The sequence below is a fragment of the Panulirus ornatus genome, chromosome 62 (assembly GCF_036320965.1).
Source record: "Panulirus ornatus isolate Po-2019 chromosome 62, ASM3632096v1, whole genome shotgun sequence".
NCBI classification, from domain to species: domain Eukaryota; kingdom Metazoa; phylum Arthropoda; class Malacostraca; order Decapoda; family Palinuridae; genus Panulirus; species Panulirus ornatus.
In genome coordinates this window covers 5,926,273-5,998,361 of record NC_092285.1, presented here as the reverse complement: position 1 = coordinate 5,998,361, position 72,089 = coordinate 5,926,273, and the positions used below count along the sequence as shown (strand labels likewise).

At 40.9% G+C, this 72,089-nt stretch overlaps 2 protein-coding genes across 2 annotated transcripts; both read right to left on the bottom strand.

Annotated features, from left to right (window-relative positions):
- Positions 1-41,671: 41,671 nt before the first annotated feature.
- On the bottom strand, positions 41,672-58,055 carry LOC139745811 (uncharacterized). Its single transcript, XM_071656389.1, is given in 3 exon segments — positions 41,672-46,853; positions 46,855-49,521; positions 57,897-58,055. Coding segments are annotated over 2 exon segments (954 nt in total). The 5' UTR covers positions 47,662-49,521; positions 57,897-58,055; the 3' UTR covers positions 41,672-46,706.
- Positions 58,056-65,880: 7,825 nt separating this feature from the next.
- On the bottom strand, positions 65,881-71,779 carry LOC139745772 (uncharacterized). Its single transcript, XM_071656315.1, has 2 exons — positions 71,663-71,779; positions 65,881-70,402 (listed from the first exon to the last, which is right to left on the bottom strand). Exon 2 carries the CDS (start codon positions 69,376-69,378, stop codon positions 67,747-67,749), a length of 1,632 nt encoding a protein of 543 aa, XP_071512416.1. The 5' UTR covers positions 69,379-70,402; positions 71,663-71,779; the 3' UTR covers positions 65,881-67,746.
- Positions 71,780-72,089: the final 310 nt, after the last annotated feature.

Here is a 72,089-nt window from a genome sequence, read left to right as displayed (position 1 = left end):
TAGGTTATGATTGTCAAAGTTATGTTCTTTATCCTTTGTAGTGATGTGAACTAGAGGGGCGTTATCTGTTTTAAACGAAAAAAATGCGATTAAGCTAGGCTGGTTGGGTTAGGTTAGGTTAGATTAGGTTTGTTTAGAAGTGGATGTGTTAGGTTAGGTTAGATTAGGTTTGTTTAGAAGTGGATGTGTTAGGTTAGGTTAGGCTAGGTTTGTTTAGAAGTGGATGTGTTAGGTTAGGTTAGGTTAGGTTTGTTTAGAAGTGGATGTGTTAGGTTAGGTTAGGTTTGTTTAGATGTGGATGTGTTAGGCTAGGGTGGGTAAGGCTCTTTTGCTTTTGTTATGATGTCAACTGGAAAAAAAGCACCACCAGAGTGCACATAAAAGCACACTTTCAGGGAACATGTAAGATTCTATAGACGGGAAAATTAGAAGAAAAGACCTATCGTGTGGGTAGGTTTGGTTAGGTTAGGTTAGGTTAGGTTAAGATATGTTAGGTAACGTTTTTTTAAGGTTATTTTCTTTGGCTCTTGTAATGATTCAGCGTAGAGTGGCATTATCGTTTTGAAAAGGAATAGGTTAGGATAGGATAGGATTTTAGGCTAGGTTAGGTTTGTTTAGAATAGGTTAAGTTAGGTTAGGTAATGACGTCAACGTAAAAGGAATTGGCTGTTGCAATTATGTTCGGAAGGCTTATGTTTAGATTACATTAGGCTTTTAGGTTAGGTTGGGCTACGTATTTGGCTGATGTTATGATGTCAACGGTTGAAACGCATGAACAGAGCGTACTTTCAAGAAACATATGATATTCTTCCTTTTCCAAAATTCGAAGGTTAGACATTTCGTGTGATTAAGTTATATTAGGTTGGGTTACGTTGGGTAGGGTTATGTTATGTTAGGTTAGGTTAAGTTAGGTAGCGTAGGTTAGGCTAGGTTAGGTTAGTTAGCGTAGTTTAGGTAGGTTAGGTTAGGTAGCGTAGGTTAGGTTAGGTTAGGTTAGGTTAGGTTGGGTAGGGAAGGTTAGGCTATGTTGGGGAAAGTTATTTTCTTTGGCTTTTTTAGTAATGTCAACGTAGAGGGGCTTTATCTATTTCAAAAGGAATAGGTTATAATGAGGTTAGGTTACGTTACGTTACGTTCTTTGTCTTGTGTAATAATGTCAACATGGGCATTATTTGCTTTAACCAAAAAAAGTTAGTCAGGTCATGTTAGGTTAGGTTAGGTTACGTTAGGTTAGGTTAGGTTAGGCAAAGTTACGTTCTGTATCTTTTTTATAATGATTGTCAACGTAGAGGTGCATTATCTTTTTCAAACGAAAGCGGTTAGGCTAGGTTGGGTTAGGAAAAGGTTAGGTTAGGTAAAGTTACGTTTTTTGTCTTTTGTAATGATATCAGTGTAGAGAGGTATATTTGTTTTGTCTGAAAATGTTGGTAGGTTAGGTTAAGTTAGAACAGTGTAGGTTAGGTTAGGTTGGTTAGGTTTGTTTAGGTTAAGTTAGGTTATTCAGTGTTACGTTCTTTGTCTTTTGTAATGATGTCAACGTAGAGGGGCATTATCTGTTTTAAACGAAAAAAGTTACGTTAGGTTAGGTTAGGTTTGGCAAAGTTACAGTCTTTCTCGATTGTTATGATGTCAGCGTATGGGGCATTAGTTGTTTTTAACGATAAAAGATTAGGTTAGGTTGCGTTAGGTTAGGTTAGGTTTGGTCAGGCTATTTTAGGTTTGTTTAGAAGAGTTTAGGTTAGGTTACGTTACGTTACCTTAGGATGGGATAATTAGGTTAGGGTAGGTTAAATTTGTTTAAAAGAGTTTAGGTTAGGTTATATTAGGTTAGGCTAGGTTAGGTTTGTTTAGAAGAGTTTGGGTAAGGTTAGGTTAGGTTACGTTATGTTACGTTAGGTTAGGTTAATTAGGTCAGGCTAGGTTAGGTTTGTTTAGAAGAGTTTGGGTAAGGTTAGGTTAGGTTACATTATGTTACGTTAGGTTAGGTTAATTAGGTCAGGCTAGGTTAGGTTTGTTTAGGAGAGTTTAGTTTAGGTTAGGTTGGGTTAGGCTAGGTTAGGTTTGTTTAGAAGAGTTTGGGTTAGGTTAGGTTACGGTACGTTAGGTAGGTTACATTGATTAGGCTAGGTTAGGTTTGTCTACAAGACAAGGTTAGATTACGTTACGTTAAGTTAATTAGGTTAGGCTAGGTTATATTTGTTTAGAAGAGTTCAGGTTAGGTTACGTTACGTTACGTTAGGTTAGGTTACATTAGGTTAGACTAGGTTAGGTTTGCTTAGAAGAGCTTAGGTTCGTTAGGTTAGGTTAGGTTAGGTTAGGTTACATTAGGTTAGGCTAGGTTAGGTTTGTTTAGAAGAGTTTAGGTTAGGTTACGTTAGGTTACGTTACGTTAGGTTGCATTAGGTTAGGCTAGGTTAGGTTTGTTTAGAAGAGTTTAGGTAGGTTAGGTTAGGTTAGGTTACGTTAGGTTAATTAGGTTAGGCTAGGTTAGGTTTGTTTAGAGGAGTTTAGGTAGGTTAGGTTACGTTACGTTAGGTTAATTAGGTTAGGCTAGGTTAGGTTTGTTTAGAAGAGGTTAGGTAGGTTAGGTTACGTTACGTTAGGTTACATTAGATTAGGCTAGGTTAGGTTTGTTTAGAAGAGTTTAGGTAGGTTAGGTTACGTTACGTTAGGTTACATTAGGTTAGGCTAGGTTAGGTTTGTTTAGAAGAGTTTAGGTAGGTTAGGTTACGTTACGTTACGTTACGTTGCATTAGGTTAGGCTAGGTTAGGTTTGTTTAGAAGAGTTTACGTTAAGTTACGTTACGTTACGTTACGTTACGTTAGGTTACATTAGGTTAGGCTAAGTTAGGTTTGTTTAGAAGAGTTTGGGTTAGGTTAGGTTTGGTTATGTTCTTTGGCTTTTGTAATGACGTCAACGTAGAGAGAACTGGCTGTTGAAATTATGTAAACGTTTCTCAAGATGTCAAAAAAAAAAAAAAACATTCTTTTTGTTGCAGTGAAAGCAACGTAATAATATCTTTGGTCGTCGCTCTGAATGCTTTTGTTTCCTGGCTGTTTTAATCATGTCAAAACGTTTCTTGGATGGTCTACTGATGTCAAAAGACATTCAGTTTTTATTGCAGTGAAATCTCTCCTTACTTATGGAGGCGATAAAATTCACTGGTTCTTGATTCTGCGCCCAATTAAACTACCAGTGTTTACCTGGTGTTGCATATATCCCGTCCGTTGCTGAAATAGAAAAATGCTAGCTGGCTCTGGGAATCTATGGTAATGTAAAGATTAATATCAATGAGGTGATATAGAAACGCCCTTAGCAGGTACAACAGTAGTGAAATTTGGCGATTAAAAGGAATCCCCTGTGACGTCACGGAGCCCCGCCTGGAAATTGGCGCCGGGACTCTGTGTGTGTGTGTGTGTGTGTGTGTGTGTGTGCGTGTGTGTTACTATTTGATTAATATCATCGGTTTTGGAAATAGTGCTTTATATTCATATTGACCTCTCAGTCCAATAGATCACAAAAGTATCAATGCAGGGGGGGGGGGGTCCGATGCCTATGGAAAACATCACATTGATGTTGCGGGAGGGTTGGTATGCCTGGCTGTGGCTGCTTGGGAAGGTAAGAAAACTAATTAGGACAATATTGACTGATTATTTTATCAAATACGATCACATAATGGTAGAATATACTGGTGTGGATACGACGTAGGCAATATTACGTAATAACACTCACCACTTTATTTGTGTTTGTTTGTGTGTTCGTGTGTGTGTGTTCTCCTTGGGTGTGTGTGTGTGTGTGCGTGTGTGTTCATTGGGCCATAACTAATGCCATTTTCGATGCTCTAAAAACGGCAGCTGACAGCACTGACCTAGGATTACCTACAGTGTAGCAATATAACCACCACCCGGCGTAGGCATCACAGCAGAAGGGGTTTGAAAGGTCCGGTACCGGCCAGCTGAAAAGCGGGACCTTAATGAACGTCAGTAATATTGAAGGATCCAGGGTGGAGGCGGCGATCCAGTAGGACGCTAAACCTGCCCAGTTTTGTGACGAAAAGACGCTCAGGACGCTAAACCTGCCCAGTTTTGTGACGAAAAGACGCTCAGGACGCTAAACCTGCCCAGTTTTGTGACAAAAAGACGCTCAGGACGCTAAACCTGCCCAGTTTTGTGACGAAAAGACGCTCAGGATGCTAAACCTGCCTAGTTTTGTGACGAAAAGACGCTCAGGACGCTAAACCTGCCCAGTTTTGTGACGAAAAGACGCTCAGGACGCTAAACCTGCCCAGTTTTGTGACGAAAAGACGCTCAGGACGCTAAACCTGCCCAGTTTTGTGACGAAAAGACGCCCAGTTTTGGGAGGAGCACAAGTGTCGTCTTCGGTGACGAAAAGACGCTCAGCTCAGATGGTCATTGAAAGTCAATACATTCTCTTTGGCGCCCGAGCAACACCAGGTTACTCTCTCTCTCTCTCTCTCTCTCTCTCTCTCTCTCTCTCTCTCTCTCTCTCTCTCTCTCTCTCTCTCTCTCGATCTGTGTTGTCTGTAGGTTGTTGCACAATGCCTTACTTAATACAAAGTAACGAACACATTTACATGATTCGTCATCACCTCCACAAGCGTTAATCATCAATAAAACCTTCATGATGTGGTATGTTTGAGATACATTGTTCATTATCAGTTATGTGGTATGTTTGAGATATATTGTTCATTATCATTTATGTGGTATGTTTGAGATATATTGTTCATTATCAGTTATATGGTATGTTTGAGATCTATTGTTCATTATCAGTTATGTGGTATGTTTGAGATATATTGTTCATTATCAGTTATGTGGTATGTTTGAGATCTATTGTTCATTATCAGTTATGTGGTATGTTTGAGATCTATTGTTCATTATCAGTTATGTGGTATGTTTGAGATCTATTGTTCATTATCAGTTATGTGGTATGTTTGAGATACATTGTTCATTATCAGTTATGTGGTATGTTTGAGATATATTGTTCATTATCAGTTATGTGGTATGTTTGAGATATATTGTTCATTATCAGTTATGTGGTATGTTTGAGATCTATTGTTCATTATCAGTTATGTGGTATGTTTGAGATCTATTGTTCATTATCAGTTATGTGGTATGTTTGAGATCTATTGTTCATTATCAGTTATGTGGTATGTTTGAGATACATTGTTCATTATCAGTTATGTGGTATGTTTGAGATATATTGTTCATTATCAGTTATGTGGTATGTTTGAGATCTATTGCTCATTATCAGTTATGTGGTATGTTTGAGATATATTGTTCATTATCAGTTATGTGGTATGTTTGAGATCTATTGTTCATTATCAGTTATGTGGTATGTTTGAGATATATTGTTCATTATCAGTTATGTGGTATGTTTGAGATATATTGTTCGTTATCAGTTATGTGGTATGTTTGAGATCTATTGTTCATTATCAGTTATGTGGTATGTTTGAGATATATTGTTCATCATCAGTTATGTGGTATGTTTGAGATATATTGTTCATTATCAGTTATGTGGTATGTTTGAGATCTATTGTTCATTATCAGTTATGTGGTATGTTTGAGATATATTGTTCATTATCAGTTATGTGGTATGTTTGAGATATATTGTTCATTATCAGTTATGTGGTATGTTTGAGATATATTGTTCATTATCAGTTATGTGGTATGTTTGAGATATATTGTTCATTATCAGTTATGTGGTATGTTTGAGATCTATTGTTCATTATCAGTTATGTGGTATGTTTGAGATATATTGTTCATTATCAGTTATGTGGTATGTTTGAGATATATTGTTCGTTATCAGTTATGTGGTATGTTTTAGATATATTGTTCATGATCAGTTATATGGTATGTTTGAGATCTATTGTTCATTATCAGTTATGTGGTATGTTTGAGATATATTGTTCATTATCAGTTATGTGGTATGTTTGAGATCTATTGTTCATTATCAGTTATGTGGTATGTTTGAGATCTATTGTTCATTATCAGTTATGTGGTATGTTTGAGATACATTGTTCATTATCAGTTATGTAGTCACAACGCACGAGTCTGAAGGCTTTATCATCGTGCCCTGGCAACCTACCGGTCAACAGTGCGTCAGGGAGGTTGCCAGAGCACGATAATTGCCAGGGCACGATAATTAAACCTTCAGACTCGTGCGCCGTGACTATAGAAGGATTAATGATCATTGGCTGCTTTATATGATTGGCTGTTATGATGGGCTGTTATGTTTCAGATACGAGGCGCAACAAGTAATGACCAGCCACGAGGAGAAGTGGGCGTGTCAGTGGTAGATGGAGGTCAGTGGTGTGGGATGATGTTGACCTGGCAGATGGTTTGACTGCACTCGGTTCATCAGGCATGGGTGTTTTCAAATTAAAAAAAAAAGAGGAGCCTTTCTACCTCCTTCACGATAACAGCCCAATCCACACATGCCAGGTTGTTAGGGCGTGGTTTGGCCAGCAGTATCATACCTCACATCCACCCAGACTTCAACCCTAACTAGAGGCGCCACAATGTGCCACATAAGCAAGGACCCCGGCCTGACCCGCCCACCTCCTCCTGCTGCTGGTCATCGTCTGTGCCTTCGAGACAACCGAACGACCTCCTTCTTGTACAGCAGCAGGTGCAGGAGGATATACTTGTTGATATACTCGTTGTTGATATACTCGTTGTTGATATACTCGTTGATATACTCGTTGATATACTCGTTGATATACTCGTTGTTAATATACTCATTGATATACTCGTTGATATATTGATAAAGATATGAAGCATGTTACTTTTGTTTCCTGAACATATAACTCAGTATATGGTAAATATAGTAGTATGTTACCATAGTGTAATAAAGTATATAATTTAGCCTAACGGATTATATAATAATGATGGCCAGTCAGCGACCAGTTCATCACATAATCACATGACGTCATACGTTGATCACATCATCGGTTCACGAAGACAGACCTGTATACGTCACCACCCATGTGAACCACGTTACGACCCACTTTATATCTGTCTCCTATAATAAATGACCAACGTCTCATTGTGTATGAACAATACATGTAAATATGTAAATAAGTAAATATGATTTATGCTTTATGTTAATAAGGAAATATCGGTAGTTGGCGTTCTATGGCAACTGTCGTCATCAGGCTGACCAACATATGCAACATCCGACACTAATATATCAGTGACTTTCGTACTGTGTTCTCAAAAGTTTCACTCACGTTGTACACCGATACTTTGTGATCTATTGTATGTAATGAGATATGGCGATGATAATGATGAGTCATACCAAGATGAGTGAAAATGTGGGGTTAAATAACTTACAAACAGGTGAACGTGTTCAAAAAATATGACTTACCCACCCTTAATTTACCTTTATCTCAATTTTGGTGTTAAAAAGCCTCACCCACCCTTAATTTACCTTAATCTATCTCAATTTTGATGTTAAAAAGCCTCACCCACCCTCAATATACCTTAATCTATCTCAATTTTGGTGCTAAAAAGCCTCACTCTCCCTTAATATACCTTAATCTATGTCAATTTTGGTGTTAAAAAGCCTCACCCACCCTTAATATACCTTAATCTATCTCAATTTTGATGTTAAAAAGCCTCACCCACCCTTACTATACCTTAATCTATCTCAATTTTGATGTTAAAAAGCCTCACCCACCCTTAATATACCTTAATCTATCTCAATTTTGATGTTAAAAAGCCTCACCCACCCTTAATATACCTTAATCTATCTCAATTTTGATGTTAAAAAGCCTCACCCACCCTTAATATACCTTAATCTATCTCAATTTTGATGTTAAAAAGCCTCACCCACCCTTAATATACCTTAATCTATCTCAATTTTGATGTTAAAAAGCCTCACCCACCCTTAATATACCTTAATCTATCTCAATTTTGATGTTAAAAAGCCTCACCCACCCTTATTATACCTTAATCTATCTCAATTTTGGTGTTAAAAAGCCTCACCCACCCTTAATATACCTTAATCTATCTCAATTTTGATGTTAAAAAGCCTCACCCACCCTTAATATACCTTAATCTATCTCAATTTTGATGTTAAAAAGCCTCACCCACCCTCATTATACCTTAATCTATCTCAATTTTGATGTTAAAAAGCCTCACCCACCCTTAATATGCCTTAATCTATCTCAATTTTGATTTGAATTGAAAAGTACGTTTATATTATGGTCAGCATTCGTAACCCGCTGATGGACACTTTGGAACATAAACAATATTCGACAACGGTTTGCAAATGGCGATCATAAGTAATACAAAATATTCGGTCAATATCGGCTGATGGGGAAGGTGTTAGGTAGGTAGGGTCTTCCTTACGTCTGGTAATTATTGACAAATAATGTTTCCTATAAATTGACGTTTATCAATCCCACAGTTTCCTTGATCTTCATAACCCTCACCTCTTACTCACATTCCACAACGCCGCCATTACAATACAAATGATTCAATAAATTTGTTAACATTTAAGATGGACGTTATTTTTACTTATCTTTTCTGGGATAAATCTTTTCACCGTTAGAGAAAAATGAAGCATATAAATCTGTTTCCAAGTTATATATATATATATATTTTTTTTTTTAATTTTCCAAAAGAAGGAACAGAGAAGGGGGCCAGGTGAGGATAGTCCCTCAAAGGCCCAGTCTTCTGTTCTTAACGCTACCTCGCTGAGGCGGGAAATGGCGAATAGTATGAAAGAAAGATATATATATATATATATATATATATACGAATAAAGTGTATATGAACGAGCACCTTCATGGAACATACAAAGCTCCAACAGCCAGGATCGAACCTGGGACACCTTGTGCAAGAGGCAGGCATGCTAACCGTTAGGCTAAGAGACTGTATAATAGAAACAAACTATTCGAAATAGTACGTACTCGAATACCCTTCGTCTCACAATGATATATATATATATATATATATATATATATATATATATATATATATATATATATATATATATATATATATATAACAACTATCTTCACCTTTTCCTGGGCAGGGGATGGGCAAGTTCCCCATGGGGGATGGGCAAGTTCCCCATGGGGGATGGGAGTGCGGGAGAAATACCTCATCCCTTGTCCAGGCATGATCCAGACACGTTGGATGGGGGTTCAATGGGGAACGCCCATCACTTGATCACTAGAATTCAAGACATGGGGATGGGACCTTATAGTAAAACCAACTGTGATAACCATATGTTATTACAATCCTTACCCGAGAGAGAGAGAGAGAGAGAGAGAGAGAGAGAGAGAGAGAGAGAGAGAGAGAGAGAGAGAGAGAGAGAGAGACAGACAGACAGACAGACAGACAGACAGAGAAAAAAAATACGTTATTCTTTATGTAAAATTACCATACAACTGTTTTGCTAAAGCAAAAGAATACAATTAAGATCAGAAAATTTCAATATGAGAATGAAATAAGCAGTAAGAACCATTACATGTTTATCATCATATCACCAACACACTAGTCGGGCTGTACATGATAGATACATAAGGGGATCGAACCATGACCTTATCAACATCCTAAGACCCCGGCATAACATCTTCTCTGTCTGATGTTTAGGAGGTAACAAGTGTGTCTAGTAGAGACGCTCTCCTCTCTGTCTGATGTTGTGAGAGTGTCTGGTGTTGTGAGAGCAAGTGTCTCATGTTGTGAAAACAGTCCACTGGTGGATGGTAGATAGCAAGGGCCTCGTGGATAGACTTCACGTTTTCTTGACATCACGAGAACATGGCAATGAAAGACATGAATCAACATTTTGTCTCTGACCATTTCAAGTTTTGTGATATCCTCCCCCAAGTTATATCATGCCATGGGATATTGTACAACCTTACGAAGCATTATTTTCTCATGATGTATCTAACCATATGTGTCTGGACTGTGACGAAAAGATGTTTAGTTCATTATTATGATCTTCGTCCAGTTGGAGTTCATATCTGAAGAAATGGAGCCACAGTCCTGGGTCAGAGAACTTCAAGTCTCATACGTTTTCTTAACTATGTCATTATCATCATCAAAAACGAAGATAAAAAGACGTAGAATCAATTATATTAACAATCTATCCTTCTTTTAATGTCCGTCTTTCTGTTTGTCTGTCTGTCTGTCTGTTTCTATGTCTGTGTGTGTGTTGCGCAGGAGATACAAACAACCAAGGAAGCGTATGTGTGGTGGGCGCTCTGCTTTACCCTCGCTATTTTGGCTGTGTATCATGGTTGATCCTAGTATGTGGGTAGGTCAGTAGGTTGAGAGGTACTCTCTCTCTCTCTCTCTCTCTCTCTCTCTCTCTCTCTCTCTCTCTCTCTCTCTCTCTCTCTCTCTCTCTCTCTCTCTCTCTCTCTCTATCTGTTTGTCTGAGTTTTAACCGTAGGAATATACGGTAAGAAACATATGTACACAAACACGTTTTATTTTCCTCCAAGGTTGGAAAGACGACATTTTTCCATACATCTATTGCCCGAAAATAGATTAGTATTATGAAAAGCGTCAATATATTTCCTTTCTTTCTTGCAAAAGTCCAAGCGTGTTTCATTCACCTTTGCATTTCTTTATGACAAACCTTCTCTATTTCCTCTTAAGTTTGCTTAAAGTGAAGACTGCTATAACAACAACACTCACACAAATGCTTCTCTCGTGAGTCTGATGACAGACACATACATAACCAACACAGATCATTTGACCTGAGTCTCATAACCTAACAAGGTTTCTACTTGCCTTACAACACCTGAAATATCGTCAGTCAACACTGTACATGAAAGAGGATCTGAACCACTTATTATATAAAGGATCTTGCATCATTACAGATGTTCCCTGGAACATGGTGGACGTAGTTGGAATGATCAATGTATCTTTATCCTGGCTTTGTTCATACGTTGAACATTTTGATTAATAGGATGGACCAAAGTAAAGTGACGAGTACAAATACCACAAGTGGGATAACCCGGTAACACCCGCAACATGACAACAGTAGAAGGTAATGAAGCAATTCATTGAAAGTTATTTATTTTACAAAAATAACACAAGACGTTTATGTGACGAGGTAAATTAGATTCTCACAGTTTCCATCTACTGCTCGCTTGGTTCATCGGTTTAGCGACTTTCAAATAAAGCAAAATAATTTTTTTTGGCTTATTAATGATATCTCGAATTCGTAAACTAATATCATGAAATACCAAATATTGTCTCAGTCTTCAATAGGTCTTATGAATGGTAGTGATTATGTCTTTGTTAAGACAGTGTTGAGTTAGATATGAAGATCAATTAAGAAATATATGGGAAAAACCTAACCTAACCTAACCTAACCTAACCTGACGTAACCTAAGCTAAAGTAACGTAACGTAACCTAACCTAACCTAACCTGACGTAACCTAAGCTAAAGTAACGTAACGTAACCTAACCTAACCTAACCTAACTTGACGTAATCTAAGCTAAAGTAACGTAACCTAACCTAACCTAACCTAACCTGACGTAACCTAAGCTAAAGTAACGTAACGTAACCTAACCTAACCTAACCTAACCTGACGTAATCTAAGCTAAAGTAACGTAACGCACCTAACCTAATCTAACCTAATCTAACCTAACCTAACCTAATCTAACCTAACCTAACCTAACCTAACCTAACCTGACGTAATCTAAGCTAAAGTAACGTAACGTACCTAACCTAACCTAACCTAATCTAACCTAACCTAACCTAACCTAACCTAACCTGACGTAATCTAAGCTAAAGTAACGTAACGTACCTAACCTAACCTAACCTAATCTAACCTAACCTAATCTAACCTAACCTAGCCTAACCTAACCTGACGTAATCTAAGCTAAAGTAACGTAACATACCTAACCTAACCTAACCTAATCTAACCTAACCTAATCTAATCTAACCTAACCTAACCTAACCTAACCTAACCTAACCTGACGTAACCTAAGCTAAAGTAACGTAACGTACTTAACCTAACCTAATCTAACCTAACCTGACGTAATCTAAGCTAAAGTAACGTAACATACCTAACCTAACCTAACCTAATCTAACCTAACCTAACCTAACCTAACCTAACCTAACCTGACGTAACCTAAGCTAAAGTAACGTAACGTCCTTAACCTAACCTAATCTAACCTAACCTGACGTAATCTAAGCTAAAGTAACGTAACGTACCTAACCTAACCTAACCTAATCGAACCTAACCTAACCTAACCTAACCTGACGTAATCTAAGCTAAAGTAACGTAACGTACCTAACCTAACCTAACCTAATCGAACCTAACCTAACCTAACCTAACCTAACCTAACCTAACCTGACGTAACCTAAGCTAAAGTAACGTAACGTAACCTAACCTAACCTAACCTAACCTAACCTAACTTAAACTAACCTTACAATGCCCTTCCCTCGCTGCTGATAATCATCTTAATTTTGATATCAGTTACATACTAAGTGAAAACAACAAGCAAAGGTTATTCAGCCACACTTCATACCATACGCCAAAGCATGTAGAGTATACACAAGAAGGGCATTTAATCTTTTTTATTACCTCTACCATTTATTATATCTCATTTATATCATATATGATCTCTCTATCATCTCTCTATCATTATCTCTCTATCATTATCTCTCTATCATAGTTGTGCTTATGTGGCTTTTACTAATATAGATTCCAGTATCAAGGGACACTGGATATCTATTATCGATTTCACAAAACCCCATAACCAGAGTGAGCCCATCATCACAGTGATGGGAGAATTTGCCCATCACCTGCCCAGGGAAGGTCCAGACATGAGGATGGGAGGTCAGTGATGGGAGAACTTGCCCATCACCTGCCCAGGGAAGGTCCAGACATGAGGATGGGAGGTCAGTGATGGGAGAACTTGCCCATCACCTGCCCAGGGAAGGTCCAGACATGAGGATGGGAGGTCAATGATGGGAGAACTTGCCCATCACCTGCCCAGGGAAGGTCCAGACATGAGGATGGGAGGTCAATGATGGGAGAACTTGCCCATCACCTGCCCAGGGAAGGTCCAGACATGAGGATGGGAGGTCAGTGATGGGAGAACTTGCCCATCACCTGCCAACATGAAACATGTTTTGAATCTCTGGTTTTGAATTCCAGTAAAAAGGCCTCCATCAACATACTCGTGAGGACATACGTGAGGACTCGTAAACCGCAGCTGAGTGTCAGGTAAACCTAGAGAGATGTGATGACCACGTGCTGTAGCCATGTGTAATGACCACGGGCTCCAGCTTGTGTGATGACCATGTGATGCAGTCTTGTGTGATGACCACGAGCTGTGTAATGACCACGGGCTGCAGCTTGTTTGATGACCATGTGATGCAGTCTTGTGTGATGACCACGTGATGCAGCCATGTGTGATGACCACATGATACACTCTTGTGTGATGACCACGGGTTGCAGCCTTGTGTGATGACCACGTGATGCAGCCTTGTGTGATGACCACGTGATGCAGTCTTGTATGATGATCACGTGATGCAGCCATGTGTGATGACCACGTGATGCACTCTTGTGTGATGACCACGTGATGCACTCTTGTGTGATGACCACGGGTTGCAGCCTTGTGTGATGACCACGTGATGCACTCTTGTGTGATGACCACGTGATGCAGTCTTGTGTGATGATCACGTGATGCAGCCATGTGTGGTGACCACGTGATGCACTCTTGTGTGATGACCACGTGTTGCACTCTTGTGTGATGACCACGTGTTGCAGCCTTGTGTGATGACCACGTGATGCACTCTTGTGTGATGACCACGTGATGCACTCTTGTGTGATGACCACGGGTTGCAGCCTTGTGTGATGACCACGTGATGCAGCCTTGTGTGATGACCACGTGATGCAGTCTTGTGTGATGATCACGTGATGCAGCCATGTGTGGTGACCACGTGATGCACTCTTGTGTGATGACCACGTGTTGCAGCCTTGTGTGATGACCACGTGTTGCAGCCTTGTGTAATGACCACGTGATGCACTCTTGTGTTATGACCACGTGATGCACTCTTGTGTGATGACCACGGGTTGCAGCCTTGTGTGATGACCACGTGATGCAGCCTTGTGTGATGACCACGTGATGCAGTCTTGTGTGATGATCACGTGATGCAGCCATGTGTGGTGACCACGTGATGCACTCTTGTGTGATGACCACGTGTTGCACTCTTGTGTGATGACCACGTGCTGCAATCTTGTGTGATGACCACGTCATGCAGTCCTATGATGACCACTTGCTGCAGCCTTGTGTGATGACCATGTGCTGCAGCCTTGCGTGATGACTACATGCTGCAGCCTTGTGTGATGACCATGTAATGCAGTCTTGTGTGATGACCAAGTGCTGCAGTCTTGTGTGATAACCACCTGATGCAGTCTTGTGGTGACTACGTAATGCAGCCTTGTGTGATGACCACGTGATGCAGCCTTGTGTAATGAACACGTGCTGCAGACTTGTGTGATTACCACATGCTGCAGTCTTTTGTGATGACCACGTGATGCAGCCTTGTATGCTGACCATGTGATGCAGTCTTGTGTGATGACCATGTGCTGAAGCCTCGCGTGATGACCACGTGATGCAGTCTTGTGTAAAGACCATGTGCTAAAGACTTGTGTGATGACCACGTGATGCAGTCTTGGGTGATGACCATGTGCTAGAGCCTTGTGTGATGACCACGGGATGCAGTCTTGTGTGATGATCATATGATGCAACCTTGTGTGATGACCACGGTTACCGCCTTGTGTGATGACCACGTGATGCAGCCTTTTATGATAATCACGTGATGCAGGCTTATGTGATGATAACGTGCTGCAGCCTTATGTGATGACCACGGATGCAGTCTCATATGATGACCATGTGCTAAAGCCTTGTGTGATGACCACGTGATGCAGTCTTGTGGTGACCACGAGATGCAGCCTTGTGTGATGTCCATGTGATACAGTCTTGTGTGATGACCACGTGCTAAAACCTTGTGTGATGACCACGTAAAGCAGTCTTGTGTGATGATCACGTGATGTAGCCTTGTGTGATGACCACGTAATACAGTCTTGTGTGATGACCATGTGCTAAAGCCTTGTGTGATGACCACGTGATGCAGCCTTGTGAGATGACCACATGCTGCAGACTTGTGTGATGACCACGTGATGCAGTCTTGTGTGATGACCACCTGATGCAGTCTTGTGTGATGATCACCTGATGCAGTCTTGTTATGACTACGTGATGCAGCCTTGTGTGATGACCACACGCTGCAGACTTGTGTGATGACCACGTGATGCAGCCTTGTGTGATGACCACGTGATGCAGCCTTGTGTGATGACCACATGCTGCAGACTTGTGTGATGACCACGTGATGCAGCCTTGTGTGATGACCATGTGATGCAGTCTTGTGTGATGATCACATGATGCAGCCTTGTGTGATTACCACGTGATGCAGCCTTGTGTGATGACCACATGATGCAGCCTTGTGTGATGATCACCTGATGCAGTCTTGTTATGACTACGTGATGCAGCCTTGTGTGATGACCATGTGCTAAAGCCTTGTGCGATGACCACATGATGCAGTCTTGTGTGATGATCACCTGATGCAGTCTTGTTATGACTACGTGATGCAGCCTTGTGTGATGACCACATGATGCAGTCTTGTGTGATGATCACCTGATGCAGTCTTGTTATGACTACGTGATGCAGCCTTGTGTGATGACCACATGATGCAGTCTTGTGTGATGACCATGTGCTAAAGCCTTGTGTGATGACCATGTGATGCAATCTTGTGTGATGATCACATGATGCAGCCTTGTGTGATTACCACGTGATGCAGCCTTGTGTGATGATCACGTGATGCAGCCTTGTGTGATGAACACGTGCTGTAGACTTGTGTGATTACCACATGCTGCAGTCTTGTGTAACGATCAAGTGATGCAGCCTTGTGTGATGACCCTGTGATGCAGTCTTCTGTTATGACCACTTGATGCAGCCTTGTGTGATGACCACGTCTGCAGCCTTGTGTGATGACCACGATGCAGTCTTTTCTGATGACCACGTGATGCAGCCTTGGGTGCTGACCATGTGATGCAGTCTTGTGTTATGACAATGTGCTAAAGCCTTGTGTGATGACCACGTGATGTAGTCTTGTGTGATGACCACGTGCTGTAGCCTTGTGTGATGACCACGTGAAGCAGTTTTGTGTGATGACCACGTGATGCAGTCTTGTGTGATGACCACGTGCTGTAGTCTTGTGTTGACCACGTAATGCAGTCTTCTGATGACCACGTGATGCAGCCTTGCGTGATGACCAGGTGCTTAAGCCTTGTGTGATGACCATGTGTTATAGCCTTTTGTGATAACCACGTGATGCTGTCTTGTGTGATGACCATGTGCTAAAGCCTTGTGTGATGACTTCTTGATGCAGTCTTGTGGTGACCACATGCTGCAGCCTTGTGTGATGACCACGTGATGCAGTCTTGTGTGATGACTACGTGATGCAGTCTTGTGTGATGACCACCTGAAGCAGTCTTGTGGTGACTACGTGATGCAGCCTTGTGTGATGACCACGTGATGCAGTCTTGTGTGATGACCATGTCCTAAAGCCTTGTGTGATGACCACGTGATGCAGTCTTGTGTGATGACCACGTGATGGAGCCTTGTTTGATGACCATGTGCTAAAGGCTTGTGTGACAACCATGTGCTAAAGCCTTTCGTGGTGACTACGTGACGCAGCCTTCTGTGATGACAACGTATTGCAGAGTTGTGTGATGACCATGTGCTAAAGCCTTGTGTAATGACCACGTGATACAGCCTTGTGTGATTACCACGTGATGCATCCTTGTGTGATGACCACGAGATGCAGCCTTATATGATGACCATGTGCTAAAGCCTTGTGTGATGACCACTGATGAAATCTTGTTTGATGACCACGTGATGCAGCTTTATGTGATGACCACATGATGCAGTCTTGGGTGATGACCACGTGATGCAGCCTTGTGTTATGACCACGTGCTGCAACCTTGTGTGATTACCACGTGATGCATCCTTGTGTGATGACCACGAGATGCAGCCTTATATGATGACCAAATGCTGCAGCCGTTTGTGATGACCACGTGATGTAGCCTTGTGCGATGATCACGTGATGCAGTCTTCTGGTGACCACGTAATGCAGCCTTGGGTGAAGACCACGTGATGCAGTCTTGTGTGATGACCATGTGCTAAAGCCTTGTGTGATGACCACGTGATGCAGTCTTGCGTGATGACCACGTGATGCAGCCTTGTGTGATGACCATATGTTAAAGCCTTGTATGATGACCACGTGATGCAGTCTTGTGTGATGACAACGTGTTGCAGCCTTGTGTGATGACTACATGTTAAAGCCTTGTGTGATGACCACGTGATGCAGTCTTGCGTGATGACCACGTGATGCAGCCTTGTGTGATGACCATATGTTAAAGCCTTGTGTGATGACCACGTGTTGCAGTCTTGTGTGATGACAACGTGTTGCAGGCTTGTGTGATGACCACGATCTGCAGCCTTGTGTGATGACCATGTGATGCAGCCTTGTGCGATGAATACGTGCTGCAGTCTTGTGTGATGATCACGTGATGCAGCCTTGTATGATGACCATGTGATGCAGCCTTGTGTGATGAATACGTGTTGCAGCCTTGTGTGATGACCAAGTGATGCAGCCATGAGTGATGACCACGTGATGCAGCCTTGTGTGATGATAACGTGCTGCAGCCTTATGTGATGACCACGTGATGCAGTCTCGTATGATGACCATGTGCTAAAGCCTTTTGTGATGACCAGGTGATGCAGTCTTGTGGTGACCACGTGATGCACACTTGTGTGATGACCACGTAATGCAGTCTTGTGTGATGTGCATGTGTTAAAGCCTTTTGTGATACCACGTAAAGCAGTCTTGTGTGATGAGCACTTAATGTAACCTTGTGTGATGACCACGTAATACGGTCTTGTGTGAAGACCATGTGCTAAAGCCTTGTGTGATGACCAAGAGATGCAGCCTTGAATGATGACCACTTGATGAAGTCTTGTGTGATGACCATGTGCTAAAGCCTTGTGTTATGACCACGTGATGCAGCCTTGTGTGATGACCACATGCTGCAGCCTTGTGTGATGACCATGTGCTAATCCTTGTGTGATGACCACGTGCTGCAGCCTTGTGTGATGACAACGTGATGCAGCCTTGTCTGATGACCACGAGATGCAGCCATGTGTGATGACCAAGTAATGCAGTCTTTTGTGATGACCACGTGTTGCAGCCTTGTGTGCTGACCATGTGATGCAGTCTTGTGTGATGACCATTTGCTAAAGCCTTGTGTGATGACGACGTGATGCAGTCTTGTGTGATGACGACGTGCTGTAGCCTTGTGTGATGACCAGGTGATGCAGTCTTCAGTGATGACCACGTGCTGTAGTCTTTTGGTGACCACGTGATGCAGTCTTGTGATGACCACGAGATGCATTTTTGTGTGATGATCATGTGCTTAAGCCTTGTGTGATGACCACGTAATGCAGCATTGTCTGATGATCATGTGTTGTAGCCTTGTGTGATGACTACGTTATGCGTTCTTGTGTGATGACCATGTGCTTAAGCCTTGTGTGATGCCCACGAATTGCAGCTTTGTGTGATGATCACGTGCTGCAATCTTGTGTGATGAAAACGTGATGCATCCTTGGTTGATGACCACGTGACGAGGCCTTGTGTGATGACCACGTGCTACAGCCTTGTGTGATGACCACGTGATGCAGTCTGGTCTGATGACCACGTAATGCAGTCTTGTGTGATGACCACGTGATGCAGTCTTGTGTGATGACCAATTACTAAAGCCTTTTGTGATGTCCAGGTGATGCAACCTTGTGTGATTACAACGTATTGCAGAGTTTTGTGATGACCAGTGCTAAAGCCTTGTGTAATGACCACGTGATGCATCCTTGTGTGATGACCACGTGATGCAGTCTTGTGTGATGACCAATTACTGAAGCCTTTTGTGATGACCACGTGATGCTGTCTTGCGTGATGACCACGTTAGCAGCCTTTTTTGATTACCATATGCTAAAGCCTTGTGTGACGACCATGTGCTAAAGCCTTTTGTGATGTCCAGGTGACGCAGCCTTGTGTGATGACAACGTATTGCAGAGTTTTGTGATGACCAGTGCTAAAGCCTTGTGTAATGACCACGTGATGCAGACTTGTGTAATGACCACGTGATGCAGCCTTGTGTGATGACCACGTGATGCAGCCTTGTGTGATTACCATGTGTTGCAGGCTTTTGTGATGACTACGATCCGCAGCCTTGTGTGATTAACATGTGCTGCAGCCTTGTGTGATTTTCACGTGATGCAGGCTTGTGTGATGATCACGTTATGAAGCCCTGTGTGATGACCATGTGATGCAGCCTTGTGTGATGATCACGTGATGCAGTCTTGTGTGATGACCATGTGATGCAGCCTTGTGTGATGAATACGTGCCGCAGTCTTGTGTGATGACCACGTGATGCCGCCATGTTTGATGACCACGTGATGCAGCCTTGTGTGATGATAACATGCTGCAGCCTTATGTTATGAACACGTGATGCAGTCTTGTGGTGATTACGTGATGCAACCTTGTGTGATGACCACGTGATGCAGTCTTGTGAGATGACCACGTGCTGCAATCTTTTGTGAAGAAAACGTGATGCAGCCTTCTGTGATGACCACGTGATGCAGTCTTGTGTGATAACCACCTGATGCAGTCTTGTGGTGACTACGTGATGCAGCCTTGTGTGATGACCTCGTGATGCAGTCTTGTGTGATGACCATGTCCTAAAGCCTTGTGTGATGACCACGTGATACAGTCTTGTGTGATAACCACGTGATGCTACCTTGTTTGATGACCATGTGCTAAAGCCTTGTGTGATGACCATGTGCTAAAGCCTCTTGTGATGACCACGTGATACAGCCTTGTGTGATGACAACTTGATTCAGTGTTGTGTGATGACCATGTGCTAAAGCCTTGTGTAATAACCACGTGTTGCAGCATTGTGGGATGACCACGTGATGCAGCCTTGTGTGATGACCACGTGATACAGCCTTGTGTGATGACCACGTGCTGCAGCCTTGTGTGATGCCCACGTGATTCATTCTTGTGTGATGACCGCCTGATGCAGCCTTGTGTGATGACCACGTGATGCAGTCTTGTGTGATGACCATGTCCTAAAGCCTTGTGTGATGACCACGTGATGCAGCCTTGTGTGATGACCACGTGATGCAGTCTTGTGTGGTGACCACGTGCTGCAGTCTTGTGGTGACCACGTGATGCAGCCTTGTGTGATGACTACGTGATACGGTCTTGTGTGATGACCATTTGCTGAAGCCTTGTGTGATGACCACGTGATGCAGTCTTGTGTGATGACTACGTGATGCAGCCTTGTGTGATAACCATATGCTAAAGCCTTGTGTAATGACCACGTGATGCACTCTTGTGTGATGACCACGTGATGCACTCTTGTGTGATGACCAAGTACTGCAGCTTTGTGTGATTTCCACGTTCTTCAGGCTTGTGTGATGAACACGTTCTGCGGCCTTGTTTGATAACCACGAGATGCAGCCTTGTGTGATGACCACGTGATGCAGCCTTGTGTAATGACCATGTGATGCAGCCTTGTGTGATGACCACGTCTGCAGCCTTGTGTGATGACCACATGATGCAGTCTTTTGTGATGACCACGTGATGTAGTTTTGTGTGATTTCCACGTTATTCCGCCTTGTGTCATGAACACGTGCTGCAGCCTTGTTTAATAACCACGAGATGCAGCCTTGTGTGGTGACCACGTGATGCAGCCTTGTGTAATGACCATGTGATGCAGCCTTGTGTGATGACCACGTCTACAAGCTTGTGTGATGACCACGTGATGCAGTCTTTTGTGACGACCACGTGATGCAGCCTTGTGTGATGACCAAGTGCTGCAGACTTGTGTGATGACCACGTGGTGCAGTCTTGTGTAATGACCACGTGATGCAGTCTTGTGTGACGAAACCTGATGCAGTCTCGTTGTGTCTAGGTGATGCAGCCTTGTGTGATGAGTACATGATGCAGCCTTGTGTGATGAACACGCGCTGCAAACTTGTGTAATGACCACGTGATGCAGCCTTGTGTGATGAGTACATGATGCAGCCTTGTGTGATGAACACGCGCTGCAGACTTGTGTAATGACCACGTGATGCAGTCTTGTGTGACGAAACCTGATGCAGTCTTGTTGTGTCTAGGTGATGCAGTCTTGTGTGATGAGCACATGATGCAGCCTTGTGTGATGAACACGCGCTGCAGACTTGTGTAATGACCACGTGATGCAGTCTTGTGTGACGAAACCTGATGCAGTCTTGTTGTGTCTAGGTGATGCAGCCTTGTGTGATGAGCACATGATGCAGCCTTGTGTGATGAACACGCGCTGCAGACTTGTGTGATTAGCACATGCTGCAATCTTATGTGATGACCACGTGATGCAGACTTGTGTGATGACCACGAGGTGCAATCTTGTGTGATGACCACGTGATGCAGTTGTGTGACGACCAAGTGCTGCAGCCTTGTGTGATGACCACGTGATGCAGCCTTGTGTAATGACCATGTGATGCAGCCTTGTGTAATGACCATGTGATGCAGCCTTGTGTGATGACCACGTCTGCAGCCTTGTGTGATGACCACGTGATGCAGTCTCTTGTGATGACCACGTGATGCAGCCTTGTGTGATGACCACGAGCTGCAGTCTTGTGTGATGAACACGTGATGCAGCCTTTTTTTGATGGCCACGTGCTGCAGCCTTGTGTGATGACCACGTGATGCAGCCTTGTTTGATGACCACGTGATGCAGCCTTGTGTGATGACCACGTGATGCAGTTGTGTGATGACCTTGTGTGATGACCACGTGATGCAGTCTTGTGGTGACCACGTGATACAGCCTTGAGTGATGACTACGTTATGCAGTCTTGTGTGTTGACCATGTGCTAAAGCCTTGTGTGATGACCACGTAAAGCAGTCTTCTGTGATGACCACGTGATGTAGCCTTGTGTGATGACCACGTGATGCAGCCTTGTGTGATGACCACGTGATGCAGTTGTGTGATGACCTTGTGTGATGACCATGTGATGCAGTCTTGTGGTGACCACGTGATGCAGCCTTTTGTACGACCACGTGATGCAGTCCTGCGTGTTGACCATGTGCTAAAGCTTTCTGTGATGACCACTTGCTGCAGCCTTGTGTGATGACCACGTGATGAAACCTTGTGTGATGACCACGTGATGCAGCCTTGTGTGATGACCACATGATGCAGTTGTGTGATGACCTTGTTTGATGACCACGTGATGCAGTCTTGTGGTGACCACTGATGCAGTTGTATGATGACCTTGTGTGATGACCACGTGTTGCAGTCTTGTGTTGACCACGTGATGCAGCGTAGGCTGATGACCACTGATGCAGTCTTGTGTGTTGACCATGTGCTAAAGCCTAGTGTGATGACCACGTAAAGCAGTCTTGTGTGATGACCACGTGATGTAGCCTTGTGTGATGACCACGTAATAGAGTCTTGTGTGATAACCATGTGCTAAAGCCTTGTGTGATGACCATGAGATGCAGCCTTGAGTGATGACTACGTGATGGAGCCTTGTGTAATGACCATGTACTAAAGCCTTGTGTGATGACCACGTGATGCAGTCTTGGGTGATGACCACGTGATATAGCCTTGTGTGATAAGCACGTGATGCAGTCTTGTGTGATGACCATATGCTAAAACCTTGTGTGATGATCACATGATGCAGCCTTGTGTGATGACCACGTGATGCAGCCTTGTGTGATGACCATGTGCTGCAGCTTTGTGTGATGACCACGTGATGCAGTTTTGTGATGATCACGTGATGCAGCCTTCTGTGATGATAACGTGCTGCAGCCTTATATAATGTACACGTGATGCAGTCTCGTGTGATGACCATGTGCTAAAGCCTTGTATGACGACTACGTGATGCAGTATTGTGGTGACCACATGATGCAGCCTTGTGTGATGACCACGTGATGCAGTATTGTGTGTTGACCATGTGCTAACGCCTTGTGTGATGACCACGTAAGCAGTCTTGTGTGATGACCACGTGATGTAGCCTTGTGTGATGACCAAGTCATACAGTCTTGCGTGATGACCATGTGTTTAAGCCTTGTGTGATGACCAAGAGATGCAGCCTTGAGTGAACACCACGTGATGCAGTCCTGTGTGATCACCATGTGCTAAAGCTTTGTGTGATGACCACTTGATGCAGCCTTGTGTGATGACTGCGTAATGCAGTCTTGTGTGATGACCACATGCTGCAGCTTTGTGTGATGACCACGCGATGCAGCCTTGTGTGATGACCACGTGTATCAGCCTTGTGTGATGACCACGTGATGCATCCTAGTGTGATGACCACGTGATGCACCTTTGTGTGATGACCACGTGATGCAGCCTTGTGTGATGACAACGTGTTGCAGCCTTCTGTGATGACCGCGTGCTGCAGCCTTGTGTGATTACCATATGATGCAGTCTTGTGTGATGACCACGTGATGCAGTCTTGTGTGATTACTACGTTATACAGTCTTGCGGTGACTACGTGATGCAGGTTGTGTGATGATCACGTGATGCGGCCTTGTGTGATGAACACTGCTGCAACCTTGTGTGATGACCACGTGATGCAGCCTTTTGTGATGACCACGTGATGCATCCTTGTGTGATGATAACCTATTGTAGCCTTATGTGATGACCACGTAATGCAGTCTCGTGTGATGACCATGTGATAAAGCCTTGTGTGATGACCACGTGATGCAGTCTTGTGGTGACCACGAGATGCAGCCTTGTGTGATGACCACGTGATGCAGTCTTGTGTGATGACCATGTGCTAAATCCTTGCCTGATGACCACGTAAAAGAGACTTGTGTGATGACCACGTGATGTAGCCTTGTGTGATGATCACGTAATATAGTCTTGTATGATGGCAAGGTGCTAAAGCCTTACCAAAATTCGTCAAGATGTAAAAAACTAAAAAAAGAAAAAAAAATACCGTTAAAAAAGATATATATAATAAACCACAAAATGTATTTTCATCTGGGTATGTAAAAGGCCAACATAAGAGAGCTAGTTTAAGGCAGGAGTATTTCATCTTTTAACAAAATATTTACTTTTACGTCCCTTTTCTCCCATCATCATTTCTTATGTTTCCTTACAGCAATTGTCTTGTACCTAATATGAAAATACGTCATAGGAATTTATTGAATGTTCCATAGCGACGCGTTGTGTATAACTCTTATCTAACAAGATTCATTTCGTGTGATGGATCATATATTACAAAGTTGTGTCTATCCACACAAGTGTTACACGTCTCGGGTAGATATATTTGCTAGAAATAGCATCTATTTAACATAGATATTATGGTCTAAAGATATTCATAAGAGTTTTCCTGCGGGACGATACCTAAGACTTTCATATCAATGGTTATCACTTGAAACTGATGCAGTATTGCAAAGCAAAATCCATTACCACAGCTGCTACTGATCCCGGGTAAAGGTATTTCACAATTTGTTTCCTTGATCTTTCTAGTTATACCTGCTTCATCCTTGATGTGATCCTTGCAACGGATATTCGTAATTCTACATTCTCTTAATCCTCATCATAGCATTTGCCTGATAAAATGCAGGGTACGCAATGGAAACACTCTATCTCGTTTTGTACGTAATGCTATACAAAAGGCGTTACCGGACTGTACCCATGATGAGCCAGCTGTAACGCTGGTCTTGGACCTGCGTGTATTGCTGGTCGGCAGGTGGTTGATAAACTCGAACGCCATCACGTATGGAGGATTAATGTGACTAGCACCGTTGATGGTGTGGGTCTGGCTCCATCTGCTACCGTGCCTCTGGTCAGTAGATGGATAGATACTGGGAACCGCTTCCTATCCGGTGATGATGACGTTAAAGTCGTCCAAGTGAGGATTGGCGCTTTACCCACCTTCGCCCTGGCTGCTGGAGGCCGGCCCAAGAACAGCGGCCTCTGTGACACCCGCCACAGACCCGGTACGCTGGGGTATATCGCCCAGGTATGCCCACGTACCCACTGGGGTACGGTGAAGAGGCATGATAACATCAGTACCTATTTAGCTGGTTGGTTGAGGCGAAGGCGGTACGAAATGGCCTACGAGCCTCGTATTCCTATTCTCGGAAGTGCACTAAGGTAAATGAAAATAAAAGGAGGCGAGACAAAGAAGAGGAAGAGGAAGAAGAAGAGGAAGAAGAAGAGGAAGAAGAAGAAGAAGAAGAAGAAGAAGAAGAAGAAGAAGAAGAAGAAGAAGGAGAAGAAGAAGAAGAAGAAGAAGAAGAAATGGAAGGTAATAGGTCCTAGGGCCTAACTCGAAGTGCTCCGTCAAGGAAAACATCAACACTTTCTTCAGGTGTTCAAGATAATGGTAAGGTCATACAGGCTCTCATATAGGCTCTCGCTGCATCATATGGTCCATGATGATGGTAATGTTGTGGCTGGTGGACTATTTGTACGTTGGGCCTGTTGACTGTCAGGGGGCATTAAGGAAGTTAACTTCGTTAAAACCAACAGATGAAAACACTCAAACACTTTCCTCAGGTGTTCAAGATTACGTCTTAAGTTACTACACATCACTCTATGTAGTGTGGTCATTGTATTGGTTTGTTATCTAGACTTAAGGTATTAACGATTGTCATGGTCATTAACAAGGCCATTAGTGTCAATCGTCATCCAGCTACCGAAAATTGGTTAACTTCTTCTTCAGGTGTTAAGAATGATTCTAAACATTGTAAGACCACAACAGCTTCAAGGCTGACAAGAGTTTCTTCTTTCGTCATACAACGGTAATACAGTCTCGCCAAAGTGCTTTTTTTTTTTTATTCTTGTTGTAACATCACGCTGGTGGAGTACGGTAACACCTAAGATTCTTTATAACTCATTTATTGAGCTTCATTTGATATGAGATAGGATGTTTATATGTAATGGTTGTCTTGTTTATACATAAAAAGTTGATATCTTCCTATGAGTCTTCAGTAGCATGAAATATAATAAGAAAGTGTTTGTGGTAAATATTGTGCTTCCCTTATAGTAAAATTTTGAAGAGCTCAGCTCAAAATGTCTTACAGCCAATTCAAAAATTGATACAGTGAATGCATGTACGACAACTGCATTTCTTGTCACTGCTTAATACAAATGAAATACCTGCAACACCAATACATTAGGAGTTAATCTAATTATATTGTTGATTGTATCGAGTTTCTCATATTTGACATAAATATTTTTCAAAAACACAAAGTTCATTGCAAGATACATAGTTTCTTGGCAGTCTGATGTTTCATACTTGCCTGTACCCTGGGATCTAGAATTTCTGGGACGCATTTGTTATCAATGTGGAATCATTAGACTCTAATTATGTCGTTTATTGTTGATGGATACCCAATAGTTAAAGAATCATGTACCATACACTTTCTATGGTTATCAATAATCGGATCTTAAGGTAAGTAATTCTGTAATTCATTACTACAACAGTAAACTGCTCGTCCATGACAATATACCGTAAGTGTTGGTAGGTTACCCACCCGAGGGTCTACAGTGTTGAACAACGTAATGCTTTCCTATTGGTCCAGGTTAGGTCCTGGTCGTTACTGTTGACAACAGGGACGAGCTAACAGATTAAAAATCTGGGAAGAGTTTATTGATGGATTCTTATGAGTGTGGTGAGGAAGAAAGAGGCGCAGGGAAAACAATAACGAAAGAATATATATAGGAAGTCACTAAATCCTAGCGCTCGATCCTCCACAACTTCAAGTAATCGTCTGTCGGAATTTTCTTATTGTTATCATTGACCAGATCCTAGCCTAGCCCGGGCCCCTGGTCTTATGACAACCCATGTGGATATTATTTACAGTAATAAGGAAAATAACGTAGACGCTCATGTCTTGCTCTTTGTTATAGCTTATCTTAATCCTGTGTTGATGCATATCATAAACTGTTCATGGTATTGACTTCAATTCATTAGAATTTAGAGATGTAATGACTGACTGGTTATATATAGAGATGTAAAGACTGACTGGTTATGTACAGACCCCTAGCACAGACATGAAAGGAAAACGAAAGACTTTATTTATGATCTTTTGGAAGAAAGTTTTAAATAATACGATTCGCTCACAATGTGGGTGGGATTTGAATTTACTTATATCTAAGTAGCGGGAATGCCTTTCCAAGTAGCACTAGGCGAGGGCTCTTCCCAAATCTGCTTGAGAGTGACGTAGTATAATATATGACAAACTTACCCAATCTACTAAACATCAAATAAAAATCTTTTATTTTTATTGAAACTGAAATCAGAGAAAAAAGATTGTTCAAGTGATCAGCGATAATTTCCTATTGAGAATGTTATCAATGTGACTAGACGGTCTCTCGTGAGAACGAAGCCAAAGTAGTCAAATGACTGAGGCGAGAAATAAGATAGTTTAGCCTTTTATTGCATCGTTTCAGAAAGTTATGGCCTTTATTAAGGAGTTTACAGAAATATTGATAAAACGGCAGAATTTAAGTCGAGGGAAATTATTCTCACTGTGTAGCATTGGTTGGTGCGCTCCCACGTTAAGAAACGTGTTCAGTTCTGGTCATCTTACTCGAAAGTGACAGATATTACGTACACAGGCGAGCTACTGCGATGATCCCAGGACTGCGAAAGAAATCTTACGAGATCCAACGACGTAATATATTTTCAGCTTAGGAAAGAGATGTTTAAGAAGGACAAGTTTTCAAAATTACCAAAAAGCTTTCATAGCTTTGATGTTTCATCTTTGTTTGCAAACATTCCAGTTGACGTCCTCTTAGAATATCTAATTAAAGCCTTAGAAAATATCATTTATCTGTCTCAAAGTCTGATCTGATTGGATTGATAAAATTGTGTATAAAGGACTGTATTTCAGTTTATTGGAGATTATTATGCTCAAAGATTTGGTATGGCAATGGTTAACTCGCTTTCACGTGCATTAAGTAATCTTTACATGATATTCTTCGAAAAAAAAAAAATGATCTTACCATCTAATGCAATTTGGTTTAGGTATGTAGATGATGTTCTTTGTGTTTGGCCAACAAATGAAAATTTACAAACATTTCTACTTAATGATTTAGTGCCTTCCAATATTATGTTGTAGAAATTGGGAATAATGGTATGATATCATTTTTAGACTACATGATCCATAGGCAAGGAAACAAGTTTAAGTTTTGCATATACAGAAAACCTACCAACGTATGCTCATATATCCATTATGACTCAGCTAAACATAATATAGTTAAATTATCATCATTCCAGTCTATGTAATGTTTGACTTGCTATAATGAGAGACAGAGACACAGACACATTCTCTATTGGCTTATAATTGACAAAAATGAAGATTTCTTTCTTGAAAGAAAAATTTAACAAATCTGACGCTTATTATAAGCCATTGTTTTCTTTTTCTTCCTTATAGGAATGATTTACAAATTAAGACAACTGGTTTTCCAGTAAGAGTGTTATAGAGTGTATGAATTTAACATAAAAATTACATAGTAGATATATATTCCACCAACAGTATGTTTAGATATATGTCTAACTCTTCCTTAATATTCTTATCAGTTCAGCCTATAAAAAAAAAAAACTACATTACAAATAAACCCAAAGAACAATTTGTCATAAGACAGGAGCCACACCCAAGCTAGGACTTGGGCGACCATAAACAACCACTTTCTTATAAACGATTAGTTAAGGTTCTGGGTCGAACACCAGAATTTATTGACCTCCTGACATAAGAGTTTTTCTCTGCTCCTTCATCACCACCACACTCCCGGCACCCATCAATAAAACCTTCCCATATTCCTCACTTCCTTATAATCTCGTCCCTGTAGTCAACCATTAAGAAACCTAAACTGACCATAAAGCATTATGTTGTTCAACAATGTCGACCCCAGTTAGGGTGAGCCTTAGACACCATTACGGTATACTGTGATGGACGAAGGTATTACTTCCCAAGTTATGAGTCAGACAGTTACTTCATCTAAGAACGTATCATTGATTACCACAAAATACACATGGCAAAAGTGTATTTTCTAGTTGACATTTATTGAATATTCATGGGATATCTTATCTAATCTATTCATCTTATACGATCATGAATAAAATCCATAACTTTTCTGGAGCACAGTGTACAGAAATGTATGTAACGTGAAACTGGTAGAATTAACATAACATATTTTGCAGATAACATAAATGTTTTGCATGTAAGAAATCAGTGATATCTTCCACTTAAATATAATACCATCAAATTTAATGTTGCAAGCTGTTTATCCAGGCTTTTCTAAATATACAGATATTACACACAAAATGTAATTATTATCAGCACAAGGTTTCTATTCTTCAAAACTTTAGTAAGTTCCATTAACTATACTTTGAAAAATATACATTTATTTTGTGGAGATGAACACTAATCAAAAGATTATTAACGTTTTTCTGTAAAACATTTTTCATGAATTAAATCATTTTCTTTAGTGAAACTCATATATCAATATCAACAAGACACAAACAATTAAGTTTGACAAAGAAAAGTTTATCAAAATGACAAACAAAGAATTAATATGTGAATCCCAACAATCTTATTGATATCACAAAACTAAATACGATTCCCAAAATTTTCAAATCATCAAAATTATAAAAGAAGAAGCCGCCCAGAAGTGATTTGCTACTCCCAGGCGTAAGCACTTCTAGGCGGAATCCGGTAACACCTCTTGAATAGCATGTGGAAGACAGAGTAGAGTGGCCAGGCTCATGTTCTCCACGTCAAGTAACTAATGATATGTTAAGACAACACAAACCACATACATCGATTGCGAGGATGGAATCAGGGATGAAACATCTGTGATTAGAAAGTTAAAGATACAAAGATGGTGAAATACCTTTACCCACTAGCACCTGTGGCAATGGACACAGGTTTGTAATAATAGATCACTTACAACTGATAACCATTAATGCGAAAATCTTAGGTAATGTCCCTCAGAAGAACTTTTTATATATATTTATTAAAGACATATATATATATATATATATGTTAGATATACGTTATATCTAGAACATATCTGTACCCAGGACGTGTAAGACTTGTGTGGATAGACACAACTTTGTAATGCACGATCCATTACACGAAATGAACTTCACTAAGGAAGCGTTATACAACGCGTCGCTGGAGAACATAAATCAAGAACCTATCCAGAAGTTTTATGTTAGATAAAAGGCATCTCTAGGAAGTAAACGAAAGAAATCATTACGAAAGAAAGGAGACATAAAAATAAATATTTTGTTAAAAGATGAAATATTCCTGCCCACAATGTATTGGAGGAAGATGTATTCTGTAGTCAATGATTAAATATGTTTATGTTTTTAGCACTTGTTTCATATCTTATATTATCTTACGGATTCTAGCCTTAAGACTTTGGTTCTGAGCAACTGTTATAATGCAATATATATATATATATATATATATATATATATATATATATATAAAATTCATATATAACATATCATAGTAACCATTATGTTTGTACCAGATTCTTTAAGTCCTGAGTCACGTTTGTTAATATATACAGAATTCTTCCGCCACATCTCGATGCATAACATATATCTACACGTGTGTAGATATATGTATGTGTCTTTAAAAATATTCTTGTATTTTTCATTTACAGTGTAAGGTATCTGTTCAGAAAGATGTTAATCATACCATAAGGTATGTGTGTGTGTGTGTGTGTGTGTGTGTGTAACATAATGTACAGTAAACAGACTTTCTGAGAGCGGGTGGACACCTGGCAAATTTAATTAATCATTTTTGTCATATATGAATATGAATTTTGGCTTCATAATTTGATGATTGGATTGCTTGACGTGGCAAAGGTGATGACGTAATGATCCAAAACTATAAAATGAGTGTTAGTTTTGCCTGTAAAATGAGTATCTTTTATTAATGTTACGTCATAAATGGTGATACCTTAATTGTGTCATTATCAACATTCATTTATTCAGTAACACTTAACACATGTAGTGTGCAAACACAATAAAGAAGTTATCCATAAACTTCTATATAAAAGAAAATGTCAGATATTTTTTAAGCAAATGATCAATCTATGAATCATACAGAGCTTGAGATATAAATAATTTCTTTATGTTGTTCTTGTTAAAAACGCAATGTTGGGTGAGTCTTCCTCAGGTGTGACGTCATCTCTCCAGTCGCTGAAGAACATATGTTCTGTGGCAACTATGAGGCAGCAGCTGACACACTTGGATATAACGAGAGGTTTGATGAAGGGAATATTCGTCAGTGATTTTCCCAAGTCTAGGTCGAGTTTTCACTGCTTTTGATGATGACTGATAGATGTATATAGCTTGTGTTTTGTCTTAATGTTTACTAATACCTGCAAAGTGTTACCAGAAGGCAGGCAGAAATATCGCGTAGCGATCACTGCTGGAAAATCCAGAGTTATGAAGAACTGAAGAATTAGTGTGGGACTTAAGTGTTGTCAAGTGTTATGTGAGAAGTGGAGAGAGTGTATGTTTGTGGACAGTAACAGACGTGTAGGTGACGGAGAAAGACAAGGAAAGGAACCTTAGGTGTGAAATTTGACATCCAGACGTAGTTAAGACGTCATTTGGTAAACAAGAGATGGTCCAAAATTGGACAATCTCTTATTTCCACCAAATGGCGTCGTGGCTACGTCTCTTCGTTGTAAATCAACTGACTGTTATATTTCTCTCTTGTGTCTCCCCTGATGATGTGATTATTACACGAAAGTGCACTTGGGAACTTATCGTGCCTCATTTTCCCCGTGGACTCAGGTGTTTGCTTTGAAGAATGTATGTGAGAAATACTTAGAAAAGCAAATGGATTTGTATGTAGCATTTATGGATCTGGAGAAGGCATATGATAGAGTTGATAGAGATGCTCTGTGGAAGGTATTAAGAATATATGGTGTGGGAGGCAAGTTGTTAGAAGCAGTGAAAAGTTTTTATCGAGGATGTAAGGCATGTGTACGTGTAGGAAGAGAGGAAAGTGATTGGTTCTCAGTGAATGTAGGTTTGCGGCAGGGGTATGTGATGTCTCCATGGTTGTTTAATTTGTTTATGGATGGGGTTGTTAGGGAGGTAAATGCAAGAGTTTTGGAAAGAGGGGCAAGTATGCAGTCTGTTGGGGATGAGAGAGCTTGGGAAGTGAGTCAGTTGTTGTTCGCTGATGATACAGCACTGGTGGCTGATTCATGTGAGAAACTGCAGAAGCTGGTGACTGAGTTTGGTAAAGTGTGTGAAAGAAGAAAGTTAAGAGTAAATGTGAATAAGAGCAAGGTTATTAGGTACAGTAGGGTTGAGGGTCAAGTCAATTGGGAGGTGAGTTTGAATGGAGAAAAACTGGAGGAAGTGAAGTGTTTTAGATATCTGGGAGTGGATCTGGCAGCGGATGGAACCATGGAAGCGGAAGTGGATCATAGGGTGGGGGAGGGGGCGAAAATTCTGGGAGCCTTGAAGAATGTGTGGAAGTCGAGAACATTATCTCGGAAAGCAAAAATGGGTATGTTTGAAGGAATAGTGGTTCCAACAATGTTGTATGGTTGCGAGGCGTTGGCTATGGATAGAGTTGTGCGCAGGAGGATGGATGTGCTGGAAATGAGATGTTTGAGGACAATGTGTGGTGTGAGGTGGTTTGATCGAGTAAGTAACGTAAGGGTAAGAGAGATGTGTGGAAATAAAAAGAGCGTGGTTGAGAGAGCAGAAGAGAGTGTTTTGAAATGGTTTGGGCACATGGAGAGAATGAGTGAGGAAAGATTGACCAAGAGGATATATGTGTCGGAGGTGGAGGGAACGAGGAGAAGAGGGAAACCAAATTGGAGGTGGAAAGATGGAGTGAAAAAGATTTTGTGTGATCGGGGCCTGAACATGCAGGAGGGTGAGAGGAGGGCAAGGAATAGAGTGAATTGGAGCGGTGTGGTATACCGGGGTTGACGTACTGTCAGTGGATTGAATCAAGGCATGTGAAGCGTCTGGGGTAAACCATGGAAAGCTGTGTAGGTATGTATATTTGCGTGTGTGGACGTGTGTATATGCGTGTGTATGGGGGGGGGGGGGGTTGGGCCATTTCTTGCGTCTGTTTCCTTGCGCTACCTCGCAGACGCGGGAGACAGCGACAAAGTATAAAAATATATATATATATATATATATATATATATATATATATATATATATATATATATATATATATATATATATATATATATATATATATATATAAAGCCCCTTGTAAGCAGAAGAAAAGGATAGTAAAGCAAAGGCTCCTTCCCCACCCTCCACTCCCTCCGGCACACAAAACAGGTGGAAAAAATACCTTGTAGGATTGATGAGCCTGAAGGAAAGTCTTATGGTAAAGTTATGAGGTAGAATGAACATGAATATGTCAAGCATAACATGACCAACAACTTGCCGCCCTTCACTTTCGGATATAATTACAATAGTAAGGATAAACTTAAGTTCCTGCCTCTCGACTTACCATGCCTATATCATTCTTGATGTTGAAGAATGATATGATAATTCTTGCTTACTCTCTCTGAGCAGATGACATGGGTTGATGAATATTGGTGTTACCACATCATGGCCAGGGAGAGATCAGTGATTGAGAAGGTAGCATGATATGCCACTGCGTTATGATAACTCATTAAATGAATTATTGAATACCGGAGAGTATTTTCTGTGAGCTTATTCCATGTATCAATAATATCGTTACTCGAAAATATTTGGTACAGTCCAGATTAACTTTGAGACTTCGAGAATGGCAGATAAAGACGTATGAGAGGTCAGAAAAGACAAAAAGGAATTTGGGAAGGGAAAGATAATAAAAGACGAAGAGAGAAACAATAAATCCATCGTAATCTAAATCCCACAAAGTACTTGGCTTCAGTGTCACATTTCAAATGAAAATAATGTGGGAAGAGTCGTGTGAATTGTCCACTCATCTCACCCGGGCCTGCGTATGTGAGTCACTTCTTATAACATCACACAAATTTACTCTCAGTCACATCTGGATAATCGAGAATGTGGCAGGAACATTAATGTTTCATGACAGACGTAAAATGAAGTCATTAGAATCAATTATAACCAACTGTGCAAAGTTAAGCAAAGGCTACTGTGTTCTTATGTACCAAAATATTATTGTCAATGATGAATTACTATACCAAGGACCCTGGAGGGCGTGGGTGTGGAGCCAGCCAGACCCCTGCTGTGAACAACATAAGCCTGGTCTACAGATCATCTGTGTACCACTTGTACATGATGGGATGCAGCTACCATCTCATGGCCGACTGTCTGAGGGTTATAACATCTTACTGACTTACCTTTCTTTATCTTCAGTTTTTCACCACAATCGCCACACACTACCTCGTCATCATACATGTTTTGGATAGGCAAGAAATTGTTTCCTACGTACCACAATGGTCCAGCAGAGGTTTGGTTCACTGTGATATACTTGCACCAAATTTATGAGTTATTCCCAATAGCCAACACAGTTAACTAAGGTAAATACATTTTAGTTTTCATTGTTGTTCACAGAAAAATTGGAAATGATTGCTTGATACAAATCCCATGGGTAAGAATGACTCACATTCTCTCTCTCTCTCTCTCTCTCTCTCTCTCTCTCTCTCTCTCTCTCTCTCTCTCTCTCTCTCTCTCTCTCTCTCTCTCTCTCTCTCTCTCTCTCTCTCTCTCTCTCTCTCTCTCTCAATGAAAACAGTGTCACGGATCCTGTGTTTACTCTCTTGATTTCCAAAAACCTTTACCATGTAACGCGTCACTCGCCCACCCAGCTCTGTATTGTTGTGCCAGATAAACGTAAAGTGTATAACCTATGACAAGTGTCTACATAAAACAAAACAAAAAAAAATCCATCTCAAGTTCTGAAGTTTCTATGTTCTTAATCTTACTGTAAAAGACTAATTCATTATGTGAGACACACACACATGAGAGAGATGCCAAGTTCCGTGTCCAGGTGGCAGCCACTATCGAGCAAATTCCCTGACATAGTTAGGCTGAGAACAATCCAAAATCGTGAAGTAATCTAATGTTAACCACGACCCAAGTGTGGCAATTCTGGATGAAGGTGATTAAAACAATCAATAAGCATCCGCAGCCGACACCTCCACCTTCACCAGAACAGCTGTGTTATCAGCACGAGGCACCTGAGGGGTTCACTCACTGTGAATCACAGGCTCGAGATTCACAACTCTTCTAATACCATCATGATTCACAACGGTTCCGATACCATCATGATTCACAACGGTTCCCATACCATCATGATTCACAACGGTTCCCATACCATCATGATTCACAACGGTTCCGATACCATCATGATTCACAACGGTTCCGATACCATCATGATTCACAACGCTTCTGATACCATCATGAATCCCGACGCTTCTGATACCATCATGATTCACAACGGTTCTGATACCATCATGATTCACAACGGTTCTGATACCATCATGATTCACAACGGTTCTGATACCATCATGATTCACAACGGCTCCGATACCATCATGATTCACAACGGTTCTGATACCATCATGATTCACAACGGTTCCGATACCATCATAATTCACAACGGTTCTGATACCATCATGATTCACAACGGTTCTGATACCATCATGATTCACAACGGTTCTGATACCATCATGATTCACAACGGTTCCGATACCATCATGATTCACAACGGTTCTGATACCATCATGATTCACAACGGTTCCGATACCATCATGATTCACAACGGTTCCGATACCATCATGATTCACAACGCTTCTGATACCATCATGATTCACAACGGTTCCGATACCATCATGATTCACAACGGTTCCGATACCATCATGATTCACAACGGTTCCGATACCATCATGATTCACAACGGTTCCGATACCATCATGATTCACAACGGTTCCGATACCATCATGATTCACAACGCTTCTGATACCATCATGATTCACAACGGTTCCGATACCATCATGATTCACAACGGTTCCGATACCATCATGATTCACAACGGTTCCGATACCATCATGATTCACAACGGTTCCGATACCATCATGATTCACAACGGTTCCGATACCATCATGATTCACAACGCTTCCGATACCATCATGATTCACAACGGTTCCGATACCATCATGATTCACAACGGTTCCGATACCATCATGATTCACAACGGTTCCGATACCATCATGATTCACAACGGTTCCGATACCATCATGATTCACAACGCTTCCGATACCATCATGATTCACAACGGTTCCGATACCATCATGATTCACAACGGTTCCGATACCATCATGATTCACAACGGTTCCGATACCATCATGATTCACAACGGTTCCGATACCATCATGATTCACAACGGTTCCGATACCATCATGATTCACAACGGTTCCGATACCATCATGATTCACAACGGTTCTGATACCATCATGATTCACAACGGTTCCGATACCATCATGATTCACAACGGCTTCCGATACCATCATGATTCACAACGGTTCCGATACCATCATGATTCACAACGGTTCCGATACCATCATGATTCACAACGGTTCCGATACCATCATGATTCACAACGGTTCCGATACCATCATGATTCACAACGGTTCCGATACCATCATGATTCACAACGGTTCCGATACCATCATGATTCACAACGGTTCTGATACCATCATGATTCACAACGGTTCCGATACCATCATGATTCACAACGGTTCCGATACCATCATGATTCACAACGGTTCCGATACCATCATGATTCACAACGGTTCCGATACCATCATGATTCACAACGGTTCCGATACCATCATGATTCACAACGGTTCCGATACCATCATGATTCACAACGGTTCCGATACCATCATGATTCACAACGCTTCTGATACCATCATGATTCACAACGGTTCCGATACCATCATGATTCACAACGGTTCCGATACCATCATGATTCACAACGGTTCCGATACCATCATGATTCACAACGGTTCCGATACCATCATGATTCACAACGGTTCCGATACCATCATGATTCACAACGGTTCCGATACCATCATGATTCACAACGGTTCCGATACCATCATGATTCACAACGGTTCTGATACCATCATGATTCACAACGGTTCCGATACCATCATGATTCACAACGGTTCCGATACCATCATGATTCACAACGGTTCTGATACCATCATGATTCACGACGCTTCTGATACCATCATGATTCACAACGGTTCCGATACCATCATGATTCACAACGCTTCTGATACCATCATGATTCACAACGGTTCCGATACCATCATGATTCACAACGGCTCCGATACCATCATGATTCACAACGGTTCTGATACCATCATGATTCACGACGCTTCTGATACCATCATGATTCACAACGGTTCCGATACCATCATGATTCACAACGGTTCCCATGCTATCATGATTCACAACGGTTCCGATACCATCATGATTCACAACGGTTCCCATACCATCATGATTCACAACGGTTCCGATACCATCATGATTCACAACGGTTCCGATAGCATCATGATTCATAACAGTTCCAATAACATCATGATTCACAACGGTTCTGATACCATCATGATTCACAACGCTTCTGATACCATCATGATTCACAACGGTTCCGATAGCATCATGATTCATAACAGTTCCAATAACATCATGATTCACAACGCTTCTGATACATCATGATTCACAACGTTTCTGATACCATCATGATTCACAACGGTTCCGATACCATCATGATTCACAACGCTTCTGATACCGTCATGATTCACAACGGTTCCGATACCATCATGATTCACAACGGTCTCTGATATCATCATGATCTACGGTTCTGTACACATGTTCACCGTTCTGATACCATCATGATTCACATACGGTTTCTGTATACATCAGATTCACAACGTTGAACCATCATGATTCACAACTGGTTCGTACATCATGACACGGTTGATACCTCATGATCACAACGTTCGATCATCATACTCAGTCTGGTCAACTACATCATCGTCACTGTAGACGTCAGTCATCATCATTACAACGGTTGTCTGGTACAACTTCAGGTGCATCGTCACTGGTCGTACATCATGATTCATACTGGTTGTCGATACAACATGATCACACGTTCACTGTAACATCATGTCATCATACATTACTGGTTGTCTGGTACAACATACAGGTGGCACCGTCACTGTAGACGTCAGTCATCATACATTACTGGTTGTCTGGTACAACATACAGGTGGCACCGTCACTGTAGACGTCAGTCATCATACATTACTGGTTGTCTGGTACAACATACAGGTGGCACCGTCACTGTAGACGTCAGTCATCATACATTACTGGTTGTCTGGTACAACATACAGGTGGCACCGTCACTGTAGACGTCAGTCATCATACATTACTGGTTGTCTGGTACAACATACAGGTGGCACCGTCACTGTAGACGTCAGTCATCATACATTACTGGTTGTCTGGTACAACATACAGGTGGCACCGTCACTGTAGACGTCAGTCATCATACATTACTGGTTGTCTGGTACAACATACAGGTGGCACCGTCACTGTAGACGTCAGTCATCATACATTACTGGTTGTCTGGTACAACATACAGGTGGCTCCGTCACTGTAGACGTCAGTCATCATACATTACTGGTTGTCTGGTACAACATACAGGTGGCACCGTCACTGTAGACGACAGTCATCATACATTACTGGTTGTCTGGTACAACATACAGGTGGCTCCGTCACTGTAGACGTCAGTCATCATACATTACTGGTTGTCTGGTACAACATACAGGTGGCTCCGTCACTGTAGACGTCAGTCATCATACATTACTGGTTGTCTGGTACAACATACAGGTGGCACCGTCACTGTAGACGTCAGTCATCATACATTACTGGTTGTCTGGTACAACATACAGGTGGCTCCGTCACTGTAGACGTCAGTCATCATACATTACTGGTTGTCTGGTACAACATACAGGTGGCTCCGTCACTGTAGACGTCAGTCATCATACATTACTGGTTGTCTGGTACAACATACAGGTGGCTCCGTCACTGTAGACGTCAGTCATCATACATTACTGGTTGTCTGGTACAACATACAGGTGGCTCCGTCACTGTAGACGACAGTCATCATACATTACTGGTTGTCTGGTACAACATACAGGTGGCTCCGTCACTGTAGACGTCAGTCATCATACATTACTGGTTGTCTGGTACAACATACAGGTGGCTCCGTCACTGTAGACGTCAGTCATCATACATTACTGGTTGTCTGGTACAACATACAGGTGGCTCCGTCACTGTAGACGTCAGTCATCATACATTACTGGTTGTCTGGTACAACATACAGGTGGCACCGTCACTGTAGACGTCAGTCATCATACATTACTGGTTGTCTGGTACAACATACAGGTGGCTCCGTCACTGTAGACGTCAGTCATCATACATTACTGGTTGTCTGGTACAACATACAGGTGGCTCCGTCACTGTAGACGTCAGTCATCATACATTACTGGTTGTCTGGTACAACATACAGGTGGCACCGTCACTGTAGACGTCAGTCATCATACATTACTGGTTGTCTGGTACAACATACAGGTGGCTCCGTCACTGTAGACGACAGTCACCATACATTACTGGTTGTTCTCATGATAATGAAATTAATGAAGCAATGGAAGAGACTGCTATAATGTGCACTGAGGTAAAGCAAGGAATTAGTAATGGAGGGAATTTTTATGGAGGATTGGTAAACATGAGAGCTTGAGTGACATCTGGAGGGAAGTAAATAAAATACGAGATGTTAGAAGCAAGATGTTGGAACCAACGCTGTTCCACAAGCCAGGCTCAGTCAACTTATTCATTAATGAGTTGACGCGGCCAGTTTTGCAGAGTTACCACCTGTATAGTGCAGGGATCATGACAAAGTAAAATTAGGTTTAGGAGGGAACTAGTACTAAGTTAGTGTACGCTGGAGGATGATGATACATGTGAGCCAATAACGAGAGGCGAATTATTGTATGCGATCAAGAAGGGGAAATCTACTGCATCAGGGGAGGATGGAGTAACATATGAGATTATTAACTGTATAGCTTGCATTAGGGAGGGAGGGAACCCTTCCTGACTTACTGAGTATGTTATACAATAAAGGTTGTATTCCACTCGTGTATTGAAAAGCAGTAATCACACCAATAGCTAAATGTAATGGAGATAGTCGACCAGTATCCTTAAACTCCTGTTTTAGCAAAATGATGAAGAGAATGATATTGAACAAGTTGTTGCTATTGAACAAGTTATTGTGTAAAGATGAAAATATTTTATCGTCCAATCTACATGGGTTTATAGGAGGGAGAAGCACCGTTGATTGTGTCATGAAGAGTTTGAGTAATGGCGAGGCTACATGTAGACCATTTGTCGATTTAAAAAGAGGCATTTGGCAGAGCAAATAAAGAAGTTTTACTTGAAGAACTTATTAACTTTATATGTTTCCGTGAAGTTGCTGAAATGGATTGACGATTATTTAAGTAACAGAAAGGCTGAAGTTTGGTTTCAGAAGAGACATGGAGTTGGGAACTCCACAGGGAGGTGTTCTTAGCCCTGTTCTTTTTGATCTACTGATGAACATAACAGCTCGACCTGAGTGATACTCAGGTCATAATATATGCTGATGATATCCTATTACAATGAGAAAACTAAGTATAAGGTTAAGAATTTGGAACATAGGGATTTTAATTGAAACTTTAAACAAAGTATTAATGGTTCCTGCATTAAATAACCTCTAGGTCAAAAGGTTATTCAGATGTCAAATAAGGTCAGCTACTTCCAAAGCCCTACGAGTTTATTAAATAGATTTTAACCACAAACTTGAAGCATAACATATGTAGGTCATGTACTACGTACATGGTTCTGGTGTCATGGGTCAAAAATAGGCCAAAAGGTTAAAAACATTTTTCGCTCCAAACAGCATGAAATAAAATGTTTTTTGTTATCTTTTGAAGTTTCAAGTTTGCTGACACTTTATTGAAAGCTATCAGCTGGCTATGTGCGTGTGTTCGGAAATAACCAATATAGACCCCGTTGCTCACCATTGTGAGACGAAGGGTATTAGGGTACTTAGTATTTCGAATAGTTGATTCATATTATACAGTCCCATAGCCTAGCGGTTAGCATGCCTGTCTCTTGCACAGGGGTCCCGGGTTCGATCCTGGCTGTTGGAGGTTTGTACGAGATATATATATATATATATATCTTTTTCTATCAAACTATTCGCCATTTCCCGCATTAACAAGGTAGCGTTAAGAACAGAGGACTGGGACTCTGAGGGAATATCCTCACCTGGCCCCCTTCTCTGTTTCTTCTTTTGGAAAATTGAAATAAAAAACTGACCAAGCTCTGAGGGATGGGTGAATTGCTAGGTTGACTGTGGACCGACGCCACGGAAGGAAATAAATCAAAACACACACAACTCAAACATGGAGGAAGAAGTTTTGCCTTTATTTCCAAAACACATTCAAAGGTTCACAGTATAAAAAAAAAAACAGTTACTGATGGAAAGAATAACATACATCCAAGGGCATGAAATATAAACATTATTCTCAAGTAAATCTTGATAATCAAATGCAAAGAAATGCATCCGTACCAAATATCACATTTACTCCATCCATCACCAGATGACAAGTGTTTATAAAAACCAGTTCATGATTTACCTTAGTTCTTCCATTCGTTGCTTCCTGATCACTGATCACCTCAGTTGAGCTAATATATGAAAATATAAATACATATCACACAAAAAACACGATAACCATTCTAAAAAAGTGGAAGGATCTGACACAGTTGTCTTATGAATACATTAAACATAATGTAATTTTGTTCGGAGATTCATTGTCAATATATATATATATATATATATATATATATATATATATATATATATATTTTTTTTTTTTTTTTTTTTTCCAAAAGAAGGAACAGAGAAGGGGGCCAGGTGAGGGTATTCCCTCAAAGGCCCAGTCCTCTGTTCTTAACGCTACCTCGCTATCGCGGGAAATGGCGAATAGTATGAAAAAAAAAAATATATATATATATATATATATTCATTATCATTATACTTTGTCGCTGTCTCCCGCGTTAGCGAGGTAGCGGAAGGAAACAGACGAAAGAATGGCCCAACCCACCCACATACACAGTTACATATATATACACGTCCACACACGCACATATACATACCTATACATTTCAACGTATACTTACATATACATACACAGACATATACATATATACACATGTACATAATTCATACTGTCTGCCTTTTATTCATTCCCATCGCCACCTCGCCACACATGAAATGACAACCCCCTCTCCCCGCATGCGCGCGAGGTACCGCTAGGAAAAGACAACAAACGCCTCATTCGTTCACACTCAGTCTCTAGCTGTCATGTATAATGCCCTGATTCACTCCATTGACAGCACGTCGACTCCGATATACCACATCGTTCCAATTCACTCTATTCCTTGGACGCCTTTCACCCTCCTGCATGTTCAGGCCCCGATCGCTCAAAATCTTGGTCTCCCACTTCTCGCTCCCTTCACCTCTGACACATATATCTTCTTTGTCACTCTTTCCTCACTCATATATATATATATATATATATATATATATATATATATATATATATATATATATATATATATATATATATTCTTTTTTTTTGCATTATTATTATACTTTGTCGCTGTCTCCCGCGTTAGCGAGGTAGCGCCAGGAAACAGACGAAGAAGCATTGGCCCATCCACCCACTCATACACACACACACACACACACACACACACACACACACACATATATATATATGTGTGTGTGTATGTGTGTATATATATATATATATATATATATATATATATATATATATATATATATATATATATATATATATATATATATATATATATATATATAAAGAAGGAATTAAGCAGGGAGTGCTCATCCTCCTCTAAGGCTTAGATTGGGATGTCTAAATGTGTGTGGATATAACCAAGATGAGAAAAAAGGAGAGATAGGTAGTATGTTTGAGGAGAGGAACCTGGATGTTTTGGCTCTGAGTGAAACGAAGCTCAAGGGTAAAGGGGAAGAATGGTTTGGAAAAGTCTTGGGAGTAAAGTCAGGGGTTGGTGAGTAGGAGTTGTGGGAGTATGTGATAGAGTGTAAGAAAGTAAGCTCTAGATTGATGTGGGTACAACTGAAAGTGGATGGAGAGAGATGGGTGATTATTGGTGCCTATGCATCTGGGCATGAGAAGAAAGATCATGAGAGGCAAGTGTTTTGGGAGCAGCTGAGTGAGTGTGTTAGCAGCTCTGGTACACGGGACCAGGTATTAGTTATGGGTGATCTAAATGCAAGGGTGAGTAATGTGGCAGTTGAGGGTATTGCTGGTGTACATGGGGTGTTCAGTGTTGTAAATGGAAATGGTGAAGAGCTTGAGGATCTGTGTGCTGAAAAAAGACTAGTGATTGGGAATACCTGGTTTAAAAAGAGAGATATACATAAATATACGTGTGTGAATAGGAGAGATGGTCAAAGGGCATTATTATATTACATGTTAATTGATAGGCGTGTAAAAGAGAGACTTTTAAATGTTAATATTCTGTGAGGGGCAGCTGGTAGGATGTCTCATCACTGCCTTGTGGAGGAGAGCATAAAGATTTGTAGAGGTTTCCAAAAAAGGAGAGAAAATGTTGGGGAAAAGAAAGTGTAGAGCTAGGAAAGGAGACGTGTGTGAGGAAGTACCAGGAGAGATTGAGAGTAGAATGGCAAAAGGTAAGAGCAAATGACGTGAGGGGAGTGGGTGAGGAATCGGATGTATTTAGAGAAGCAGTGATGGCATGTGCAAAAGATGAATGTGCCATGAGAAAGGTGGGAGCTGGGCAGATTATAAAGGGTAGTGAGTGGCGGAATGAAGAACTGAAGTTGTTAGTGAAAGAGAAAAGAGAGAAGCTTCGATGATACTTACAAGGAAGGAGTGAAAGTGACTGGGAGATGTATAAAAAAAAAAGCGGCAGGTCAAGAGGAAGGTGCAAGGGTTGAAAAAGAGGGCGAATGAGAGTTGGGGTTAGAGTATCATTAAACTTTAGGGAGAATAAAAAGATGTTTGGGAAGGACAATGGGTAGTGATAGCAGGTGGTGATCAAGTGAAGAAATGGAGTGAGTATTTTGAAGGTCTGTTGAATGTGTTTGATGATAGTGTGGAAGTTGAAGGGTGTTTAAGTCAGGTTGGTGTACGAAGTGAGAGGATCAGGGAGAATGGTCTAGTTAAGAAAGACTTAGTGAAAGCTTTCCGGAAGATGAAATCCTGCAAGGCGGCGGGTATGGATGGTATTGCAGTTGAATTTAATAAGAAAGGGAGCGTTGTGTTGTTGATTGGTTCGTAAGGATATTCACCGTTTGTATGGATTATGGTAAAGTGCCTGAGGATTGGCGGAATGCGTGCATAGTGCCATTGTACAAAGACAAAGGGAATAAAAGTGAGTGTTCAAACTTCAGAGGTATAAGTTTAAGTATTCCTGGGAAATTGTATAGGAGGGTATTGACTGAGAGGGTGAAGGCATGTACAGAGTATCAGATTGGGGAAGAGCAATGTGGTTTCAGAAGTGGTAGAGGATGTCTGGATCAAGAGCTTGCTTTGAAGAATGTATGTGAGAAATACTTAGAAAAAAAGATGAATTTGTATGTAGCATTTATGGATCTAGAGAAGGCATATGATAGAATTGACAGAGATGCTCTGTGGAAGGTATTAAGAATATATGGTGTGGGAGGTAAGATGCTAGAAGCAGTGAAAGGTTTTATCAAGGATGTAAGGCATGTGTGCGAGTAGGAAGAGAGGAAAGTGATTGGTTCCCAAAGAAGGTCGGTTTGCGGACAGGGGTGCGTGATGTCCCCGTGGTTGTTTAATTTGTTTATGGATGGGGTGTTTAGAGGCAAATGCAAGAGTTTTGGAGAGAGGGACGAGTATGCAGTCTGTTGTGGATGAGAGGGCATGAGAAGTGAGTCAGTTGTTCGCTGATGATACAGCACTGGTTGCTGATTCGAGCGAGTAAGAAGTGAAAGGGTAAGAGAGGCGTGTGTTAATAAAAAGAGTGTGGTTGGGAGAGCAGATGAGGGTGTATTGAAATGGTTTGGTCACATGGAGAGAATGAGTAAGGAAAGATTGACAGAGAGGATATATGTGTCAGAGGTGGAGGGAACGAGAAGTGGGGGACCAAATTGGAGATGGAAGGATGGAGTGAAAAAGGTTTTGAGCGATTGGGACCTAAACATGCAGAAGGTGAAAGGTGTGCAAGGAATAGAGTGAATTGGAATGATGTGGTATATCGGGGTCGACGTGCTGTCAATGGATTGAACCAGGGCATGTGAAGCATCTGGGGTAAACCATGGGGCCTGGATGTGGAAAGGGAGCAAGTATGAATATGTACATGTGTATATATGTATATGTCTGTGCATGTATATGTATGTATACGTTGAAATTTAAAGGTGTGTATATGTACATGTTTGGACGTTCTGTATATATATGTGTATGTGGGTGGGTTAGGTCATTCTTTCGTCTGTTTCCTTGCGCTACCTCGCTAACGTGGGAGACAGCGACAAAGTATAATAAATAAATAATATATATATATATCCTAACCTGAACCATGTGGTTGAGGGGAATGAACAACAGGGTTGACTTTGGTTCGAGTGCCGGGACTGGAACCTATGCGTTCGACCCCTGGTGTCCCGTGATTGCTTCACAGTCAGCATCGCTAACCGTTACACTACGGAGGTCTATATCCATATATACAACAGGTCAACATCAAAAGGTCCACATTCTTCAACTATACTCTCACTGTCGCTTCCATGGGCCTTTATAGACAGCTGAGGGAGAATCGTTCATCCCTCCGTCCGTCTTGCAGATCACAGAGTTTACATCGTTACTGATTTTCTTTCCCTCGGGACGCACTTGGATATTTGCTGGAAGGAGACATCGCCCCGTCAAGCTGACGTTCAACGTGGCGGAAAGTGTGACAGTATATGACCACCCTTGCAGGGTGAGTCTTGATTGGGCGTCGACAGGAGAAAACAGCTTCTCTCCTGTATGAATTTTCAGGTGCTGCACCAAGCAGCAACCTCTGGCAAGCCTTTCGTCCATGTGAACACAAGAATGTCTTTGGGTGCCGTGAATATCCGTGTAGCCTCTCACCTGTGTGAATGTGATCAGATCAGAAGGTTCTCTAGTATAGTATGACGAAGCGAGGGCTTCATTAACCATGAAGAGATCATCAGGTGACGTGAATATCCGTATAGCTTCTCACTTGTGTGAATGTACTCAAGTCTCCCCTCTGAAGAAGGGTTCTGAGCTCTGTTGAACAGTCACATTGCTCCTTCCTTGAATGAACATTCCTCTAGGAGAAGAGTGTACTTTATGAATGTTCAGACAACTCACTAAACATTTTAAGAAATACCTCTCTTGATGTAACGTACATTCATTATGGCATTACTGATGTATGGATAATCCTGTGCCTTTCTAAAGTAATCTTCTGCGAGAAGGATTTTTGGCATTGGGAACATTTATATGGCTTCTCTCCGGTATGAACATTCATATGCCGCACTAAGAGACTCCTCTTGGTAAAAGTCTTATGGCAGCCCTGCACACTCATATGGCCTCTCACCTGTATGAAGAGTTATGTGATTCATCAAACTACTCCTGTGGGAAAAGGCTTTTTGACAATGTGAACATTCAAATGGCTTGTCCCCTGTGTGAAGAGTCATGTGTTCCACCAAATAACTCTTCTGTGAGAAGGATTTTTGGCAATGGGAACATTCATACGCCTTTATACCTGAATGAACAGTCATATGCCGCATTAAATTACTCCACTGGGAGAAGTTTTTTTGACATTCTGAACATTCATATGGTTTTTCTCCTGTGTGAATGGTCATGTGTGTCACCAAGTTACTCTTCTGTGAGAAAGACTTTTGACAGTAAGAACATTCGTATGGCTTCTCGCCCGTATGAATAGTCATGTGTTTCACCAAAGTACTCCTTTGGGAGAAGGTCTTTTGGCAGTGCGAACATTCAAATGGCTTCTCCTCTTTATGAATATTCATGTGTTCCATTAAATAATACCTGCGTGAGAAGGACTTGAGACAATGTGAACACTCATAAGGCTTCTCACCTGTATGAACCGTCATGTGCTTCACTAAACTACTCCTGTGGGAGAAGGTCTTTTGGCAATGTGAACACTCAAACAGCTTCTCTTCAGTGTGGATATTCATGTGCCTCGCTAGATAGCTCCTCCGTGAAAAGGACTTTTGGCATTGAGAACATTTATATGGTTTTTCACCCGAGTGGACAGTCATGTGCTGCACTAAATTACTCCGCCGGGAGAAAGACACCTGGCACTCTGAACATTCATAGGGCCTTTCTCCCGTATGAAGAGCCATGTGGGTCACCAAATTGCTCTTCTGGGAGAAAGACCTTTGGCAGTGTGAACACTCATAGGGCTTCTCTCTCGTGTGAATGTTCATATGCTCCACCAAATGACTCTCCATCAAGAAGGTCTTACGGCAGTGAGGACATTTATAAAGTCTTGCTTCTGGATTATAACTCATGTGATTTAGTAAAGTACAAGTCTGGGAGAAGGTCTTCTCAATTCGTGAAGATATATATGGCTTTTCTCTAGTGTGTGTAACTCGTGAAGATATACATGGCTTTTCTCTAGTGTGTGTAGTCATATGGTGCACTACATCACCAGCCAGGGGGAAAACCTTCTGGCACTTTGAACATTCATATGACTTATTTCTTATGTGATCTTCAATGTGCCTTCCAAGACAAGGAAATTGGGTGAAGCTTTCCTGGCTCTGTGAACACTTGAAAGGCTTCTCACCTGTGTGTGTGATCATGTGACTTTTCATCATAAGATTACTTAACAGCGTCTACATACGAATCTTTTTCTCCCATGACGCAAATGACCTGGCTGTTATGTGTACTCAAAAACGTTCAACCTCCTGGACTCTGTCTAACCCTGGATTGGCTATGGTGAAGTGAAGCTGTCTGAATCCAGGTCAAAGACCAGATGAATTCGGATACCATCAAAGCTTGCCGGAGATGGATGCATTGCCTTTGAGATCAAGCCTACCCAGGTCACCTAGGACCATCATCTACCCAGGTCACCCAGGACCATCATCTATCCAGGTCACCCTGGACCATCAGCAGTGACAAGTATACTTCAAAACCCAGACCTGGCACAAACAAAAGCAGATGAAATCAGACTTTTCCTACCTCCTATATACAGTGGCTCATCACTCCCTCCATCCAATCACAAGCAGACAGTCGTCTCTGGTTTGTATCAACACCGGTTCATGTTCTGACTAGTCATACTTAAGCTTCAAGTCTACTTCTATGACTCAGGTTTTCTGCTATATTTCATGTCTTCTACTTTGCTTCAGGTCTTCTGCTAATGTCTTCTCTCAATATTGTCGACAGTAACGGACCCATACATTGAAGGGTTCATTCCAGCATTAAGGACTGAACCATCTCAGAAGAGTTTCTTAAAGTTTTCTTTAAGGGATAAGTATTTACATCCAAGATTCTCCTCTTTAGGACATTTGATGGAGTTATTTCTGGACGAGCTATGTCAAATAACCTATACACACTGACTGTAATATTTCAACCTTGTTATTAAGATATAATAATGTATATTCGTCTCCATTAAGTCCTCCATGTTCCTTTGCTTTCTATAAGTTCCAACTCATGTTGCTTAGCTCTCTACCTCGTCACTGATGCGTCACCCGTGTGCCAGCGTCACCCGTGTGCCAGCGTCACCCGTGTGCCAGCGTCACATTACTGTTGTTACTGATGCTGTCCACGCTGCCTCATATACGCTCACCGTTGCTAGTTCTTCAGCTGAGTCTACTGTTGTTGCTGTTGGGTCTACTGTTGTTACTGGATGGTCTCCTGTTGTCACAGCTGCGTCTACTGTTGTTACAGCTGCGTCTACTGTTGTTACTGGATGGTCTCCTGTTGTCACAGCTGCGTCTACTGTTGTTACAGCTGCGTCTACTGTTGTTACTGGATGGTCTCCTGTTGTCACAGCTGCGTCTACTGTTGTTACAGCTGCGTCTACTGTTGTTACAGCTGCGTCTACTGTTGTTATAGTTCCAAATCTTAATTAATTTTGTACTTGTGTGTTCCTGTAAGGCTCATCTCGCGTCTGCGATAGCTATCATTTTCGTTCTTGTGGTCGCCTCACTAACAGGAAGACCTTGAGACGCACATTATCTTCTTGCCAGGTAAGCCAGGAACTGTCAATGATAAAAGATGTGAAGATTAACATCAGTATGTTAAAGATAACGTATCAAAGGTCTGCCGGTAGGTCAAGACAAGACTTTCATACGAAATGCCTATGATGTACCAAGATAAGCCCAAACACCAGAGAAAGCTAAGGACAGATAAAGGTCTGATGTCCAGGTTATGGACAGATCCTACACTCAGTTGAGCTGCAAGCAAGTCTTTCAGAATCCGTCTTCACCCAGCATGTGAGACGGGGCGAGTGTACCTTTATGATTCTTCAAAGGTGCGCCTCTTCCTTGTGTGTGTACTTTCCTCTTTGTCCTGGAAGCATATGATGCCTTGGTTCAACCCATCTCTGAAGAGGGGAGAACCTTCTTAACATCTTCAGTAATGACGTCGAGGTTAAGTATGGATTATACCCCGAGCAGTACATGAGCAGTGGGACAGCAGCCCTGAGGGACACCAATATCTATGTGATATAGAGTGAAAGGTCACTTCATTAACCCCAGGGGCTGGAGAGGACACTATAGAGAATCGAGATCAAACGAAAAGCTAAAGAAGCTAAGTCAGGAAAGCTTTGTTTTCGTTTTATGTTGGCTGATACGACAGGGCAGCTAAGGCCCTAATCAAGGCCATCTTATATATATATATATATATATATATATATATATATATATATATATATATATATATATATATATATATAGTGGATACCACCAGATTAATGTAGAAAATATATACTGTACCTATAGCGATTATCCCTGGGGATAGGGGAGAAAGAATACTTCCTACGTATTCCCTGCATGTCGTAGAAGGCGACTAAAAGGGGAGGGAGCGGGGGGCTGGAAATCCTCCCCTCTTGTTTTTTTTTTTTAGTATTCCAAGAGAAGGAACAGAGAAGGGGGCCAGGTGAAGATATTCCCTCAGAGGCCCAGTCCTCTCTTCTTAACGCTACCTTGCTAATGCGGGAAATGGCGAATAGTTTGAAAGAAAAAAAAGATATATATATATATATATATATATATATAGAGAGAGAGAGAGAGAGAGAGAGAGAGAGAGAGAGAGAGAGAGAGAGAGAGAGAGAGAGAGAGAGAGAGAGAGAGAGAGAGAGAGAGACAGACAGACAGACAGAAAGACAGATAGATAGATAGATAGATAGAAAGATAGATAGATAGATAGACAGATAGATAGATAGATAGATAGATAGATAGATAGATAGACAGATAGATAGATAGATAGATAACCCCTAGCTTGAGCCAGGTACCCATTTATCCACCAACTCCTAAGGGTGGATGAATGGCTGGGTTGACTGCAGACCAGGATTGGAACCTATGCGATCGACCCTGAGCGACCTGTGAGTGCATCACAAACAGGAACCCTAAGCACTACGCCGCTCTGTCACATACTCAGATGTTGAAACCCATGACGAAAGAATTGCCTTGAATCTCTAAGAGAGAGGATCAGAGGCGCTTCACATGGAAGAAAAGATCAGCAATAGACCTCGCATGGCAGGAGCCGTATAGACGATCCTACAAGAAGGGAATTCAGTTCCAACTGAATGATTTGAATGAGACTTTCCAAGTGAGAAAATAATAAGGATGTTAATTGGAAAGAGTTTAGAACCCCTTTTACAGAGATGTCATGGCTTTCATAATCTCTATAGTATTTGACAGAGCACTGCTCGAGGCTTCTCTGACTTAAAGCTTCTTATCTTTAGCCTTTCATTTCATCTTGGTGATCTAAAGTATTGTGTCCTCTTCATCCTGCGATGTTGATGGAGTAGAAAAAAAAGTCTTCTTCTATGCTACTGCTTATCTAATGTTGAGGATATGATCCGTACATAACGTGGAAATCATCGCTGGGGACATTTAGAATGGTCCCCTCTTTCAGAGATGGTTTGAACCATAGCATTATACGCTTCCAGGACTAAGAGGAGATACACAAGGATGAGACGGAGCTTGATGATTCAACGAGAGGTATCTCGCCACTGCCCATATGCTCATGGCTGATTGGAGACGAATTCTGAAAGATGTGCCGTAGACAACTCAAGGGTGGGCCGTTTTGATAACTGTTTCTTTCCCTACTCTTAGAAATGAATTAATAAATAAACAAATGAATAGAACTAAATTTCCAGATATTAAGAGTCTGCAAAGTGCTTGGAAGATGTTGAGACATAAGTTGAACAAGACTGCTGAGCTTGTAGGAGCACTAGAAGACGAAATGAAACATAAGATCATATATACGATATCAAGAAGTTTAAGAAAATCATAATGTGAGTGACGATTCATTTAATAAGAGTGATGAGTTTGTGATGAATCCAAATGAAATCAGTGCAAAGTGAAAAGATTATCTTCAAATTTCAATAAATTTAACGCAGGAAGCAATGAGGGGCTTTTATCGAAAAAGTAAGGCGTGTGTGCGAGTAGGAAGGGAGGAGGCTGAGTGGATCCAGGGGAAGTTGGGTGCGTCAAGGGTGGTGAGGGAGTTGAATATGATGCCCTTGGAAAGAGTGTTGGGTCTACAGTATACTGTGGGTGGTGCGGTCCTGAAAGATGAGTTATTTATTACTCCGGATGACACGTCTATCGTCTCTGACTTGTGTGATATACTGCAGAAGTTGAGTGTCCGAGTTCAAGTGTTTGTGAAGGGAGAAGGTTGAGAGTGAATAAAAGATTATGAGGCGCTTACGGGGAGGAGACACAGATTGGTTTGAGTCAGTTTGAGCAGAGAGAGCTGGCTGCTTGTGTGCCCACACCACAAGCTAGACCACTCAATACTCAGCAAGCTGCTGCGTCACATGATTACCGACTGCGTGGCCATTGGCAATTCCAATGTGGGCCGTTTTGATAAATATATCTTTCCCTACATCTCGAAGCTCTGGAACTCCGTAACTTCTCATGTCTTTCCCAACAACTATGACCTGGCAAGTTTTAAAAGACGTTTTTTACTTCCTCAAAAATTCGTAAACACTTTACCTTGTCTCTTCTTTCTCCTTTTCATAATTCTCTCTATATTTCAATTAAGGTCCGGAACTGATGTGGACTTTTGTACGTGACTGGAGCCTCCAATCTAACCTAACGTGAAGGAATTGCAATGTTTTAGTTACATGAGAGTGAACACGGCAGTAGCTGGAATCATCGGGGCTGAGGTGAATCATAGGGTGGGTGAGGGGAGGCAAGGATACTGGATGATTTGAGAAGTGTGTAGGATGAGAGGTGAAGGTAAAGGTGGATATCTTTTGCAGTACAGTAGTGACAAAGGTAATGTATGGTTACGAGCCACGCGCCCCTAAAGACATCAAGAACCGAAGAGCGTGTACGGGTTGGAAATGAAATACCTGAGAACATCATGGCATGAGGAGGATTAATCATGTTGGGAAATGATGATGTAAGAGAGAAGTGTGGTAGTATACTGAGTGTTACTGAGAGAAGTGAAAAGATTTTTCTTTTTTTTTCCGATGGTTTCGTCATTTGGAGAGGATGAGTGAAGAGAGGCTGCCAAAGACACAGAAGGATGAAGTATAGTAGGATCTGAGCTACTAGGGCCTGAACATAAGGAGGGTGAGAGGCGTGCTTAGGATAGTGAGCATTAGAGCGATGTGACGTGCAATCAGTGGGCTGAACCAGGAAATATGGTCTTCTAAAAGAGTGGATCTGGGCGTCTATCGGGCCTGTCTTTGTCTGTTCCTGGCGCTACCTCGGGAAACGGAGAACAAGTATGAGGGACAAAGCAAGAAGACTCAGCCAAGGACGAACTTAAGGACAGACTAAAACACTTTACTTCCTCCAGTTTTTCTCCATTCAAACTTACCTCCCAATTGACTTGACCCTCAACCCTACTGTACCTAATAACCTTGCTCTTATTCACATTTACTCTTAACTTTCTTCTTTCACACACTTTACCAAACTCAGTCACCACCTTCTGCAGTTTCTCACATGAATCAGCCACCAGCGCTGTATCATCAGCGAACAACAACTGACTCACTTCCCAAGCTCTCACATCCACAACAGACTTCATTCTTGCCCCTCTTTCCAAAACTCTTGCATTCACCTCCCTAACAACCCCACCCATAAACAAATTAAACAACCATGGAGACATCACACACCCCTGCCGCAAACCTACATTCACTGAGAACCAATCACTTTCCTCTCTTCCTACACGTACACACACACACACACACACACACACACACACACACACATATATATATATATATATATATATATATATATATATATATATATATATATATATATATATATATATATATAAACATCTTTTTTTATTTTGCTTTGTCGCTGTCTCCCGCGTTTGCGAGGTAGCGCAAGGAAACAGACGAAAGAAATGGCCCAACCCACCCCCATACGCATGTATATACATACACGTCCACACACGCAAATATACATACCCATACATCTCACTGTACACACATATATATATATATACACACACAGACACATACATATATACACATGCACACAATTCACACTGTCTGCCTTTATTCATTCCCATCGCCACCTCGCCACACATGGAATAACATCCCCCTCCCCCTCATGTGTGTGAGGTAGCGCTAGGAAAAGACAACAAAAGCCCCATTCGTTCACACTCAGTCTCTAGCTGTCATGCAATAATGCCCGAAACCACAGCTCCCTTTCCACATCCAGGCCCCACACAACTTTCCATGGTTTACCCCAGACGCTTCACATGCCCTGATTCAATCCACTGACAGCACGTCGACCCCGGTATACCACATCGATCCAATTCACTCTATTCCTTGCCCGCCTTTCACTCTCCTGCATGTTCAGGCCCCGATCACTCAAAATCTTTTTCACTCCATCTTTCCACCTCCAATTTGGTCTCCCACTTCTCCTCGTTCCCTCCACCTCCGACACATATATCCTCTTGGTCAATCTTTCCTCACTCATTCTCTCCATGTGCCCAAACCATTTCAAAACACCCTCTTCTGCTCTCTCAACCACGCTCTCTTTATTCCACACATCTCTCTTACCCTTACATTACTTACTCGATCAAACCACCTCACACCACACATTGTCCTCAAACATCTCATTTCCAGCACATACACCCTCCTGCGCACAACTCTATCCATAGGCCACGCCTCGCAACCATACAACATTGTTGGAACCACTATTCCTTCAAACATAGCCATTCTTGCTTTCGGATATATATATATATATATATATATATATATATATATATATATATATATATATATATATTGCATGAGGTCACAGTGGTGCACGTGATCTACTATATGCATAAAACCACTAGGAAAATGAAACATACGTTTCCAAGTGCATTTTCGTGTAATGATCACATCATCAGGAAAGGTACAAGAATGAGACAGAAGACGAACACTCAGGTGATATACAAGGAAGAGACGTAGCTAAGATGTCATTGGTAAACAAGCGTTACCAGATGGTGGTGTTCGGGTCTGTGGTGTTCGGGTCTGGCATCATGCCTGTCAGATTTTTAATGTGTATACAAATACGGTAACAATTTAAAAATTTTGCCTTCAACAAAACTATCCAGATCTTCACTAATATCAATGTCACAATTCTTTGCGTATTTAATAATAGAAGATTCAATATCTCACGTGGTAATGGAGTTACAGTTAATAATTGCATCGGCGTAAACTCTAGCCAATACAATGGTCATAACTTCTTACCATAATTAAACAAAGCATTCGATTCTTGTTAGTTAAGTCTAATATAAAGATCCTTACCATTTTGCCCAACATAAAATATTACAATTTTTACAAGGTATTCCGTAAATACAAACATTTTTTTTTTTCTGTTTTTGATTACGATATTCTTTATGTTGTAGTCTAGTTACTGCTGAAGGCTACATTTACATTAAAGGGTTTAAGCAACCAGGGAAGTAATGTAAAATTATCTCTAAAAGAGTGAACTAAAAACTGTAAAGTTATTTCTAAGCCAACTTCAGGGATTTATTAATGAAAGATCTAGATTACTCTAGCATGGATTCAATAGAATATATCTTCTCAAACACATCATCAATAAATTCCGGACTGCAAATACGTAATGCCCTAAGGAACATTGATTGTAATGATGACAACTAAACTCTGTCATGTTGAGCAAAGTAATAATGAATATATGAACAAACATTGGTGAGCTTTCTGTATAAGCTAAACTTATAATATACTTCTATCCCTATGGATCATGCAATCTAAAAATGGTAACATACAATAATTTTCCACTTCTACAGTATAGTTGATTATAGAGGGTACTAAAGTGTTAAGTAAAAGAAGAAATGTTTATAGATGTGTAAATTACAATCAGTAATCATTCAAAAATATTTAGATATGTTGATGATGTTTGGTCTTTATGGCCATCTTTAATTAATTAAATAACATTCATCTCGCCATCATGTTTAAGACTGAATGTGAAAAAAGAAGATAATTTGCCCTTTCTTGATGTGTTGATAACTAAGGAATCTGATCAGTTGTCCTTCAGGATTTACAGGAAGCTTACCAACTCAGAGATATATTGATCATTCTTGAGTGCATGATTCTTCTGTGAAAATGTCTGAATCATTACTTGCACAGGTGCAAGTTCTGAGGCACATTCTTTCAGTACACGGGGTGGATGCCATCAGGACCATAAGCCTTGCTTGTGTCCAGAGAAAGAAGCGCTTTATGGACAGTCCGAAAAGAGATTATGGGGAGGGGTATAGGATTAGCAAGAGGAGCATCAGGGGGTGAAGGAATGTTAGAGTTATCCAACACTGACATAGAAGATATATGTGCCAGAAGTGGAGGGAACAGGGAGAACGGAAAGACCAAACTGATGATAGTAGGATGGAGTGAAACAAATTTTGTGATCGGAGCCTAAACAAGCGGGAGGGTGGAAGGCGCGCACGGGATAGAATGAATTAGAACAAGGTGGCATATGGGGATCAACGTGCTGTCAATGGACTGAACCAAGCCATGTAAAGCGTCCGGAGTAAACCACGACGGAAATGAATTAATGGGAACGGCTGAAATCACTGAGACTACTCCCATGGAAGACTGTAAAATACCACTTGCAAAAGGTGCGATTATACAACTAAAGAGAACAGCTTCAACACCCCGTGGGCCGAGGACACGTTGCCTACCAACATTAGAAACATCACTAAGATTATTAAGAGTACTCAGGACATGTATTCATTTAACACAGTGTACCAGGCTAACTAGGCTTCTCAAACTATATGGGCCTGAAGGCTACATTCTTCTAACAAATTGGATGACCAACGATACCCAGTTTAGTAGCCTGGGCCCAGCCTGGGCTGTAGGGGCAGAAGGCTCCCACAATGACTTTACCATTTGTTCACCTGAGGGCTGAGGTATTGGGCGCGATGTGTGTGAGTACATGTGGAAAGAGAGGCCTCTGTGTGGGCAAAGACGGGTGTGTTTGATGAGACTGTAGCTTTGATGGTCAATGCTACACGACAACGTGTGATATGGGAAGGTTTGTTCGAACAAGAAATGATAAGATGAGAGATATGTAAGTGTCTTGGTAAGGAGAGAGCTGAAAAACGGTGTGCAGAATTGGTTTAGACATGAGGAGAGGATGAGTGAGGAGAGATTGATTAAAAGGGTCGACATGTCAGATATGGAGGGGACAAGGAAAAGAACATATATAAAATGGAAGGATTTGCAAGAAAGATGCACACAGTGATCGGTGCCTGAACATACGCGGCAGGATGTGAGGCATGCAAAGGGATAGAGTGATCTGGAGCAATGTGGTATACAGGGTACGACGCGCTGTCGATGAAGCTGAACTAGTACATACGAAGCTGTCACATTCAAACCACAGTAAGGTCTATGGGTCTTTGGCTTGTAAATAGGGGGTACAACTGGATATGAGCAAATATGGCCATTTCTTTCTTTTACTTTTCCAAAGAAGGAACAGAGAAGGGGGCCAAGTGAGGATTTTCTCTCTTAAGCTCAGTCCTCTGTTCTTAAGGCTATCTCGCTAACGCGGGAAATGGCGAATATGATATATATATATATATATATATATATATATATATATATATATATATATATATATATATATATATATATATATATATATAATGGCTTCATATCACTGTACTATTTTCATTCTGCATATGCCTTGGTCAAATTCTCTCAACCACTGAAACAACAAACGTTATGTTACCTTGCAAGGTCGTTAGTAAATTGCCTCATACTATCATTTTATACGTACATCCAGCCATTTCTGCACATGTTTGCTCTAAACTATTGTTTCAGTTCGATTCTGTTACTAAGCGACACTCTCCTCTTCTCTTGCCAGACCTGACGAATGCTACATTGTTGACACCGAGTTATTTCCTCCTCTAAGCCACAAATCTCGGTCCTCACCTGGTCATTCAGTAGTGCTGGAGTCCTTATGTGTCACTCGCAAACTAAGACAGTGAAAAAGCTGTACACACAATTCAAGGGGGTTAAAAGGGGGATTTTCTATAGCGTCACTGATGGACTCTGGCGTCTGGGATGGTAGTAACGGCCGCTGTCGCCAGAGGGAAGCATCTCTCGGGTGTAGATGGACAGTAACACAGAGTTGCCAGCCTAGCCCACTTGACGCTAGATCTAACGCTTAAATTTCTTATTTTGTGCCTTAGCGCGTTTTTTTCAGCTTTTTTTTTTTCTCTTCTTTTAGATCGAGCGTCAAACTTAGTGTTATTTCAATATATGAGGAAATTCAAACACTAATTAGAATGTTAACATGATGTAGGAAAGTTAAGCGAAACTTTATAAAATAGTAAACAAACACAAATTAGAATATTAATATGATTTAGGAAGTTTAAGCGAAACCTTATAAAATGATAAAGAAAACAATACAAATGTGGCACGTAAGTAATTTTCATTGAAATGAATACGTTCGAAATTTTTTTTTGAACAGGTTCAGTTTGGGTGTATTCGGCGGGCTCCCCCTCCTCAAGTGCCCAGTTCAGTTCAGGTTCAGTCTGAGTCTCGGTGGTGACCGAACTATCCGTAGTGTGTGCTGGCTATTACATTTAACGAACACCAATAATGAGTAACAAATATACTCATCATTTTAGAGCAGAATGGTTGAAAGATCCCAAATATGAAAAGTGGTAGAGAAAAGTAGATGAGGATGACTCAAAATGTCTTTGCAAGCACCACCATTGTCCATTGTCTACCAAACAGTGACAGTGAAAGACGCAGCAAAGCAGCTAAACACAAGAAAGCTGAAGAGTCATTCAGTACTCAAAAACAAACCACATTTCCGTTTGAAAAATTGAGTGATGACACACGGGGGAGACTGAAAGAAATGTATCTCTACACATTGGAGAACATTGTTCATTACGTGTTGTTGATCATCTTAATAAGCTGTGCAAATAAAGATATGCAGGCACTAAAAAATGCAAGGATTTCAAATTAAAAAGGTCGAAATGTTCTGCAGCTGTGTACAATGTGATTGCCCCACATTCTAACAGTGACGTGAAGGGTGATAGCGATAATCAGAAGTTTTGCCTCTTGATCGATGAAAGTAATGACATTACGGTAGAAACTATTGGATATTACGATCCGATTCTGTTGTGAAAGTCAGAAGAAGATTGTAGTGACTTTCTCGGACCTTGTTCAGCTGACTGACTGTGGTGCTCATGGCATATGTGATGCCATTAAGAGGTCTTTGACACATAATAGGTTGGAGTTACAAAACCTAATACAGTTGGCACCGACAATGCCTCTGTGATATCGTGTGTTAACAGTGGAGTGTGTTTGCTAAACTCAAGTTAGAAGTTCCTCATCTGATCCTGATGAAGTGTGTGTGTGTGTGTTCATTCTCTACAGCTGTCTGTGTCTCATGCTGCAGCACAGTGTCTTCCTAGGTACCTGGACTTTATGATCAGACACCTATAATTGGTTCTCCCACTCTGCCTTTCGTGAAGCAATGTACGATGAGATCTTTGATCAATGATGGTCGAGCGCCATTGAAATTAATACATCTAAGCCAGACTCGAAGGCTGTCAATTGAATCAGCAACTGTCATAATACTGCAGTAGTGGGTTGAAGTTAAGACACACTTTGAAATGGCAAGAAATGGTGAAAGGTGTTACACGGCTCAGATCCTCTGAGATGTTTTGTGACAAAAAAAGAAAAGAAAAAATCTGCCCTCCTAATATTCCTGAAGTACATTCTTAAGAGAAGTTCAATGTGTGAATGAGAAATTTGAAGCGGAGGTGCAAGATCCAACCAAACTGCTAAGTGACCTTATTTAACTTGATGATTCCATAAGTTCTAAGGTCCTCATCCCAGGCAGAAAATCAAAGGAGGGAGATTTAGTAGAGAACTACGTAGCCCCACATCCGTAGTTGGCGTACGAGTTTGAAAAGGAGATGGCACAATGTAACCTTCCTAATGAAAAGGATATTCGAGGAAGATGCAGACAGTATGTAGTGTAGTAAAACAGCTTCGTCAACGTTAGCCAGACAATGTCCAAGTGTTACAGTCATCACTGAGTGCAAGTGAATGCCTGCAACCCATAAAGCCTGGAATACTAGAATTAGCAAAGATGTTTACCGATAACGAAGAAATTCTCACACGCATGAGTTCCAAAGTGGAGGAAGCTTCATCATGCATTGTGGACACAGAACACTGGCGCCCTATCACTCTCGGCTGATTGAGCCTCGTCCAGGGATGCAACAGGAGAAAATCCCTTCAGTAATCTCTCCGAGTTGGCTTTCACTATGTTGACATTGTCTCTCACAAACGCTGATGTAGAGCGATATCTTTATTCCTATGAACATTGTGAAGTCAAAGCTTCGAAATCGCCTATCAAAAGCCTAAATGCAATACTAATTATCAAGTATAAACTAGGAAGAAATGGAAACTGCTGTTATCATTATAAACTACCTAAGGAAGTACTGGAAAACATTGGTCCATATGAGCCCTCACATCTGCAACCAGAACCCTCACACAGACCACCTCAACTCCAGGAGATTGCGAATTGGAAATTAGCAGAACTGGAATAATAGTGAGTGTTGTAATGTTAAAATAGTCAGTCGTGCCTGTTATTAAAATCTGGCTGGTCAAAGAGCAGAAATAATTCGAAAAGCATCTTTTCACTGTCGTTTTAGTTAAGTTTAGCGCATTTCGGGAGTGAATCTAGCGCCATCTGAAATGTTGAGTTGGCAACTCTGAGTCATTTGGTTGCCAGTGTCTGTTTTTCTTTTGGGCTAAATGTTGATTGGTCTAAACTACATAACAATGCTAAAACTGCATATTAACAATAGAATAAACTGCACAGCTAGGCTAAACTGCATATTGACCTTAGGATAAACTGCACAACTAGGCTTAACTGTATATTTACATAGGTTAAATGCAGACTACGTTAAATTCATTACTAGGCTAATTGCATACTAACATTGTCTAAATCATAGCACTAGGTTAAAGTGCCTGTCAGTCATAGGCTAAATTGCAGAACTTGGCTAAAGTACATATTGACCATAGGATAAGTTGCAGAACTAGGATCAACTGCATATTAATCTAGGTTGAACTGCATAGCTAGACTAAACTTTATATTAAACATCTGCTAAACTGCAAATTAGTATAGGTTAAACTGCATATTAAACATAGCCTAAACTGCATAAGAACCACACACTAGCCTAATCTGCGTTTTAACCAATGTGAGAAGAACGTTATGAACGGTAGAGTATTCATTTTTACAGAAGTGCATCAGCAATACATACAGCATACACAGATACTCAGTGATATCACTTTGATAAAATGGCTTTTTGGTGTGTGTGTATTTCAAGCCCCGTAAAAGTTATGAAATTTCTATTAATAACGCAATCAATGGAATTTTTCAAACACTTTGATATATATCAGTAAGATAGGAATACTCCTCCCTAGATTAGGTTAGATTGAAGTTATGCTAAGCTCAAATCGCTCACCGTTAAAATCTTTGTGGGGTTGAAACTGTTAAATTATCTAAGAATGATAGAAATTTCTAAAATAGAGGACATTACGTAATCTCTTTAAAACAATATGTATTCAACATTTCTAAGTCACACACACACGCACACACACACACACAAGATGGGCCTCCATGGTGTAGTTGATTCAGCATGGGCCATCATGCAGGTGGACTAGCAAGGGTTCGAATCCTTGGCATGGAAGTCGGCCTACACCCAACCCAGGTGTTTACTCTTCCTACGAGGCTGGTCAATAAACTGGGGTATGAGCTTACATTCCACAGGGGTACAGATATGATACATATGTACGATTCTCTCCCCTTAATACACAAATAGTAATCACAATCAGTAATCATACTCACTAGCTAAGAAGGGAAAAGATGAGATTGAATGGATGATTGGCCTTCTATGGAGAAGACATCCTCAAACTTCGTAAAAAAGAAAAAAGAAAAACGATGGAAGACAACCCAGTCAGTCAATACTGAGGTGAAGTGATACATCGACCCACTTCTCAGTGATCGTAAAGTATTTGTGATGTTGGGGGAGGGGGATTTCACTCATATACACTGAAGGAATTGAGATTCTTGTGGTTATTCTTTTATTTTAGTCTTTTTTGCGCTTTATTTTGTGTTTTTCCTCATTTTGACATCAGTTACCTATGTGATATGATACTTTAAACCGTATTTCATCTTCCACAAGGCTTTCACCACCTCTTCTCTCTAAACCATACCATTCTCCCTGAACCCTCTCAATTTGCACACCCAACCAAAACACCCTATATCTGCCACTCTGTCATCAAACACATTCAACAAACCTTCAAAATACTCACTCCATCTCCTTCTCATTTCATCACTACCTGTTATTACTTCCCTCCTTGCCCCCTAACCGATGTTCCCATTGTTCTCTTGTCTTACGCATGTTATTTACCTCCTTCCAAAACATCTAGCAGTCTACCTCCCATAGTCTTAATTCCTTCCATATAAGCTTCTCTATCAACCCTCTCATGTGCCTTCTCCAGAGCCATAAATGCCACATACAAATCCATGTGTATTTCTAATTTCTCTCACACATTCTGATGCTCTGTACATGCCTTCATGTGCCTTTCAATCAATACTCTCCAATACAACTTACCAGATATACGCAGCAAACCTATACTTCTATAATTGGAATATTCACCTTTATCTCTCTTGCCTTTATACACTGACATTATAAATGCATTCTGCCAATCCTCAGGCACCTCACCATGATTCAAACATACATTGAAAATTCTTACAACTCAATTAATCCCCTTTTCTAAATGAATCTATTTGCAATACCATCCTCTCCAGATGCCTAGTCACATTTCATCTCATGCATGGCTTTTACTACCTCTCTTCTCTTCACCAAACCACTCACTCTATGACTCTGTCACTTCGCATAACATATCTACCAAAACACCCTACATCTGCCACTCTATCATCAAACACTCCTTCAAAATACTCGCTCCATCTCCTCCTCACTTCATCTTACTTGTTATTACCTTCCCATTTGCCCCCTTCACCGATGTTCCCATTTGTTCTCTTGTCTTTTGCACATCAATTACCTCCTCCCAAAGCATCTTATTCACCCTAAAGTTTATTGATACACGTTTATCCCATCTTTCATTTGCCCTTTTTTTCAACCTCTGCCACTTTCTCATACATTTCCCAATCATTTGCACTCCTTCCCCGTAAGTACTGCCCAAACGTCCTCTCTTTTCACTATCACTAGCAACTATATTTCTTCATTCCACCACTCTACCCTTTCTAATCTGCCCACCTCTCACCTTTCGCATGCCACATGCATCTCTTACACATGTCAGCACTGCTTCCCTAAAAACCTCCCATTCCTAACACACTCCCCTTACTTCATTTACTGTTGCCTTTTACCTTTCTCCTCTCAATCTCTCATGGTATTTCTTCGCACAAATCTCTTTTCCAAGCTCATTAACTCTCACCACTCTTTTCTACCCGACATTGTTTCCTCTTTTTTGAAAACCTCTACAAATCTTCACCTTCGCCTCCACAAGATGGTGATCAGACATCCCACCAGCTGCCCCTCTCAGCACATTAATATACAAAAGTCTTTCTTTTACATGCCTAGGAATTAATATGTAATTAATATGGAATTAATATGTAATCCATCTCTCCTATTCTCCTCTGTAAATCCCTCTTTTGAAACTAGGTATTCGCAATCACTAGTTCTTTTTCACCACACACCTCCACAACATATTACATACACATACATTCCATAAGTCTATGATTAGGTGCAGAAAAACTGCCAAAACCATCATAACTTGTCTTAATAACTAAGTGTGAAACATTTGTAGTTTAGGAAGGACATTAACCAGAGTGGTCAGTCCTAACCTAACCCGAGTGGTCAGTCCTAACCTAACCCGAGTGGTCAGTCCTAACCTAACCCGAGTGGTCAGTCCTAACCTAACCCGAGTGGCCAGTCCTAACCTAACCCGAGTGGTCAGTCCTAACCTAACCCGAGTGGTCAGTCCTATGTAGTGGAGGGGTAGTTGCTACAGGCAGCAGGTGGTGGTGGTGGGTGGAGTTAACATGGCTTCATGTTCCTCCACCCTTCCTGCTGCTCACGACGATGTTGATGTTACAACCTGAATTCTTTGTTGTGCTGTTCTTAAAGGAAGGTTGTATAACCTCCTCCCTCCCCATGGTCACTAGCAGTTCATTGACTATTCCAGGCAAATCCAACGACTCATTCGGTGTTTACGTTTCCATCCATGATCAGCCAACAGAGTCTAGAATGCGTGTGGAATAATAGACTTTGGTACCCTTCTATGTAAGCACAGACTGATACCAAATGCACAGAAAGGCTTAAAGGAAGTTTTACTCTCTAAGGAGAATCAAATGAGAGGGAGAATCACACGTTGGAGTTGTTATCCTTGGATTAAATGGCTTCAGCATCACAAAGATTTCAATCCTTAGCAGTACACGTCAGGGGTTACAATGCCTCTGTGACAGTGTGTTTAACATTATGTGATGTACTTTTTTTTTTAACTCTTTCAAATATTGCAACCATTTTGCCGCCTCCACAGCACAAAACTCTAGAAAATCACTGTTTCTTGAGGGTTTAAAGGCCTTGGTAACTGAGAGAAGATAAACATTCGCTCCATCAACAAGTGTACGTGGCTTTTGTTAAGATAAGAATTAGACGTACATGATTGGTTCTGATGGTTAATAACGAGAGACCAATCATCATTGTTAAATGTGCTGAGTGCCTTTAACTGTCACCCATGTAGAGGAAAGATGTATACCTTTAACTGTCACCCATGTAGAGGAAAGTTGTATACCTTTAACTGTCACCCATGTACAGGAAAGTTGTATACCTTTAACTGTCACCCATGTAGAGGAAAGTTGTATACCTTTAACTGTCACCCATGTAGAGGAAAGTTGTATACCTTTAACTGTCATCCATGTTGAGGAAAGATGTATACCTTTAACTGTCACCCATGTAGAGGAAAGTTGTATACCTTTAACTGTCACCCATGTAGAGGAAAGATGTATACCTTTAACTGTCACCCATGTACAGGAAAGTTGTATACCTTTAACTGTCACCCATGTTGAGGAAAGATGTATACCTTTAACTGTCACCCATGTTGAGGAAAGATGTATACCTTTAACAGTCAGCCATGTAGAGGAAAGTTGTGTTCCTTTAACTGTAACCCATGTAGAGGAAAGTTGTACAGCATTCACATCAATCAATAAGTTCCTAACCCTTTCCCATATACTCAACGGTATACTGAGTGATGACTGTGATATGTCTAGTCTGCTTTCCAATATAAGATATATAGAGTGGCTTCTAAGTATATCAACTTTTATATGAAGATATGTTTGAAACATATATTTAACGTATATATATCTTAATAGACATAGGACTATAATTGCCTTAATCTGTTGACATGTCAAATAATTTTGAAAGATCACTCACTCACAACAACAGATCTAAACTTGGAAAATTTAGATTTAGGGGAGGAGAGAATTGTTTTGATTCTAACTTATAAAGAAATTGTATAAATCAGTTGGTTATACGTAAGAATGATAATAGATAGATGTAAAGAGAAGCTGACTTTCAGTGGGGTTACAAAGGCCTTTGGAACCCCCTCCCATCTTTATGTTATGTCTTATAAAAGCATTTTATAACATAATAACCAATTACAGACTGACAACTTAATTCATAAATCATCAGTAGGAGTCAAAACAATGGAAGGTTTATGACCATAGCATTTGTTAATGACCAGGAGAGACAACACCATATATACAGACTTGCACCAAAGGCAGATCAAAGTATAAACTTGAACTAAAAGCATCACTTTAAAAGCTTATTTTGATGATAAAGTGTAACAGAAACTATGTGATGTAGAACTTGCTATTTTTTTATTAACAGACTTTCACACATTTCTCGCATTAATATGAAGTATTACATTGTTTGTCTTAATAATAATAATAATAATAATAATAATAATAATAATAATAATAATAATAACAACAATAATAATAATACTAATAATAATAATAATAATAATAATACATGAGTCCAGCAGCCAACTGTCAAACATCCCAGACTAACCTTGATTTCGTGACATTATTCATATTTACTTTATAATAAGCAAATGATATTATGTAAATCATTTAACACCAAACAATGAAATCATTCCAGATGTAGTGTCCGTCTCTCTTAAAAAGGACTCTTCATAAATGTACATTTCAACTGATTTTACATAAAACTTGCAAGATACAGTAAAGTGCTCGCCTCAAGGATTCATAGTCTAATCCACTATCGGTTCGGTACGTCGCTGCTTCACTGTTTGATAACTCAAAGAACGCTTCAGTTTGGTTGATGTCATCATAGAAGTGAGAGTTTTATCCTCAGAACAGATTAACTTCAAGGTTCTTAGAACTCTTCCTTAACTGTTTTATGGATGATGTTAACATACATCATCCATAAAACCCTTCATGGATGAGAGATGAATCTGTCCAGTTTTGGACAATGGTTTGTTTTGCAGACGATGTAGTCAACACTATTACCCATTCCTACTACTGACTTTCTGTTTTTCTCCCCCGGTCCAACCTGACATATATATTGACAACTGAGACGCTAAATGGTCCTAAGATGTGTGTAGGAAGGATGTCATGTTGTTTAATCACGGCAGAGTATATGGAGAAATGACCAGCATTTTACAGAAGGCCTTAACCATCGAGGACATGTGTAGATAGATATCTTCCTAACTATGTGACCTTTCAAGTGGTGCATTAGATAAGGAGCGAGTCTTCTGCCAGTGTGAACATTCATGTGGTTTCTCTCCCTTATGAAGAGTCATGTGCCTCACAAAAGTACTGCTTTGGAAAAAGGTCATCTGGCAACGTAATATGGTTTCTCTCCAGTGTGAAAGATCATGCACTGCACGAGAGTATTATTGTTAGCATACATGTGGTTTCTCGCCTGTATGATTAGTAATGTGATACATTAAATTACTCCTCTCAGAAAAGTTTTTTTTTCTGCCACTGTAACTATCTAAATGTATGAACTGTCATCTGGTTTGCCCACTTGCTCCTTCCTGAGAACTATCTTGTGGCTCCTCTCGTGTATGAGCGAGTCAATGATCCTGCTAAGAAAAGATCTTTCAGCAATGTGAAATTCTATAAAGCTCCGTTCCGATGTGAATATTCATGTGTTGTATTAAAAGTAGTCTTCTGAGAGAAGGCTTTTGACACCGTGAGTCTCTTTACGGTATAAATGTGCTACGCCAAAGTAAGTCCTGAGTGAGAAGGTCTTTTTTCTAAGCACTACAGAGATTCATGTAGCCTCTCTCTCTCTCCTGTATGAGCAGTGTATGCCCCACTGAAAAAATAACCTTCTTGCATAAGGTCTTTTGGCAATGTGAACTTTCGTATGGTTTTCTCCAGTACGAAAAGTGGCGTGTCTCCCTAAACTTCTACCGCCCGAGGAGGGGTTTGCTCAAAGTTAACATTGTGTACCGTCTCCCCTGTATGATCAATGACATAATGTACCATATAACCCGTCAGAGAAGAGGGCATTTGGCATTGTGAACATCAATGTTGTTTCACTCCCAGTATGGACAGTCATGTTTCACACTTAAGTACCGTTTCTGACAGAGGGTCTTTTGGCACTGCGGACACCAATGTGCCTTCTTCTCTTCGGTATGAAGAATCGTGCACTTTATTACAGTACTTCTTTGCAAAAGGGCCTCTCGACACTGAGAACACTTATGTGGCTTCTTTATGGATATTCATGTGCGCCTTTAAATTACCCTTCCTGGAGAAGGTCTTCTGGCATTCTGAACATTCAAATGGCTTCTTTCCAGTATGAAGAGTCATGTGATCCACTAAGTTGCCCTTCCTGGAGAAGGTTCGTTGGCAGTGTGAACACTGAAATGGCTTCTCTCCAGTATGAACAGTCATGTGCTGCATTAATGTAGTCCTTCGTGAGAAAGTCTTTTGACAATTTGAACATTCATGTGGCTTCTCTCCTGTATGAACAGTCATGTGCCGCACTAAACTACTCCTTTCTAAGAAGGTCTTCAAACATTGTGAACATTCGTGGGGCTTCTCTCCCATATGAGCAGCCATGTGTTGCACTAAACTACGCTTCCAGGAAAAGGTCTTTGGGCACTGGGAACATCCATATGGCTTCTCACCAGTATGAACATTCATGTGCTGCACCAAAGTACTTTTATGCGAGAAGGTCTTTAGGCAGCGCAAACATTCATGTGGCCTTTCTCCTGTGTGAATTGTCATATGCTGCACTAAAGTACTTTTATGGGAGAAAGCCTTTTGGCACTGTGAACATTCATATGGCTTCTCTCCTGTATGAACAGTCATGTGCTGCACTAAAGTACTCTTTTTTGAGAAGGCCTTCTGGCAATGTGAACATTCAAATGGTTTCTCTCCTGTATGAACAATCCTGTGCCGAACTAAAGCACTCTTCGTTGAGAAAGTCTTTTGGCATTGTAAACATTCATGTGGCTTCTCTCCTGTATGACTAGCCATGTGCTGCATTAAATAATATCTCTTGAAAAATGTTTTTTGGCAATGAGGACATTTATATGGTTTCTCTTTTGTATGAACAGCCATGTGCTCCGCTAAATTATGCTTCTGGGTGAAAGTCTTTTGGCACTGTGAACATTCATGTGGCTTCTCTCCAGAATAAAGTGTCATGTGCTGCACCAAAGTACTCCTTTGTGAGAAGGATTTTAGGCAATGTGAACATTCATGTGGCTTCTCCCCCGTATGAACAGTCATATGCTGCACTAAAGTATCTTTCCGAGAAAAGATCTTTTTGCACAGTGAACATTCATGTGTCTTCTCTCTAGCATGAATAGTCACCTGCTGCACTAAGTTACTCCCATTCAAAAAAGTCTTTTGGGATAGTGAACATCCATTTGCCTTTTTTCCTGTATGACTAGACATGTGTCGCATTAAATTACTCTTCTTGGAGAAGGCCTTTTGACATTGTGTACATTCATAAGGTTTTTCTCCAGTGTGAACAATCATATGCTGCACTAAAGCACTTTTATGTGAGAAGGTCTTTAGGCACTGTGCACATTCATATGGCTTCTCTCCTGTGTGAATAGTCATGTGCCGCACTAATGTACTTCTTTGCGAGAAGCTCTTTTGGCACTGTGAACATTCATACGGCTTCTCTCCAGTATGAACACTCATGTGCTGCACCAAATAACTCTTTTGTGAGAAAGCCTTGAGGCAATGTGAACATTCAAATGGCTTATTTCCAGTATGAGCAGCCATGTGCTGCACTAAACTGCGCTTCCAGGAAAAGGTCTTTTGGCATTGTGAACATTCATATGGCTTTTCCATGATGCAATCTTCGTAACATAACATTACTGCAGGTCAAAGCTGCAGGTCGTGACAACCTCTGAAGTCCTGTGGATGAACTCTAGTGGTGAAGCGTTGTTACTTTCAGCCAACCGACTCAAACTCACTCTGGAGTCATCTCTCGGGAGATGAAATGCACATAAAAAGATATGGTGGAGAGTATAGCACCAGCCACAAGCCAACCAGCCTATCCCAGGTCACCCACAGCTGAGTGAGTGAGAGGAATCGTACACAATGCCTGTTTGGTGACTACTGAAGCATCCGTCTCGACACAGGATACCCAGGTAACGTAGGTCAGCTGTAGAATCAAACTGTTCTCAATCTTTGTCTCGTACTAAACTACCCTTAGTTATCCAGGATCAACTGCAGTAAATGAAGAGATCAAAACCTGTGAGTAGTGTAGCAGATTCGACTCAACCAAGCAGCTCCTCTGTTGTGTCTGTCGCCTCCCCCTTCTATCTATATGGTGAAACACCACAGTCTCCATCTCGAGAACAAACATCTGGACTTGTAAGTTCCCATATCTTACATTCCTCCTAATTTACTTCCAGTAAGTTTTTCATACAGTCAGAACATAACTTTAAAAACGTATAATCAAAACGTATAATCTCCAAAATGTGTTTTAGTACCATGAATTTATTGAACATAAGACCAATTCGATTCTACTAAATCTACCAACAATCCTAACCAAAAATTAAAGATTTTTCTCGTTATTTTCATTGTTTGTGTCTTGAACATACCATCTTTATGTGACGTCACGTTACTGGCGTTACCAATACTGCTCCTTTTGTCTTCTGTTATACTCCAAGTGTCACTAATGCCCTCCAGCTGCTTGTAATGCTGCTGCTGTTCTTAGTACTGAATTATGTTTTTAGATTCTATTTCTTTTCTTTGACTTCGACTGTATGCTTGCTGTATGCTTTTGTGAGGCTCTACACACTACTACAGTCGCGACATTTCATTTTTGTGGCAGCCTGATGATCAGAAATGGTTGGATGCACACACCACGTCCTTCATTAAAAACCAGGAACTGCCAGAAGTTAAGAGATAAAGAATTTATAATGGTTATACTGCGAGTCATACATATAAAACGTAAGGTATTGAGGAATAAATATAGATACAGATGTTTGTATACAGTGCTGAAGATATATCAAGTGAAAGTCATAAATAACTAATATACAGTCTTCAGGTCTTTAACATATAATTATCAACATCATTATGGGAATAAAGTCATTAACATCGTATACTGTTAATACATAAAGTGAAGATCTTTAATGGCAAGTACTGACTACAAAGATGGATCAAATCTCTTACATCAAATACAAACACTATTCAGAGACATACACGTCCTCAGGTTTACGTGTTAATCTTTTACAGTAAATAAACTAAATTATTGAGGTCACTGAAGGGCTTTCAGAGAGAGAGAGAGAGAGAGAGAGAGAGAGAGAGAGAGAGAGAGAGAGAGAGAGAGAGGATGGAACCATGAAAGCTGAAGTGAGTCACAGGGTGGGGGAGGGGGCAAAGGTTCTGGGAGCAATGAAGAATGTGTGGAAGGAGAGACCGTTATCTCGAAGAGCAAAAATAGGTATGCTTGAAGGAATAGTAGTTCCAACAATGTTGTATGGTTGCGAGGCATTGGCTATAGATAGGGTTGTACGGAGGAGAGTGGATGTGTTAGAAATGAAATGTTTGAGGACAATATGTGGTTTGAGGTGGGTAAAAGAGATGTGTGAAAATTAGAAAAAAAAAAGTGGCTGAGACATCAAAAGAGGGTGTTAAAATGATTTGAACATATGGAGAGAAAGAGTGAGGAAATATTGACCAAGAGGATATATATATATATATATATATATATATATATATATATATATATATATATATATATATATATATATATATATATATTATAAAATATCTAATGTGAAATATTTCACATTTGTGAGATGTAACCTTTTAAAACAGCCACTACCGTCATACAGTAAACTTAACTATCATATATCAACATGTCTCCGTCCCTTAAATGAAGTAGGAATATGATATCAAAGGGGGAGATGTCTACCATGAGATATGCATCAGCTTAATTCAGTACTACTTATGTACTCTGAACACTGTCATTTGTTACTGGGATCCATTTAGATGCACTAGTCTTATGAAATATAGGGATTAACCATTCTTTAGAGACTTTTTAAATTACCACGAATTTCGTAGTTAATTTTTCGATTATACACTAGCACTGCAAACTAAGATCATTCAATGTATAAAGCAAGATGGAGCAAACCTGAACATTTACCTTCATCTCCTCATTTGAATTCGTCCAGTCGCCTGACATGAACATATACAAAAAGTAAATGTTTTTGTTTATGTGAGAGAACCCGCTACCTGCCATCAAGCTATGTTTACATCGGTCAGCTGGACTTCTCATCCGAAACCTCTTTCTTGACTCTGGCATTGGTCTCCTTCCAGTAGCATTACTTTGTCTCGAAACCTTTACTTCTATCCATCGTGTTAGTTTGTGCCACAACCTTCACTTGACTTTGGCTTTGGAAACCTACCTGTTGTATTGATTTGTCTCGAAACCTTCACTTGACACTGGCTTTTGACTTTTTCCGGTCGTGTTGATTTGTACCACAGCCTTCTCTTGACTCTGGCTTTGGACTCCTGTATCGTATTGATTTGTCCCGAGTCCTTCACATGACTCTAGCTTTGGACTCCTACCT

What these genes read in the sequence shown, in the direction of transcription:
- LOC139745772 (XM_071656315.1), bottom strand. Translation starts at nt 69,378, where the DNA reads ATGTTATGTTACGAAGATTGCATCATGGAAAAGCCATATGAATGTTCA.